The sequence below is a fragment of the Primulina eburnea genome, chromosome 9 (genome assembly GCF_022965805.1).
Source record: "Primulina eburnea isolate SZY01 chromosome 9, ASM2296580v1, whole genome shotgun sequence".
Lineage (NCBI taxonomy): Eukaryota > Viridiplantae > Streptophyta > Magnoliopsida > Lamiales > Gesneriaceae > Primulina > Primulina eburnea.
In genome coordinates, this window is record NC_133109.1 from 26,315,018 (window position 1) to 26,387,106 (window position 72,089).

Consider the following 72,089-nt stretch of genomic DNA (forward strand, 5'->3'; position numbering starts at 1 on the left):
CTGCCCCTAGGATAAACCTCTAAATCAAATATGTGCATCTCTTGCTGTAGAGGTCTCTGTGCTGACAGTGGTGCTATAACTCCTACTTTCCTACTCATGGCATCGGCGACTACATTGGCTTTTCTCGGATGATAGCTGATGTCGCAGTCATAATCTTTCACCAACTTTAGCCACCGTCTCTGTCGCATGTTCAATTCCTTCTGAGTAAAGAAATATTTTAGACTCTTGTGATCAGTAAATATTTGTCACTTCTCACCATACAAGTAGTGTCTCCATATCTTCAAGGAAAAACCCACGGCAGCTAACTCCAAATCGTGAGTCGGATAGTTCTTTTCGTGCACCTTCAATTGTCTAGAGGCATATACAATGACTCGACCATGCTGCATCATTACAGCGCCTAATCCGAGTTTAGAAGCATCAGTGTACAACACAAAGTTGCCTTGCCCTAATGGCATGGCTAAAACCGGTGTTGCTATAAGAGCTTGCTTCAAAGTGTCAAAACTTTTCTGGCAGTCAGCACTCCATACAAACTTGGCATTCTTATTTGTCAGTGAGGTGAGTGGCACTGCAATAGAAGAAAATCCCTGGATGAATTTCTATATTAACTCGCTAAGCCCAAGAACTGCGGATCTCTAATGTGTTCTTCGGATCAACCCATTATTTCACTGTTTCTACCTTGGACGGATTAACTTCAATGCCGCTACTAGAAATAACGTGTCCCAAAAATGCCACATTCTCTAACCAAACAACATATGATTCTGCAGTACATGCAATGCAGTGCGTAGATGCTATCATGCTCCTCTTGGTTCTTTGAATAAATGAGGATGTCATCTATGAATACGCTGACAAACTGATCTAAGTAAGGCCGAAATACGCGATTCATGAGATCTATGAAGATCACTGGAGCATTTTTCAATCCAAACAACATCACTAGGAACTTGTAATGCCAATAGCGAGTCTGAAGGAGTCTTGTGCACATCTGCATCTTTCACCTTTAGCTGATGGTCTCCGGAGCGAATATCTATCTTGAAAAACAAAGAATTTCCTTGCAATTGGTCGAATAAGTCCTCGATCCTAGGAAGTGGGTATTTATTCTTCACTGTAACTCTGTTCAGATCCCGGTAGTCGATGCAAAGCCTCATGCTTCCATCCTTCTTCTTCACGAAGAGTACTGGTGTGCCCCAAGGTGAGCAACTATGGCGTATGAACCCTTTGTCGAATAGCTCATTCTGCTGTTTGAACTCTTTCATCTCTGCAGGCGCTAATCGATATGGTTCCTTGGAGATTGGCACAGTGCCCAGCATATGTTCAATAAAAAAACTCCACATCGCGCTTAGGTGAGATACTCGCAATGTCGTCAAGGAATACATCGGGAAAATCTCTGACAACTAGGACATCTGCTACTATCTGACTAGTAGCGATAGGGGCTGAAATAATGCTCGCTAAGAATGCTTGGTAGTCCCTAAGCATAAGCTTCCTTGCCTGAAGATATGATATCATTCGCGGAAAGCTTCTGCGTCCACTTGACTCGAATACAAACTCATCTTCACCTAATGGTCTGACCCTCACTGAATTTTGTTGGAAGTCGATTGATACTTCATTCTTTAACAACCAATCCATTCCTATAATGATTTAAAACTCGGGCATCGACAATAATATAAGTTCATCATAGACTATGTGGCCTTGTAGCTCAAGACTCAAGTTTCTGACCACTTTAGAAGTAGACAATTTCTCTCCAGATGGAACAGTCACAGAATAACTCACGTCGAGTGTAACGTCTACTAATTTAAAATGTTGCTAATTTTTTTTAAAAGCTGACATTTTCGAAATTAATAATTTAAATATTTTTCATGCATGCAACCTAACTGAAAATATGTCATTTAAAAATAATCGTAAACAATCGATCAATGAAAATGTTGTATTATAAAATATTGCCAACCCAGCTCACAATCATGCATAAATAAAATAAAATGAGTATAATATTGAAAATCAACAGCATATCGTAAAAACGTATAAAACTGATCATGTCACTCAAGGCTCGTAAAATCGTGATGTACGGAAAAGTGTGGTCCTCGGGTCGTGTGCGCACATCCAACCCTGCCTACTCAGAGTTTGGCACCCCGGTCTCTTCATCCAAATGCTCACTTGCATCACACACGCCTAGTGAGTCTAAAGACTCAACACACTTTTACCGAATAAGAACAAATACATATACATAGCACACAACAGTGAAAAATATTGTAATCAACATACATTTCATGAACTTAAAAGCAAAAATGTAAACGTGTCGTATGAAATCATAACGTGTCAAACAACGCATATTAACATCATATACTTGTACCTTTTCAGTTAATGAATTCAGTTCATTAGTTGAGACTTTCGTATCAGCTTTATCGTTTCATCATTAATAGATTGATCCATCTACATAAATCGTGGTACCCGGCTGCTGTCGCACAACAGCGACAGTATTACCCATCCATTGTTCCTAGGCATCATTACTATCATTTACATATGCATCGTTAGTCACAACTAATTCTCATCGCTCAAAGCATCATCATTTTCATCACTTAACAAAATCATGTATATACGTAAATTTTCTTAAAATCAAGCACACAACTAAAATTTCATAATTTCATAAAAATCATAATCATGATGCATAAACATTTAAAAGCATGTTAAATTTGTGTTCAGGGCGCTGCCAGGACTAAAAACTCACTCAGGGTGCAAAATGACCGTTTTGCCCCTAGAAACCCAAAATGACTGTTTTACCCTTGGACCTCTAATTTCGATCCAAAGGTTACCAAACTCCTTAAAACATCCCAAAACATATTTATAAGCATTACTTAGACCTAAACTCGAGTTTGTTTCCAAACTTACACGATTCTTTTTAAAACTTGGACCGGAATCCTGGTTTTAACCTTAACCGACCCGAAACTTAACCGAATTTATCCCAACTTGAAATATGACTTAGACCTATGTGACCGGTCTCTAAACCACCTATTTCAGCCCCTTTATGACCCCTGAAACCAGCCCAATGGTTGCTGGAATTTTTCTGCACTCTCAATCGATAACCCTAGATGCAACAATCCTCCATTATTTCGTCCCTAACTCAAGACCGAGCGGACAAACCTCGAACCACTCACTCTTAAGCCACCCTAAGACCCTCCTGGACCTAATGAACCCACGGCCTGAGCCCCATGCAAGACGTGGAGCGCAAACACTAGCTATTTCCCTGAAACCGCATCACTCGAGCCTCCTCACCCTTCACGCGATCGGCCGGCTACTAAGTTGGTTCCAGCTGTGGTTGAGCATCCCTGAGCCACTTCTCAGACCCACCAGGGTCTGGTCCACGGCTCGCATCGCCGGCTTCCCCCTTACCTGATCCTCAAGCCAAAACGAGCCAAACCTCTCAACACAACCCCTCGGCCCTTAGCTTGCCTAGCCTACCTTTGACTCCAGCTTTGGACAGCATACCCCTCGACAATAACACGCCCTCAGCAATACAACTCAGCATCCCCCTTGCAACAAATCATAAAAACGTGAGTTACAAACATTTAAAGGTAATATCTCATGTAAAACTTGCAAGGAATGAAGCTACAAGCTAAACCAATGTTTCCTCCATGAAATAACGTATATAACAGCATATTATGGTGTGAATGAGGAGGAGAAAATGATACAAGCGTGCCTTGATGATTTAAGACCAAAAGCTTGAAGAAAAACGCATCGGGAAAGCACCGGAGGACTGGAATGATCTTTTCTTGAAAGAAGATGGAGGAGCCGAGTTTGTTTCTGCAGATTCACGAGAGGGAGGCTGCTGAATGGTTAGGGTGGGCGGCTGTTAGGTGCTAGTTAGGTTTAGGTTTGTTTTAAGTGTAGTTTAGGTTCATTAAAATGCACTAATGGGCCTAGAAAAAAATAAAAAAGTTTTGAGTCCATTAAACAATAAAACAAACCCAAAAAGCACAATACCGCCCCCGAAAAATCTAGCGTTTTACATTGATATTTAAAAAGGTAGGTAAATAGTATTGGTTACGGAGGCCGTGGTGTTGGAGAAGTGTGGGGGAAAGATGAAAAATTTCCTTATGGAAAATTTTGTTAACGGTATGTGTTTTTGATAAATTTAGGGATTAAGGAGTCGAAGAAAAATTGTTTTAAAAGCGTAAGAGTAAAAATAAATTAATTAAAAAGAGAGGATTACATTTCATATAGTGGGTCAAATGGAGATTAATTTCTTAAATCTTAATATAAAGATCCCATTCGAGCAATAGGAAAATAGTACTATCAAATGGAGATTAATTTCTTAAATCTTAATATAAAGATCCAATCAAGAAATACGAAAATAGCATCATATATTTATTTATGTATATTGGAAAATAAAAATATTTATTTTCACACAAATGAATGGAAAAGAATATTAAAAAAAAATGCATGGAAAAATAATGTCTTTGGAGTTTTTTTATAAGTTTATTGTAGTTTTAAACAATCTTTATCAAGTTACAGTAGTTTTCGAAACTTTAACAAACTAAAGTAATTTTTTTTACATACAAGAAGCATGAGTTTTGTTTTGTTGCTGCCCCGCCATGAAAATTTTATTATTTATATACACACTATATTATACGAATAAATCGATATCTAGGATTTTTTAAAATCATTTTATCGTAGTAAACAAATCTTAATTTATTTATTTTAAAATTGTTGTCTGCTTAACATGTAATGACTTAAATAAATATCACTATTTATTAGATTTAGTAATGCGACATTACTAAATAATTAATGATATTAAAATAACGAAATATGTCATATTATTGGTTATATGAAGTTGATGTAGAAAACTCAAAAATATAAATGTTTTGTATCTCAAGTTTTGGTACATTTAATCATTTGACTGGTCAAACAGATATATCGATTTTGGAAATATTAAATATGATATATTATATTATTAATAATATTTAGAAAACAGATAAATCTGAAAAGTAAGTCGGTGAATGAATTCATAAATCCATTCATCGACAGAAAGTTTGAAGCAGATTAACGAAAGAAAGAACAGTGTTTTGATTTTTTTTTTCGATCTTACGACTTATCGATTTATCCAATTGACGAACCAACTTCAGTTCTATGATCGTTGACACGAGGTCTTATATTTAAGGTATAAATTTCATATTTCTATTAGATTTGAAGTTCATCAATTTTTTGGATAAATATGAAAATTGTTAAATCATACAAAAATTGAAAATTGTTAAATAACGAATGATTTTAACGAAGAATAGAATGATATAGTTGTGTTATTTAGAATTATTTTCAATTTATTATACACATGAATTTTAATCGTTGAATTGAAATTGAGAAATTGTTTTTCAATTGTTATTAATTCTGATTATATATTCGAAATCTACGAAGTACAGGCTACGTGTTGATATTAATTTTTCTTAGTTTAGCGGGTGTTTTTATATAGCCAATTAATTGAAATTAATTTATTAGAGTGTATTTGATAATAGTATTGGTAACTAAATAAACTAGAATATTAATTGTCGAACGATGAAGATGTACAATCGAATTTTATATTTTTGTTGAATTAATATTGTTGGGCTATTTATTTTTTATATTGAGGTTTTTATGATTGTATTGATATGATGACAATGATCTAATTGTTTTTGGATTATATAGATATGTCATAAGTCTCACGATTAAAGAACTAGCCATATTTTATATATATACTCGATTATCAGATACGTGTTGACGTACGAGCATATGTTGTTATTGTTTAGTATCGATAAATATTATTATGTGGAACGATGATAAATCACTGAAAATAGGTGATTTGATATTATATTTGTTGTTGTTTATTATTGTTGATGTTGTTGACGGCCCGTGATTGGGCAGCGATTTGCTATTGTTGTCACAGTAGTACGAGAGAGATGTTTTGACGACATTATTGTCGTCGGAGTTGGGGTGCGACGTATCGTTGATGTTATTGTCGGAGTAGATGTGCGAGATATCATTGTTTTTGTTTGTTGCAGTAGAATGAGAGTGATGTTCGTTGATATTTTTGTGGGCTAATTGTCCAGAAATAGCAAATGGAGTATTCCTGTTATGATATCAGTTACATCTTATGTTTTTAATATAATTGTTATATAATACGATGATAATTGTTATGTATGTTCACCTTCGGGGATGTTTCTGTTAAACATGTTACATGACTATGCCGTGACATGATAGAGGTGAAGGGTTAGGTGTGTCTAGTCAAAGAAATCTTGTAGTGGATAATAGATAAACACAATATAGTTATTTGTCGTATTCAAGTCATGTTTGAGTAATTATTATACCGTTTCTGCTACACTGCTATAAATAATATGTTGATTGCACTATTCTGGTCGTATATACATTATATTATTACATCATTGAAAATAAAATTTTTAGGATACGAGGTCATATATCGTATAATTACATGGCGAGGTTTGGACCATCACATCACGTAAATGTTTTTATATTTAAAATTATTGCATATGCGGGACATTAAAAATTGGGGAAATTTGTAATCACTCTCCTTTTTCAAAATCAACTTTCTCTTCACTCTCCATCCATTTATTTCTTTGTTTAAACTCCTCAATTTTCTAAAAACATGCTTAAATTCTATGATTTTGGTACGTGACATTGTTATACCTATCGAGCATGTTATACAGCTAACAAGATTTTCAGCATATATACCATTCAAATGATCGATCTTTTTTTTTATTTATAAAAGGTCTATCATGCTTCCGTATAATAAATTGAACTATTTACCTCTTTGACTTGAATGTCTTCGAGTTATATCCACCGAGTTTTACAGACTGCTCCTCACAGCCTAACCATGCAGTCACAACAGATGGTTTCTCACGCAGATTCCTTTAACAGCACTTAACACAACCCTGTTTCGTTTCCTACCTCGGGGTGTATGGTAAAATAGTTCAATCTGAAACTAATACATAAGAGGGCCAAAAGCCTTGATCTTTTATTCAAACATACAGAATATTATTGCATAGTAACCTCCTGTACAAGAGGAAAAAATTATACAAAACACATAAACTAAAAAGAAAAATATTACAATTTATTTTTGAAAGAAATTGAGGAAATGTTCGATGATCTCAACTTCATTCTAATTTATAAAAGACTCACCGGATTTGAAACTCGGACTTCAACTCTTGATGAGCCTTTACAGCTTGCATATGAACCACTTTCTGCAGTGGTTGAGTTGTCTCGTTACTCCACCATTGAGGTGGTCTCTGGTTTTTTCTAGAGTATGTATCTAGACAGAACTTTTTCTTCTCGTTTTCTCTTCCGGCATATCCGGTCGATATTGATTTGAACTATGTCTGCATAAATTTCTTAGTCTTCATTTTTTAAACGTTTATGATAGGCTTGGAAAATTATCAGCTCTTTTTTTTTTCTTTTATATGTCTCTTGACTGCTTTAAGATATGCAAAGAAACATTGACATCTTTCCAGTTTCGTATATTTTCTTGTGTGTTTCTTTTACCCCGTTTTTACTTTTTTTCTATAGATTATTTTTGGGGTTAAAGTCTCGTCTGTTTATTGGATTTCTTTTATCTTTAAAGATAGGGAATCCAATGGTCTTTTGTCCTTTAGTACCGATTATTGGTGGTCTTTATATTCCACTCACATGTTGGATCAGAAACACTTTACCGATACCAGTACAAGTGAGGAAGGACCACAAACACCTTTTCCTCGGACACAGAAAGCCAAAGATTCCCCGACAAAGCTAAAGTGGACATGTGAATATGTTACTAACACCAGGAAAGACCAACATGTGAGTGGAATACAAGTACCACCAATAATCGGTGGTAAAGGACAAAAGACCATTGGATTCCCTATCTTTAAAGATAAAAGAAATCCAATAAACAGACGAGAGACTTTAACCCCAAAAATCATCTATAAAAAGAAGTAAAAACGGGGTAAAAGAAACACACAAGAAAATATACGAAACTTGAAAGACGTCAATATTCTTTGCATATCTTAAAGCAGTCAAGAGACGTATAAAAGAAAAAAGAAAAGTGCTAAGAATTTTCCAAGCCTATCATAAAAGTTTAAAAAAATGAAGGCAAAGAAATTTGTGCAGACATAGTTCAATCAATATCGACCGGATATGCAAGAAGATAAAACGAGAAGAAAAAGCTCTGTCTAGATTCATACTCTAGACAAAACCAGAGACCGCCTCAATGGTGGAGTACAGAGACCACTCAACCACTACAGAAAGTGGTCTATATGCAAGCTGTAAAGGCTTATCAAGATTTGAAGACGGAGTTTCAAATCCGGAGAGCCTTCTATAAATAAGCAAGAAGAATGAAGTTGAGATAATCGAACATTTCCTCAATTTCTTTCAAAAATAAATTGTAATATTTCTCTTTCTAGTTTATGCGTTTTGTAAGTTCAGTACTGGTTTCTCCTCCTCTACAAGAGATTACTATGTAATAATATTTTTTATGTTCGAATAAAATAACCCAGGCTTTTGCCCCTCTCGTGTATTAGTTTCAGATTGTACTATTTTACTATACACCCTAAGGTAGGAAACGGAACAAGATTGTGCTAAGTACTGTTGAAGGAATATGCGTAAAAAACCATCTGTTGCGACTGCGTGGTTAGGCTGTGAGGAACAGTCAGTAAAACTCGGTGGATATAACCTTACGGCATTCAGGTCAAAGAGGTAAATAATTCAATTTATTATACGGAATCATGTAATTAAAAAACAAGAAAAAAAAAAAGATCGATCATTTGAATGATATATATGCTGGAAACCTTATGTAGTTGTATGTCTTGAGACTATATGCCTTTAAAAACAGAATCGATAGGTATAACAATGTCACGTACCAAAATCACAGAGTTTAAGGATGTTATTGAAAATTTTAGAAAATTGAGGAGTTTAAACAAAGAAATAAGGGGATGGGAGTGAGGAGAAAGTTGAGTTTGAAAAAGTGAAGTGATTACAAATTTCTCCTCTATTATATCAGTTAATTCGGTTAATCGATTTCAAAATTTTGAAAAGCGTAACTGAACGCAATTAACCGAATTCCCGAAATAACCGAACCGAATTTCCAAATTTACTCGGTTCGGTCAGTTAATTCACTTTAATCGAAATCTTGCACACCCTTAATCCTTAATATCCTACTTTATTATGATGTCAGAGGGCACAGGGTAGTATTTGTGCTGTTCAGATTTATTTTGTGGGCTTTAGAGAAAGTCAGTTAGATAATAATTTCAAAGAACAATTTCGCAAGAAATGTATGTTGTATGTTTAATATTGTCTAATTATGTCACCAAATCATGATATAAGATATTTTAAAATTCTAAAAATCTAATACTTCCAACTAAACACATAACATAACAATAAGTCATTTACGGAAGTGACGAACGGTTGAATAAAAAGTAATGATTTACGTTCAGAAATGTGGAAAAACGTATTAATGTCGTACTTGTTGTGAAAAAGTAAAAATTTATGGTAAAAAGTAAAAATCTCAAACTCTCAAAATTTACCAAACAACACACTTTATAATATTTTTCTCTCTATTCAATTGTGAATTTCTTCACAATTGGTGAGACTATTTATAGAATTTCTTTGCAAATAATCCAAAAATAAAATACATCATTACCTACATCATCACAACCTAATTTTAAATATTTACAACTCTTATTTTCAACATTCAAATATTCAATACACATATTTTAATATTATTTTTCAAAACTCCCCCTTGTGATGATGATCATAATGATTGTATTCATTACGTGTTTTTATACTGCCTCGTTAAAAACCTTACTAGGAAAAACGCATTGAAATAAAAATCATAGTAAGGGAAAAAGAGTGCAGTCACGTAAACTCCTCCTCATGTTGACATTAACAATTCTTCACAAATTTCGTAGATTGCGCATTCCAATATTATATATGTGCTTTCTGAATATTGTCGTAGGAAGTGTCTTTGTGAAGAGATCTGAAGGGTTTTCACTTGATTGAATGTGACGGACATCAATACATTTATTCTTCTCAAGCTCCTTGGTGAATGCAAATAACTTAGGAGGAATATGTTTAGTTCTGTCGCTTTTTATGTATCCTTCTTTCATTTGAGCAACACATGCAGCATTATCTTCATATAGTATCACAGGTTTCTCGTCGAATGATAATCCGCATGAGATTTGGATATGTTGGGTCATTGATTTTAACCACACACATACACGACTTGCTTCATGTAGTGCAATAATCTCGGCATTATTTGATGAAGTTGTTACGAGCGTTTGTTTTTGTGAACGCCAAGAAATTACAGTGCCAAATACATATCCAGTTTGGTAGATCAGATAAGTATCCAGCATCGGCATAACCAATTATACTTGGATTAGCATCTTTTGAATACAAAAGTCCCAAGTCTGTCGTTCCTCGTAGATAACGGAATATATGTTTAATTCAGTTCCAGTGCCCCTTTGTTGGATATGTGCTAAATCTTGCCAACAAATTTACGGCAAAAGATATATCAGGCCTTGTAAAATTTGTAAGATACATAAGGGCACCGATAGCACTTAGATATGATACTTCTGGACCAAGAATATCTTCATCATCTTCACATGGACGGAATGAATCCTTTTCTATGTTTAATGATCTAACAACCATTGGAGTACTTAAAGGATTCGATTTATCCATACTAAAACGTTAAGGATCTTTTCTGTATAATTTGTCTGGTAAACAAACATTCTACATTCTTTTTGTTCAATTTGAAAACCCACACAATACTTGGTTTTTCCAAGATCCTTCATTTCAAATTCTTCCTTCAAATACGACACAACTTCTTGAATTTCCTTATTCGTTCCAATGATGTTTTACAGCAATAATTACGCATCCGGATGTTGTTTTCTTAATGAAAACACAAGGACATATTGAATTATTTACATATCTTTTTTTCATCAAGTGATCGCTTAGTCGACCGGATTGCTTTAACCCATATAACGATCTTTGTAATTTCACAGAATAACATTCTCTGGGTTTTGAACTTTGTGCTTCAGGCATCTTAAATCTTTCAGGGATTTTCATATATAAATTACTATCAAGTGATCCATATAAGTAAGCTGTAACAACATCCATAAGACGCATTCTAAATTTTCAGATACCGCCAAGCTAATCAAATACCGAAATGTAATTGCATCCATCACGGGAGAATACGTTTCTTCATAATCAATTCCGGGCCTTTGAGAAAAACAATCTTACTATTTCATTTTTCTCATTTTGCTTTCGAATAAAAACTCATTTTTATCCAACAGGTTTTACACCTTCAGGTGTAAGGACTATAGGTCCAAAAACATTACGTTTATTTAACGAATCCAATTCAACCTTGATGGCTTCTTTCCATTTGATTCAATCCTGCCGATTTTTACATTCACCTAAAGATTTTGGTTCATGATATTCATTATCATTTATGATATCGATTGCCACATTATAAGAGAAGATATCATCAATTTCTTCTATTCCATATTTCTCCAGTATTAATGTAATTGAGAGATATTTCACGATTCTCGTCAGTTTGTGTTTCTGACAGAACATTTTCATCATCATGTGTTTCTTCAGGAACATCATTCTCTATTTTGTGATTATCATGTGTTTCTTCAGGAACATCATTTTCTCTTTTGAATTCATCGTGTTTCTCTATGAGTTTTCTTTTTCGAGGATTTTTATCCTTGGAACCAACTGGCCTTCTACGCTTCAGGCGTTTAATGACATCATGAGTATCTTCAATTTGTTTTTTTCGGAATTTCAATTCGAGTAGGGCCATTTGCAGCATGTATATGTGATTTAGTTATCCTTTTTGTGTCTGCAAATGCATCTGGTATCTGATTTGCTATTTTTTGCAAGTGCACAATTTGTTGTACATCTTTTTCACATCGTTTTGTTCTTGGATCCAGATGTAACAATGATGATATATACCATGTAATTTCTTTTCCGGTTTGTTTCTGTTTTCCCCCTAACATTGGGAAGATTTCCTCATTAAAATGACAATTAGCAAAACGTGCTGTGAACACGTCGCCTGTCTGAGCTTCAAGATATCGAATGATTGATGGACTATCATAACCGATATAAATTCCAACCTTTCTTTGAGGTCCCATTTTCTTTCGTCGCGGTGGTGCAATAGGCACAGACACCATACATCCAAAAATTATCCGATGAGAAATGTCTGGTTCTTTACCAAATGCAAGCTGCAATGGAGAGTATTTATGATATGCAATTGGTCTGATACGAATTAATGCAGCAGCATGTAAAATTGCATGTCCCCATATAGAAATAGGGAGGTTTGTTTTCATAATCATTGGTCTAGCAATCATTTGCAGTCGTTTAATCAATGATTCAGCCAATCCATTCTATGTATGTAAATGAGCAACATGATGCTCAACAATGACTCCCATAGACATACAATAATCATTGAAAGTTTGGGAAGTAAATTCACCAGCATTATCAAGTCTAATTTTCCTGATTGTATAATCGGAAAATTGATTCCTCGATTTTATTATTTGAGCAAATAATCTTGCAAATGCAACATTTCGAGTTGACAATAAACATACATATGACCATCTGCTGGATGCATCAATCAATACCATAAAGTATCTTAATGGTCCACATGCCCTGAATACGTTCAAGAAACATTGATGATTCAGTTTGGATTTTGGCTGGTGATGGTCTTATAATAAGTTTTCCAAGAGAACATGTTTTACATTGAAACTTATTATTCTGAAAGATCTTCTGGTCTTTCAACGGATAACCATGTGTATTTTCTATAATTCTTCGCATCATTGTTGAACCAGGATGTCCTAATCGATCATGTCAATTGATCAATATTGAAGAATTATCAACTACCATGTTTGATTCAATTGCACTTATATATGTATAATGCAATCCAGTAGGTAGCATTGGTAGTTTTTCAACTACATATTTCTTTCCTGATTTATATGTGGTAAGACATATATTTCTCATTCCCTTCATTCATTGTTTGAGTATCATACCCATAGGAATATATATAATTAAAACTCAACAGATTTCTTTTCGATTGTGGTGAATATAAAGCATCATTGGTCAAAAAATTTGTACCATTAGGTAACAAAAATTGTCCTTTAATCAAGTCTACATGACCTGATATTGTATTCACCGTTGTTTTTGTTGGTTTTAGTTCCAAAAATATCTTTTATCTCGAAGGATAGTGTGCGTTGTACCACTATCGGGTATGCAAACTTCAGCTTTGCTCAGAGCATTTTTCATATTTGAACTTCAAAAAAAATATGCAATGAAATAAAATTACTGGCAATACATATTTAAATATAACACATATCATAATTATACAATAAGACATTATTATATGAATACATGAAATAAATTATTGTACATTTATATTCTACCACTATATTGTTCATTTTCAGAGAAATCATTGAGAAAATCTGCACCATCAATATTTTTCATTTCTATCCCACCAACATATTGATCATTTCTAGAAAAATCATTCAGAAGATCAACAGAATCAAAATGAGTTGAATCACTCAAACGGTCACTGCGTTCAGTGAAGTTGGTCTCTTTTTCTTTCCCCTTTATAGATTCTTTATAGAGCTTGCAAAGGTGCTCGGGGGCTCGACAAATACGAGACCAATGTCCTGGAGTGCCGCATCTGAAACAAGAACTTTCAAATCTTTTCGAGTGATTTTCATGTTCTCAGAACGCCCTTTTTAGATGAGTTATAAAAATAATTATCTCTATTGTTTTCAAAACCACGGCCTCGACCACGACCACGACCAATTTCACGTCCACGACCTCGACCTCGACCAAAACATTGTCTTTGAATTTGATTCCCAAGTTTAAATTCATTTTTACTTACAGCATTTACTTCTGGAAATGATGTTGATCCAGTTGGTCAGGACTGAAGATTCTCATTAGCAGCTCGTTGTTTTTTTCCGCCACAAGAAGACAGGCGATGAGTTCAGAATATCTCGCAAATCCACACACTCCATATTGTTGCTGTAAAGTTATATTTGATGCGTGAAATGTGGAAAATGTTTTTTCAAGCATTTCCGATTCCGTAACCTCATGTCCACAAAATTTTATCTGCGAGATTATTCGATACATCGTTGAATTATAATCACTGACTTTCTTAAAATCTTGGAATCTTAACATATTCCATTCATCACGGGCGGTCGGAAGTATAACTTCCCTTATATGTTCAAATCTTTCTTTTAATCCTTTCCACAGAGCCAATGGAACTTTTTCGATGAGATATTCACATTTTAAACCTTAATCGAGATGTCGACGCAAAAATATTATAGCTTTTGCTTTTTCTTGTGACGAAGAGATAGCATTTTCTTTAATGGTTTTGTTTAGACCCAATGACTCAAGATGCATTTCTACATCGAGAGTCTATGGCATATAATTTTTTCCCGTGATGTTGAGCGCAACAAATTCGATCTTTGTCAAATTTGACATGGTGGTATTAAAAAAAATTACGATTCATTTTTTTAGTTAATGAATATTGCAATACAAAGTAATGGATAAACAACAAATGCAAGCATTCATAAAAATAAAGAAAACACACACAGAAGAAAAAGGTAACAAAAGTAATAATATTTATTTTACTATTATTTATTTATTGTGTATATATTTAATATATAATATAATGTTATTATTAGAAATAATAAATTTTTTCAAAAACTTGTTATAAATCCTGGGAGGATGTTAAGACGACATCCCACACTCCCGGTAAGGGATACGACAAGTATAAAAGCATATAAGGTTTTGAAACAAAATAACTTATGACACCCCATTATAATAATATGATATGATATACATAATTATTTAAACATGACTAATATTATATACACCATATTATTACCATAAAATTTTACAAATACATACCTTTATTTTTTTGTACACCAACGGTCATAAACGATAACAAAACGGCTAGTTTTTGCCCTATAAATATGATCTCACAAAAACATTCAATCACTCCAACTCTCTTCTTCTCTAAAAATTATTCATTATCAAATTTTTGAAAAAAAAAGAAGATTGCTTTCTCAAGGTTATTTTTAATTATTTTGGTTATCATACTCACGTGTCTTGTATTTATTGAAGAATATCATCCTTGTGTGTTTTCTTTATTTTTACGGATGCTTGTATTTGTTGTTTATCCATTACTTTGTATTGCAATATTCATTAACTAATAAAATGTATCGTAATTTTTTTTAGTACCACAATGTCAAATTTGACAAAGCTCGAATTTGTTGCGCTCGACATCACGGGAAATAATTATATACCATGGACTCTCGATGTAGAAATACATCTTGAGTCATTGGGTCTAAGCGAGACCATTAAAGAAAATGGTATATCTTCATCACAAGAAAAAGCAAAAGCCATAATATTTTTGCGTCGACATCTCGATGAAGGTTTAAAATGTGAATATCTCATCGAAAAAGATCTCTTGGCTCTATGGAAAGGATTAAAAGAAAGATTTGAACATATAAGAGAAGTTATACTTCCGACCGCTCGTGAAGAATGGAATATGTTAATATTCCAAGATTTTAAGAAAGTCAGTGATCATAATTCAGCGATGAATCGAATAATCTCGCAACTAAAATTTTGTGGACATGAGGTTACGGAATCGGAAATGCTTGAAAAAACATTTTTCACATTTCACGCATCAAATATAACTTTACAACAACAATATAGAGTGCGTGGATTTGCGAGATATTCTGAACTCATCGCTTGTCTTCTTCTGACAGAAAAAACGACGAGCTGCTAATGAGAAATCATCAGTCCCGACCAACTGGATCAACAGCATTTCCAGAAGTAAATGCTGTAAGTAAAAATGAATTTAAACCTGGAAACCAAAATCAAATTCAAAGACAAGGTTTTGGTCGAGGTCGTGGTCGAGGACGTGGACGTGGAATTGATCGTGGTCGAAGCCGTGATTTTGAAAACAATAGAGATAGTTATTTTTATAACTCATCTCAAAAGGACGTCACGAACCACCCACAGAAAAGGCATCATGAGAACATGAGTGTTAATGAAAATCACTCGAAAAGATTTGAAAGTTCTTGTTTCAGATGCGGCACTCCAGGACATTGGTCTCGTATTTGTCGAGCCCCCGAGCACCTTTGCAAGCTCTATAAAGAATCTATAAAGGGGAAAGAAAAAGAGACCAACTTCACTGAACGCAGTGACCGTTTGAGTGATTCAACTCATTTTGATTCTGTTGATTTTCTGAATGATTTTTCTAGAAATGATCAATATGTTGGTGGGATAGAAATGAAAAATATTGATGGTGCAGATTTTCTCAATGATTTCTCTGAAAATGAACAATATAGTGGTAGAATATAAATGTACAATAATTTATTTCATGTATTCATATAATAATGTCTTATTGTATAATTATGATATGTGTTATATTTAAATATGTATTGCCAGTAATTTTATTTCATTGCATATTTTTTTTGAAGTTCAAATATGAAAAATGCTCTGAGCAAAGCTGAAGTTTGCATACCCGATAGTGGTACAACGCACACTATCCTTCGAGATAAAAGATATTTTTGGAACTAAAACCAACAAAAACAACGGTGAATACAATATCAGGTCATGTAGACTTGATTAAAGGACAATTTTTGTTACCTAATGGTACAAATTTTTTGACCAATGATGCTTTATATTCACTACAATCGAAAAGAAATCTGTTGAGTTTTAATTATATATATTCCTATGGGTATGATACTCAAACAATGAATGAAGGGAATGAGAAATATATGTCTTACCACATATAAATCAGGAAAGAAATATGTAGTTGAAAAACTATCAATGCTACCTACTGGATTGCATTATACATATATAAGTGCAATTGAATCAAACATGGTAGTTGATAATTCTTCAATACTGATCAATTGACATGATCGATTAGGACATCCTGGTTCAACAATGATGCGAAGAATTATAGAAAATACACATGGTTATCCGTTGAAAGACCAGAAGATCTTTCAGAATAATAAGTTTCAATGTAAAACATGTTCTCTTGGAAAACTTATTATAAGACCATCACCAGCCAAAATTCAAACTGAATCATCAATGTTTCTTGAACGTATTCAGGGCATGTGGACCATTAAGATACTTTATGGTATTGATTGATGCATCCAGCAGATGGTCACATGTATGTTTATTGTCAACTCGAAATGTTGCATTTGCAAGATTATTTGCTCAAATAATAAAATCGAGGAATCAATTTTCCGATTATACAATCAGGAAAATTAGACTTGATAATGCTGGTGAATTTACTTCCCAAACTTTCAATGATTATTGTATGTCTATGGGAGTCATTGTTGAGCATCATGTTGCTCATTTACATACATAGAATGGATTGGCTGAATCATTGATTAAACGACTGCAAATGATTGCTAGACCAATGATTATGAAAACAAACCTCCCTATTTCTATATGGGGACATGCAATTTTACATGCTGCTGCATTAATTCGTATCAGACCAATTGCATATCATAAATACTCTCCATTGCAGCTTGCATTTGGTAAAGAACCATACATTTCTCATCGGATAATTTTTGGATGTATGGTGTATGTGCCTATTGCACCACCGCGACGAAAGAAAATGGGACCTCAAAGAAAGGTTGGAATTTATATCGGTTATGATAGTCCATCAATCATTCGATATCTTGAAGCTCAGACAGGCGACGTGTTCACAGCACGTTTTGCTGATTGTCATTTTAATGAGGAAATCTTCCCAATGTTAGGGGGAAAACAGAAACAAACCGGAAAAGAAATTACATGGTATATATCATCATTGTTACATCTGGATCCAAGAACAAAACGATGTGAAAAAGATGTACAACAAATTGTGCACTTGCAAAAAATAGCAAATCAGTTACCAGATGCATTTGCAGACACAAAAAGGATAACTAAATCACATATACATGCTGCAAATGGCCCTGCTCGAATTGAAATTCCGAAAAAACAAATTGAAGATACTCATGATGTCATTAAACGCCTGAAGCGTAGAAGGCCAGTTGGTTCCAAGGATAAAAATCCTCGAAAAAGAAAACTCATAGAGAAACACGATGAATTCAAAAGAGAAAATGATGTTCCTGAAGAAACACATGATAATCACAAAATAGAGAATGATGTTCCTGAAGAAACACATGATGATGAAAATGTTCTGTCAGAAACACAAACTGACAAGAATCGTGAAATATCTATCAATTACATTAATACTGGAAAAATATGGAATCGAAAAAATATAGAAGAAATTGATGATATCTTTTCTTATAATGTGACAATCGATATCATAAATGATAATGAAGATCATGAACCAAAATCTTTTGGTGAATGTAAAAATCGGCAGGATTGGATCAAATGGAAAGAAGCCATCCAGGTTGAATTGGATTCGTTAAATAAACGTAATGTTTTTGGACCTATAGTCCTTACACCTGAAGGTGTAAAACATGTTGGATACAAATGGGTTTTTATTCGAAAGCGAAATGAGAAAAATGAAATAGTAAGATATAAAGCTCGACTTGTTGCACAAGGTTTTTCTCAAAGGCCCGAAATTGATTATGAAGAAACGTATTCTCCCGTGATGGATGCAATTACGTTTCGGTATTTGATTAGCTTGCCGGTATCTGAAAATTTAGAAATGCGTCGTATGGATGTTGTTACAGCTTATTTATATGGATCACTTGATAGTAATATATATATATATGAAAATCTCTGAAGGATTTAAGATGCCTGAAGCACAAAGTTCAAAACCCAAAGAATATTATTCTGTGAAATTACAATGATCATTATATGGGTTAAAAGCAATCCAGTCGAATGTGGTACAATCGACTAAGTGATCACTTGATGAAAAAGGGATATGTAAATAACTCAATATGTCCTTGTGTTTTCATTAAGAAAACAACATCTGGATGCGTAATTATGTTGTATATGTTGATGATTTAAACATCATTGGAACGAATAAGGAAATTCAAGAAGTTGTGTCATACTTGAAGGAAGAATTTGAAATGAAGGATCTTGGAAAAACCAAGTATTGTGTGGGTTTACAAATTGAACAAAAAGAATGTGGAATGTTTGTTCACCAGACAAATTATACAGAAAAGATCCTTAAACGTTTTACTATGGATAAAGCAAATCCTTTAAGTACTCCAATGGTTGTTAGATCATTAAACATAGAAAATGATCAATTCCGTCCATGTGAAGATGATGAAGATATTCTTGGTACAGAAGTATCATATCTAAGTGTTGTTAGTGCCCTTATGTATCTTAAAAATTGTACAAGGACTAATATATCTTTTGCTGTAAATTTGTTGGCTAGATTTAGCACATATACAACAAAGAGACACTGGAACGAAATTAAACATATATTTTGTTATCTACGAGGAACGACAGACTTGAGACTTTTGTATTCAAAAGATGCTAATCCAAGTATAATTGGTTATGCCGATGGTGGATACTTATCTGATCCACACAAGGCACATTCCCAAACTGGATATGTATTTACTCGTGGAGGCACTGCAATTTCTTGGCGTTTACAGAAACAAACGCTCATAACAACTTCATCAAATCATGCCGAGATTATTGCACTACATGAAGCAAATCGTGAATGTGTGGTTAAAATCAATGACCCAACATATCTAAATCTCATGCGGATTATCATTCGACGAGAACCCTGTGATATTATGTGAAGATAATGATGCATGTGTTGCTCAAATGAAAGAAGGATACATAAAAGCGACATAACTAAACATATTCCTCCTAAGTTATTTGCATTCACCAAAGAGTTTGAGAAGAATAAATGTATTGATGTCTGTCACATTCAATCAAATGAAAACCCATCAGATCTCTTCACAAAGACACTTCCTACGACAATATTCAGAAAGCACATATAATATTGAGGTGCGCAATCTACGAAATTTGTGAAGAATTGTTCATGTCAACATGAGGAGGGGTTTACGTGACTGCACTTTTTACCTTTACTATGGTTTTTATCCCAATGAGTTTTTCCTAGTAAGGTTTTTAACGAGCCAGTATAAAAACACGTAATAAATACAATCATTATGATCATCATCACAATGGGGAGTGTTGAAAAATAATATTTAAAATGTGTGTATTGAATATTTGAATGTTGAATATTTGAATATTGAAAATAAGAGTTGTAAATATTGAAAATTAGTGTGTGATGATGTAGGTAATGATGTATTTTATTTTTAAGAAATTCTATAAATAACCTCACCATTTAAGAAGAAATTCACAATTGAGTAGAGAGAAAAATATTATAAAGTTTGTTGTTTGATAAATTTTGAGAGTTTGAGATTTTTACTTTTTACAATAAATTTTTACTTTTCACAACAATTATATTATAAATTAAATATATACACAATAAATACATAATAGTAAAATAAATATTATTACTTTTGTTACCTTTTTCTTCTGTTTGGAGCTTGGAAAAATATGGAAGACTTTTAGAGCTTTGTGCTCATAACGTGTTGTGAAAAAATAAAAATTTATGGTAAAAATTAAAAATCGCAAACTCTCAAAATTTACCGAACAACACACTTTATAATACTTTTCTCTCTACTCAATTGTGAATTTCTTCACAAATTGTGAGACTATTTATAGAATTTCTTTACAAATAATCCAAAAATAAAATACATCATTACCCAAATCATCACACAATAATTTTCATATTTACAACTCTTATTTTCAACATTCAAATATTAAATACACATTTTAATATTATTTTTCAACAATAGCCTACTTATGTTTAAATTTATTTGTGGGGATGGAAAATATCATGGGGAGATGATCAAAACAAGGGGAATACAACTATCAAGTCTGACATAAAAATAATCAAGCACAAAAAATAGAACAATTTCAAAATATAAACTAAAACAATCCTAGAAGCAGCGTTTGTAAAAAAAGCCAATTAGTCCAAAAATGCAAAAACTGTACCAAAATACGTGTCACAAAAAGAATTACCAAATCCAAGGTATCCGGCAAGATCATCAAAGTTAACTAACTGTAATATAAAATCTAATGGCATACCCAACTAGTGAGCTCCTTAACAAAAAGCTTGCTAACATCACGAATGGCAGCCAAGATTGCTAGGTAAGTATCGACATGAGCTCGGTTTGCTGCCTTTTCATACAAGCCCTTGAAAGCCTACACAATATTAGGAACTAACATATCAATATTTTCTATTTTCAGGTATCGATCAAATAAGACTCCAGAGAGTTGCAAATTTAGAGCAACTGCCAGAGCAGCAGCGTCTCGGCTTAGACACCTGAGGATGACAGCAAGAACCTCAGCTGTAACTCTCTCCAAACAAAAATAGGTACACTCTGGTAAAGAATCTGAATCATAAATACAAAAACTGCTTTGACTGGAACAAATTTATAAACAATACGTGGGAAGAAATGAGAGAATTAACCCTTTTTGGAGGTAGCTAGTTACCTGGATTTCTGCTTCCTTGAAGTATCTAATCACTAGATTTTCAAGCTGAAAAAGGACCAGTGAAGAGAGCATTATTGATTAATCAAAGCAAACATATAAATTCCTTTGCCACTACTTGGACACTTTCTATTCTAACATTAAAATAGTCATCAAATTGATATCAAATACATATATACAAGAAGACAAATTAGGATACCAAATTTACCTTCTCTGAAATAGTCTGGTACTTATCCAGTGCATCACCTGTGGTCAACAAAGGCTCCAAATCATTGCTTCCAAGACGATCCGATGCCAAGGCTTAACAGACTGCACCAAAGCCACAGATTCCTTCAGCTGTAGAATACCACATAAGGTGATAATTTCACAACAATAGCAGCAACACTTTCACAAAAATATCACTCACTTTTAAATAATTAGAAGGTCCTGTCAAATGCAATTCAGGTGTAGAAGTGAGGTGGAGCGTAGAAACATCATTTTCAGACTTTGCAGAGTAGGGGCATCAACAGTTGCAATATGAGTGGAAGAAACACTGAAATCCCCATAAAAGGGGAAATAAATTAGTTCTTTAATTGAAAGATCATGAAAAAAATTAAAAGGAATAATAAATCAACGAAACCTAGGGAGATGGGATGCATTGGCATCTAACTCCTCACAACCAATTTTAAGATTCTGGGGAATGACACTAGTTCCTGCATTTGCAATGCCAAATGTGTAAATGCCAGCAGTTATGTGGTCAGATGCGGATGCAAATTGCCGAGAGAGTCCCCCACTGCCAGATGAAGTAATGGGAACAGCAGGTACAACATTTGAACATCGACTGGACCAATTCTGCCACGGTAACCAAGCAAAATCCTATTTAAAAATAACACAATATAATCCAATTCCCATGTGAATTGTGAACTGAATACTGATTTGATTGATTTTCTGAGACATCCGCCAAAGCAATACACCTTCATGAACACGCTGCTGCGAGTGTGACAGGCGTCCAGGTTTAGGGTGAAGGGCATACAGCAAAACACCCATTTGACCTTGGGCATACAGGCTAGCGTCAAAATATGTGAGACCATCACCCTCTCTATGTTTCCTCCTGATAGTAAGTTGCTGGCCAATTTCCCCATCAATACTTTGAATTGCCTGCCAATGGAATTATGATGCAACAAGGAAACAACAGCAAACCAACGAAGTCAACTCCAATCCAATAATTACTATTGTTGCAAGAAGTCATTGAAGTTATGATACTAATTCATACTATTATTATTTGCCAAAAATGAATAATAAGTAGCTCCTGTATATTAGTGAGAGAACCAACCCATGACACCTAGCTTCGGCATATAATATTGCAAACCACATCACAAGAAAACAAAGTCCTAGAATTAGTAACTTTTAAGCATCTAGTTTTTTGCTATATTAAAAAATCCTCTCCATTTTCTCTGACCATAACTTCCCACCTATTCACCCCCATGTTTCCCTCTTTGTTAAGGTTGAACAACGTTCTTGCATGAAAGCTTCTAGTCCATGATTTCAATCAGAAAAATGAAACAACAATATAGCATTCTAACACAACATTTATCAGTAGACACAAAAACATGCCAATAAACATTAGATTTCATCAGCTCAGGTATTAAAAATGAAGACAAGTTCTATCTCAAAGAAAAAAATTGACTAAGAAAAAACAAGTAGGCAGAGTAAAGATGTCAAACTTGGAATATTCAGAAACTTTTGTGGTTACAAGGATCATCAATTCATCTAACCTTTTCTGTGGCAGCTTGTTCAATCACTGCACAGCCGAGGTCTAGATTGTCATTGGTCACAAGTTGAATTGCTTGCTCTAAAAGTTCGCTTGATATGCTCAAGCCCTGAAGAAACCCGTAAGCTGGCTAGATATTGAACCACACAAAGGGTCAATATGATTCCAATAACATTTAAAGGAAGACATGTCTATCCTTACCTCACATGTGCTAGACTCCCAGCCAACCTTGCAACCATCAAATGTGCTGCGTTACGTATGAGGGTTTCATCAGGCTCCAAAGCATAGTACTCTCATCTGAAAGAATGAATCTTTTGTTTAGAACCTTTGGAATGCACACTGATACATAGATTGTTCAAATGTGTAAAGGAAATAATTTATAAAAGCAAACCTTCAAAACAAGTTCCTTTGTTGTCTGAGTTGCAATAGAAACACTTCACTGCACAATGCTGGACACTATCTCTGTTATAGCTCTATCCATGGCAATTGGAAGTACACTAAACCAAACAAAAGTTCAAGCATTTAACATGAAATACTGATTTTTTATGAAGTAGAATTGAACAATGAGTAAATTCTCCTACCTCTGGAAATTCGAGTACAGGCCCAATGCATGGAGCTTTTTATTGATAATGACTTGTTCCATATTAGAGACTGGCACAGGAATCTGAGAAAACCAATATAGCATATATCCGGTCAATAAATATATACCCACAACAGCTATCCAGCTATGGAAGAAGAAAATAAAAATTAAGCAGACCTGGTTAATGGGAAAACTGGGACTGTCCTTGAGGAAGACCTTGAGCAGAAGAAAGCTGATCTGTTACTCCCGGACTTGTCAACTTCTCATCGTCAGCCAGTGTGCCAGATGTGGTATGAAGAAGAGCCGCATACTTATAATACACAATATAAAAGAACCTTAAAAATCCAAAAAGAATGTGTCCACATTTCAGGAATTTAAGTAACAATCTACAAAAACTCACCTGAGATGTGATATGCGAATGAGCACCCGGATGAGGTGGAGCAACATCAAGTAGTTGCTCAAGTTGGTATAGTGTAGGTATTATTCCAGACTTCACCTCATTTACCATCTGATTACATGTTTCATGGAATTTAAGTAACAACTTCTCGTTACCTCAGATAGCCCAACAACGGACAACTCATTAACCCAATGATTACATTGTTATTTCAGTTCTTTGAGTCTGGAAATATAATCCTGATATGGCTTAAACTTTTTTTGAAAGTTTAAGTCCCACTTCTTCAAATTTTGGTACAGCTCCAGCTCCTTCTGCCCGAAGTTCATTGCACGGTCTTCAAACTTCAGTGCCACTGGGCACCCAACATCAAACAGCTCTTGTCCTATTGTCACCACACTAATATCATATAGCTCTTGGTTTCTCCTGATAACATGGTTTGTAAATATACTATTCACCAAGCCAGGTTTTTCATCAACTCCAATGAAAGGACGTTCTGAGAATGCTAGTGGTTTGTGGTAAGAGAACTTTGAATTTGTAGCCATGTAGCTTATCTCATCTTTATCATCGGCAAGAGAAACAAAATCATCACCAAGAGTTTTAGTATCAGAATCTCTAATATGATCTTGGACAGCTTCCATAATTTTATCACACTCAAGTTTGAAGAGAGAATTAGCTGAGAACTCTTCTGTTTCTTCCAGTTGGAGCTCTCCTTCCATCTTTCGTTCATCGGTGCAAAGTTTATGAAAGATGGTCAAAAATTGAGGAGGGAGAAGTGGGCCTACTGTTGCATCAGACGGCTTCACTTTGCGAGACCATTTGTTGCTGCGGCTCGATGGTCTTCTACGAAGAAATGGAAGAGCTTGAAGTTGATCGGGTATGCCCAGGAACTCCAAGGGTTCCTGATGTTTCTCGAGATTCTTGAGAAAATGCATGTAAGGGGAGAAAGCCAATCGCAACAAATTTGTTGACAAAGTTTCCCAAATCTTTCTTAAAGCAATATCATGTATGCTTGTCGGAAAATTAATATCTTTCAATATATCAGAAACTGCCATAGAAGATCTCACATTTGGAAGCCCAAAATCTTTCAATGTAGCACATATTTCATGACCCAAATTAAAGTTCGATTCAACCTTAAACTTGTCTTGGTCAGTTTCACTCATCTCTTCCCTTTTTTCTCTTCTTTTAACTATGTATTGGGCTAGATTATCTTTCAAGTAGGCGTTTAGAAATTCAAATTTCAGGTGGTGAAATTTCTTTTTCCCACCATATTCCGAACCGTCCATCAGATACAAAAGATTTTCCTCCAAATCTATATTTATCCTCCTGTAAGCCATATCCGAACATCTGTGAGATTCCCATGAAACATGGAATTGTTGTGCTTCTAACTTCCCTGATGACATTAGCCTGATTAGTATAAATCCACCAAGATTATAAGGTGTGGACAACTTTGCAAAAAGATTTGCATCAAGAATGCCAAACCCCAAAACTGACTGTTTTTTCTGCCTCCAATCAGTCCAAATGGGGAGAGAGGATTTGGAGAGTTCCTCTCTCACAAGGAAACTACCACAATCACAATCACGGCCTGACAATGAAAGCTTGGAAGGGAGTCCCCACGAATTATACAAGTCACAAACTTTTGTAACTTCAGAATAAACAGAATTCTTTCCGTTGTTTATATGAGGACCGTAACAAAAGGTATCAAACTCATTGTCCCAAAATGATCCGAGAAAAATGCAACGACCTGATTCTGATGCCAACTTGTGCTTATCATTTTCTGCATTAGCCCTCAACTCTGATAATCTAATGACAGTCATATATCGTGGATTCTGAAGACCATGAGCCCACCGTAAGACCGGAACCAGTGGTTTCCGTACATCACAAAGAAGTAGGAGGCATCTTGTAGCTACACTAAAGAAAAATCCATCAGAACTTGCCCTTGAAAGTGCTACAAATTCATCATTCTTCACCACCGCTAACGTCTCAAGCTTTAGTAGACAACAGACATTGCACTCCCCAGCAGACCTCAAATCAACCAAGAACACCCCTTTGTGATGAGAAACAATAAATACCTTAGGATGCCAACAAAACTCACAAGCAAACCATCGCCCTTCGTTGCGATCTTCTGCCTTCTCCAGCTTGAGCTTGTTATTCAAGGAGACATGCATCTTTTTACAAATGATCCTTTTCTTTGCACTAACCAAATGCATTAATTTAGACCTTTTGCCACACAAATAATTAACATCAAACAACAATAAATCTCCATTCTCCAACAACACTAAACACTCTTCCCTCAAATATGGACTCCAAGAGACACTCACAACTGCATTACCCTTAAACATCTTCGCATTTCCATAGCCCAGATAATCCAAGCAAACAGAAAACTCACTACATTTACCAACAGTACTAATTCCAATTTTATACCAATAAACAGAAAAATTAGTACCAACCATTAAAAACCCAACTACATTATTACGCCTAATAGCATTATTTACATCGCCATCATCATCACCATCATCAACTGGGTTAACCATCAATCGTGTAATTCGCATATGATTCTCGCAACCCTCTCTCGCTAACTGGAAAAAATCCTTCATCTTGGAATCAGGACTTAGAATCCCATCTTTAACATGAAATAAGGTAAAGCCAACTCGGTCAAAATTCTCTCCCGTCGGGAAAAATGCAATCAGCGCATTCTTAGAAGGAATTTGGAGTAATTGTAAGGAATTGAAGCCGTGGAAGAGGGAATAGTGGTCTGGAAGCAGAGGACCAATAACAGAGGAAATAGAGGCGGCGGTGGATGGAACAGAATCACAATTTTGGAGGACTCTGCCGAGTGAGAGGTCAGGGTAACGTGGTGGAAGGCGAGGTGCGAGCGATGGAGAGTGAAGGAGTTGAGAGGTGGGGGAATTAGGCTTTGGGGTGAAGATTAGGGGACCGATGGGAGAATTGGGATTCTTTTCTGAAAGAAACGAAGGAGGTGAGAAGGTGGAAGATACTGTCCACCGGGACTTCCACTCTGTCGTGAAGTCCATAGTTCCGGTGGTTAAGGGCAGCGAACAAGGCGGCGTCGAAGATGTAGTAGGTCTCAGTGCCAAGTATAACGAGATGAAAATTTAGATGGATTGGGTATTTTTAAACTCGTTATCCGGTCCATACCCGTCCGAATACAAAATTTGAACACATTTACCCAAATGGCCAAATACGATCCAAACTCGTTGGATTCGGGGGCGGATACTCCCGCACATACTTTAAAGAGATTTTGATTTTTTTAAATCTAAAAAAAAGAGCTAAATCTTGTTAGTTAGATGAGATTATTAATTAGCTCATTGATTAGTTAGTTAGATTTCAGTTTTTACAAAAATATTTTTTAATTGATCTCGTCTCGAATTTCATTTTAGTTATTTTTATGTTCTTCATAGCAAAATAATCAAAAAACAACTGAAAATTTGAAGATTTGTAAGATAAATAAGTACTTGTAATGTTATGTTGTAGTAATTATATTTGTTTCAGTTTAGTTTTGGTTTTTTTTTAGAATTTTTGTGGGTGGAGTTAGTGTGAATATTTACAGTCGAGCAAGGTAGTGTGGGTTGAGTGTGCTAAGTGTGTGGGTCGAGGAGATGGATGGAGTGTGCTGGTGCAGGGTCGAGTGTGAAAATTTGTGTGGGTCGAGCATGGTCGTGTGTGCTGATTTGTGGGTCATATGTTGGTCGAGCACGTGTGGATCAAGTGTGTGGGTCGAGCATGTGTGTTGACTCGACCCAAATGTGAGGCAAATTTCGTCCACTTGTGAGTCGAGCTCTTCACACATGGGTCGAGGGGATTGTGTAACGTACCGTACTTTAAAGCTACGTAAAATTTGAAAAATAAAAAATTTTCTTAAATAAGTAATAATGTTTCAAAATGCAATATAAATAAAATGATTGACTAAATATTTTAAATATAAACGAGTACAAACTATTTTCGTGTCATCAACGTCACAATTAAAACGAGCTTGCAAAAAGTACTTGTTTAAACAACGTGAAGTAATTTCATTAAAATAAGAGTAAATGAATTTAATATGCATAAAATTCTTCAAAACTTAAGCGGTTCTCGGGTTAGGCCCCCGCACAGTACGAGCCAACTCATCGGTTCCCACCTCTCGCATCCCCGTACTCGTCCTCACCTGCATCGATCAAGTTTAGTGAGTCTAAAGACTCAACATGTATAAACTGAGAATAGCAAGTAATGTATAATAAAATCACATGCATTTTAAAGTAGCACATACATACTTAAACTTTGAACAAACTTACATAAACATAGACGTGACATCATTTCATAAACGTGCTTACATCATATATACTTAAACATGCATAATCATCATTATTTTGCACAGAGATATGTTTCAAAGCAAGTGACCCATAACATATGAGTTTGATCAAACTAAACCACAGTACTGGACTGGCAGGGATCATCACAGCCTGTCGACCGAACGTCCACTCCCACATACATAAGATCCCCAGTCATACTTTATCAGGTGGATTGGTCCCTGGTCATGCTTTACTACTTATCAATCCTAATCAAGACCTGGTCATACTTTACCAGGGTGGAGAGGTCCCCGAACACGTTCTCCGGCTTCCAAACCCGTAACATAATTGGTCACAAGACAATTCTTGTACCTCAGAAACATAAAACATTTTTTTTACACGTCGAACATACTTACATAGTGTTGAGGACTTCGTTGGATCTCGTTTGGGTTATTGTTGCACATACTTACACATTATTCATGCAACTTAAATTCCATAACTTAACTGTACCAATCGTACTCACTACCAAAGTAATTAAATAACTTATGAATTTCTAAACCACTCGGAATTGACCATGTTTAATCATCATATTAAACCATGATATCGACCCTGAAACAATCCTAATATGGAGTATGAACATTTTCCAAGCAATGGAAGACACGGACCCCGTGTACACAACCGGTTCTGGGTCCATGTAGACTCTATAATTTCACACTTCTAGAGAAACAGGGGCACGGATCCCGTGTCAGGGTCCAGGCTCTGGGTCCGTGTACCTACGAAAATGGTAAACCAGCGGAAATCACTACACTGTGGCTTGATCCTCCTAACTCGATCTTACGGACCGTGAACCAACACATCGAGACCCATCCTACGACGCTATGTCATTGACTCAAATCCCATACGAACGCCCCAAATGTCCCCAAGCAATGACACGCAACCACAACGCGTCAAAATCCCATAAACCCGAAATTCGACATAATTCGCTTCCCTACGACTTCTATTGTAACCAAACCCTTTCCGACCCAAACGAACACCAAATAGCATCTGATCACAACACATGACATACTTAAACGCAGCAGTGATCACCCGGCGGTTCCAACGAAGTATGCAACCAATAAACCTCAAGAAAACATGAACACATTTTGATAGCATCACAGTTTGAGCAGTCACATGAGAATGATCATAACTCACTTGTTTCTTGTCTGAAAAATTACGAATTTACTGTCAAATCGAAGATATTAAAAAGTACTATGCTTTATATGTTGAAAGTTTTCCAAAAAACCGATCTAAAATTCGCATGATTCGAAATGACAGTAGATTCGGATTTTTTTAAAAAAAAAATATAAAAGTTGTTCCAAAATTGTTCCAAACATCATCGCTCAAACTTTGCATAACATTTACGGATTTTTACACACAATATACATCAAAATATTTACTATGACAAGATCGATGCGGAAAAATGAAAGATTATAATAGGGATGTAAACAATCCAAACCAAACCAAACAGTATCAGGCTTGAGCCTGGCTCGTTTAAGATTGTTTGAGGCTCGAGCTCGATTCGAGCTTCTATTATCAGGCTCGAGCTCGGATTGTATTGAAATTACTAAGCTCGAAAAAAGCTTGAGCTCGGGTCGTTAAAAGCTCGTTTATCATGTTAATCAAGCCGAGCTCGAGCTTGATTCATTAATTGCTTGTTTATCATGTTTAACAAGTCTGGCTGGAGCTCGGCTCGTTTTCGAGCTCGTAAACCATAGAATTGAGCTCGAGTTTGAGCTTGATTTGAGCTTGTTAAAAATTAAATCTATCTTTGAACTGATTTTAAATCAGACATAAAGATATAAATACATTCATAAATAACCAAAATGACAAAGATAACAACTAAAAAAACATAAACTCATTATATTATTGAACATCTCAAAATAATACATCTAGCATCAGATAATAAATATTCGTTATACACTGATATCACCATATAAATAACATTGCAATAATTTCACTCCTTTAATACTCCATTCGCGGTGTTCCGAATAAATTTTATTTTTTTAATCAATATAAATTCATTATATTCAATTTAAGATAATAATTTGTAGAGTTACTCAATATGTATATGACTTGGTTATGTAAATTTTTTGGGGAAAAAAGAATAAGTTTATATATTTTTGTTAATATGTATTTTTTAAAGAATATTTTAGTATAATGATGTGCAAGTAAGATAAAAAAAATGTAATTGTGACTATGTGGCATAAATTCATCTTTTTATTTTTTCAACTATGTTTTGTATTCAATTACTTCCATTGACATTAGTATTAATATTTTTCTATTTGTCAACTCAATGAGCCAATTTCGAGCTTACAAGCCACCTAAACGAGTCGAGCTCGAGCTGACGAGCCACCTAAACAAGCCGAGCTCGACCTCGCGAGCCTATTATCGAACATGTTTGTGAGCCTATTATCAAACATGCTTGCGAGCTCACGAGCCGAATATCCTTAGGCTTGAGCTTGGTTTGATTAAATTTTCGAGCTCAAAATCGAGCTTGAGTTTGGTTTGATATGATGAACAAACGAACTCAAACAAGCTTTTTATCGAACCGGGCTTCGAATAGCTCTCAAACGATTTAGTTCATTATACATGACTTGATGATTTATACTCACGATACGACGAATATCGAAGCAAGGAGATGCGAGAACCAATCTGGGACGACTTGTGGCACGTCTCTTGCTACTAATCAAACGTGAGTCTACCGAAAATTGTAGGGGAAAGAGGTTGGCTGCTGGAGGAACTTAAGAACCCTAGTTTTCCTTTCAAAAAGAAATCACAAAGAATGTGTGTGTGTGTGTGTGTGCAAGCCGATGAGAGAGAGAGAGAGAGAGAGTGTGTGTGTGTGTGTGTGTGTGTGTTGTAACGTGTGAGTGACTATATGATGTGATTAGAGGATTAATTAGGGGCTTAATTAGACTAATAAAAATATCTAATAACCAATTAACATGTTAATTAAAACACTAATCCAATACTATTAATCCAACACTAACTTTACTAGAACCCCTAATTTTAATAAAATACACATGTGTCAAATTTTCAAAATTTAAAATCTCCAAATTCAAATTAGTATTTTTGAAAAGTTTAAAATCTTAAAATCACCTAATAAATCAAATTAGACTTTAAAATGCTTAAAATTTCATAAATCATTTAAAATACCAATTTTCTTGACTTGAAATAAAATACCACATTATTCATAAATCGCCTAAATCATCACCTGTCTTTTTTCTCGATCATGCATCGAATATTTTCCTAAAAACTCAAGAAAATGTTTTAACGCGCATCAAATAAACATGTAATAATTTAAAATAATACAAATCATAAATCATGTATTGTTAAAATCATTTTAAAATTAAATAAATAATTTAACAATTTAATAAATGCATGAGTTTACGTGTACTGATTCTAGGCTCTACAATTCCTCATTCACTTAAATAAATTTCGTCCTCGAAATTAAATCTTACCAAACAACTCCGGGTAGCGACTTCTCATATCTGCTTCGGCCTCCCAAGTGGCCTCCTCCACTGATTGATTCACCCACCGGACTTTGACCAACTTGATCACTTTTTTCGAAGTCTTCGCTCTTGTCTGTCTAGAACTCGGACAGGTCTTTCTTCATATGAAAAATCTGGAGCAAGCTGCAATGGCTCATAACTCAACACATGCAAAGGATTTGTCCATATACTTCCTCAACATCGAAACATGGAACACATTGTGTACTCCGGCCAGATTCGGCGGTAGAGCTACACGATAAAGCAAGTGTCTCAACTTTGTCAAGAATTTCGAATGGCCCAATGAATCTCAGACTTAGCTTGCCTCTCTTATCAAACCTCATAAAACCCTTCATAGGTGCTATCTCACGAATACGTAATCTCCTACGGAAAATTCAAGATCTATTTTTCTCTTGTCAGCATAACTCTTTTGGCGACTCTGGGCGGTCTTCATCCTGTCTCGGATCTTGACCGCTACGTCTGCAGTCTGCTGAACAATCTCTGGGCTAAGTTCTGATCTCTCATCGAATTCATGTCAATGAATCGGCGATCTGTACTTCCTTCCATATAGTGCTTCGTAGGGAGCCATATCTATAGATGATTGTAAACTGTTGTTGTAGGTAAACTCTACTAGGGATAGTTTCGATTCCCAATTCCATAGAAATCGATCACACATGCTCGCAACAAATATTCCAATATCTGAATCACTCGCTCAGACTGACCATCTTTCTGATGGTGGAATGCCATACTAAATAGCAACTTCGTCCCATAGTTACATGTAAACTCTTCTAAAAGGACGATGTGAATCTCGGGTCCCTGTCAGACATAATAGAAACTGAGATCACGTGCAATCGGACTATCTAGCGGATATAGAGCTCTGCATACTGAGTCATGGAAAAATTCGTCTTCACCATTAAGAAGTGTGCTGATTTAGTAAGTCGATCTACTATAACACAAATGACATTAGATCCTCTGACTGACCTCGGCAATCCAACAATGAAATCCATGGTGATATTCTTCCATTTTCACTCGAGAATAGGGAACGGCTTGAGCATCCATGCTGGTCTCTGATGCTCTGTTTTCACTTGCTGACAAGTGAGACATTCAGATACAAATAGGCGAACGTCTTGCTTCATCCCTGACCACCAATACATCATTTCTAAGTCCTTGTACGTCTTGGTACTACTTGGATGGATGGAATACGGAGATGTATGTGCCTTTGTCAAAATATCCCCTTTGATCGAAACAACACTAAGCACTCAAATCCTTCTTCTGTACCTCACAATACCATGGGACACTGCGTAGAGTACACTTGCCCTTGGCTTCATCCTTCAGTCTCCATTTCAGTAACTTCTCATCTGAAATCTGACCTCTACGGATTCGGTCTAGCAAATAAGACTGACCTGTCAGATTAGATAACTTGGGAGCTCTGCCCTTAGGATAAACTTCTAGGTCAAACCTCTGAATCTCTGACTGAAGAGATCTCTGCACTGACAGCTGTGCTCAACTGCTACTTTCCTACTCAATGTATCTGCCATAACATTAGCTTTCCCTGGGTGGTAGCCAATTTCACAATTGTAGTCTTTTACTAACTCCAACTACTGTCTTTGTCTCATGTTCAGCTCTTTCTTCATGAAGAAGTACTTGAGACTCTTGTGATTAGTGAATATCTGGAATTTCTCGCTGTACAAATAATGTCTCCATATTTTCAATTCAAAGACAACGACAGCTAACTTGAGATAATGAGTCGGATAGTTCTTCTCATTCACTTTCAAATGTCTGGAGGCATATGCTAAACCCAACCATATTGCATCAATATTGCGCCTAAAGCAAGCTTTGAAGCATCGGTGTATAACACAAAATTGCTTTGCCCTAATGGCATAGCTAAAACCGGCATTGTGATAAGAGCTGGATTCAAAGTATCGAAACTCTTCTGACATTCTTCACTGCCCTTAATTAACAAGAAATGCAGTACACAATATCACATACGCTAGTCTCGAGCTCAAGCGACCTTTATCCATGTTTTAGGCAGGTGAATCGACTAGGAACGAATTTAGAATATGCAGTGTTTACGAATGAGTTTCAACATAGAATTACGATTCATTTGTATTAAAGCATAATACAAGACTTTATCTATGCTGATCGCATGGGTATACCGATAAAGTGAAACGAAACCACTAAAAGTTAAATTATATTAAAATAAAGATGGTTTATTACAACTTGAGTCAATAAATTCCCCAGCCAACAGTTGGCTTACAGGGCATCTACTCTAACAGAAGAAATGTTCAAGCAATATATGTGAGAATTCAAAGTTCTAGCCCCTTGAAATGAGAAGTATATCTACTATTTATAGTAGTAAATCTCATCATTACCTTGTTTCTAGTCCCACTTGCTAAGTATGGTATGGCGGTTGCCCATACTTTGTGATGACTTCTCTAACACGCCAAGCCCACTGTCGTTCTGATAGATAAGATGGTCCATACCGATACACTTGAGCTGTGGTGCACTTCTCGAGGTAGCCCTGGGTAGAAAGTTCCCGGGAACTTGCATGAGAGTCCGGGCTCTTGAATGCCCGGGAAGAGAATGTCCCGGGTATCTCCATGCCCGGCTGCTGAGGACAGTATCTGTCATATTAACTCTAATTTTTGGCTATCTATATAATATCTCGGATCATCCATGACCCGAACTCTTACGGAGGTATCACCAAATCTATTGTTGCTACACTATATATCCCAAGATCACCGATATTAACGCACTTGTTGAGGCCTAAATACTTCAAATTTCGACAAACCTCAGCAAGAGCAGTGAGACCAGAGTCAGTTAAGTTAGTACAACCTTGCAGATCCAAATCTTCAAGTTTATTTCAGTTCATTGAAAGATGAGTTAACAAAGAATCAGAGATGAGTGTGCAACCTGCAAGATATAATTCTTTGAGATCCTGGCAACCTTTGACAACAGTCGACAATCCTTTCTCTGTTAGCTTTCGGCAATAAGACACATCTAACGATTCCAAAGAAAGAAGAACCGACCCAATTACGGACATTTCATTATCAGTTATACCTATTAAAACCATGAATAAAATATTATGAGATCTTTCAAAACAAGTCCGCTTTGAAGTCTTATTCTGAAGAACTGCTAGCACCAAACTAAAATTTAACATGCAATCCAGAACATTCAATTTTCCTACAGAATGTAAAGCACCACATGCAGCGCAGCAACAATTAAAAATAATTATTAGTGCCATAAAAAAATACATCATGAATTTAACATTAATTTTCCCAATGGTATAAAATATTAAAATTCGGGATCAGTCACTGTGAGGAAATCATTCTCAAGGAACAGGATTTAAGAGGATTAAACACTGCATATTTTCATAATTTGAGCACCAGTAGGTCCTGAAAAGATATATCATTCGACCCATTTGTTTTTCAAACTTCCATTGGAAAAGAAAGTAATATCCTGTTAAGGTCTTTTCATGTAATAAAACTTTTGAGTCATTCATTCAAATAGAAAAAGTATGAGAGTGGATCCATCAAATTAAATCAACCATTTCAAATTCATATAAACTTTTCTAGAAAAATCAATTCAATCTATTATAATATTTAGTTCCCGACCAGTAATTTCATTGGGTGACTACAAAAACCATATACAAAAAAGAAACAATATAATTTTCCAACTAGTTCTTACACAATATAATGCAACTCAGGGGAAAAAATCACAATTGGTGGAAGAAATTAGCATTCAAATCAAAATCGTATCTTGGTAACAATTTTTCAACCAAAAACGACACAAAGTAAAAGCAATTACCAGAAAGATCTCCGTATCAACCAGTTATCACACGAATATTGTACATTTGCAGAAAATTTTGAAAAATAGACCTCCTCACAATCCCATTTAAGAAATGCAAAAACTTGTGTTAGACGGTCTCACGAGTTATATTTTGTGAGACGGAGTCATCCATGAAAAAATATTATTTTTTATGCTAAGAGTATTATTTTTTATTGTGAATATCTGTAGGATTGACCGTCTTACAAATAAAGATCCGTGAGACCGTCTTGTGACCTACTCTGTTAAGAAAATATCGCTTGTTTGTCAAATTCCCATTTACACTTTTCTTAACTAATTTAAAACCATTATTTAAGTAATAGAAAATACTTAAACGCTTAAGCAGAAGATTTATCTCCCCTTCCTTCAACAGGCCACTTTCCCTCCAACAGACGTTCCAGTTTTCTCAATTTTTTTCTTAGACTCTCCTTCCTTCTCAAAAGCGCAAAATCCGATGGATTAGGCAAATTGATTTCTCGATTGCGTGCGAATTTTTCAGTCATAAACCATATATTTGAATGATAAACCCTAGGTCAAACTTTCATTTTTGTTGCATGGTTGTGATCTTTTTGTGTTAGAAATCTGTTTAAAATTATTATTCTAATATCTTCCTCATTTATCCTAAAAAAATATCATCACTTGAAAAAGAAGAAAAATAGTTGAGCTACTGCTTGTCGTTTTTGCAATGAATGTTTGCGTAAAATAATTTTAAAACATCTATTGGGCTAGTGAGTTAAAGTTGGAATTGTTTGAGAATTGAAAACTCTAGTTTTATGGATTTGCTTTCCTACTTTTTTAAATAGTTGAGAATTTAAAATACTAAATTTACGGATTTTTTTCCTACCTCACCATCATAATTCTTCACAAAATGTTTGGAGTTAAATGCATTCATTAGTGGTGATAGATAGAAGCTTCTACTTTGAAACACTTGATAGGTAATAGATGGTTATTCGGTTTTTTCATTCTACTTGTTTATGGATGAAATGGAATCTCGCAGGAGATGAATTTCCTAACCCTTCAACTTAATGGAATTTCGCAGGAGATGAATTTCCTAACCCATCAACTTGATCTTTTATATCAAATATTTCATTTCCTCCACCAATTTTGAAGTTGATTTTTTTTTTCAAGATCTCTTCTTTTTGAAACTTGTTGATAGAGGAAAGAATATCAGATATGGTTACACAAAATATTTGGTTATGTTCATTTATTTTATAAAAACTATTTATTTTTCATTTTGCTCTATAAATTTCCAGAATTTCAACATAGTTGAGTATTTAATTAATTGATATTACTAGTTGACTTGATTTTTTTTTCGAGTTAATCTTCAATGAAAGGAATTTTATTCCTTGACATATTTCATTTTTAATAATTTCTTTTTTAAAAGATTTTTTTTTTGTTTTGCCTTCCTAGACATATTATATGATCTCGTATAAGATTTGATATAGTCACCGATAATATCTAAAAGATAGGTTATGATCTTTAAGATATGTATCCTTGATTCAAAAGTTTTAGTTTCCTTATAAAATTGTTTTTCCATATTTTATAGGACGGTGAAGACAAGTAACGTAGGGAGAGACTAAATAAAAAAAAAAGAGGCAGAGAGAGACAAAGTTATACGCAGGGACGTTTACCGAAGCATAGCAATCTCGTATCATTGATAACTTGTTGCTGTGAAGTGCTGATAACATCTGAAGACAACACCTAATCACGGTTTGATTAGTGTGTTGAGTTTCGAAGATTTTTCACTTCTCAGTTGATGCATCCTATGTATTTTGGCTATACGGTTTGTTAGAGGTTTAGGATGCAGTTTGTTACTCGTCTTTATAAGGAGTTGTTTGATTCTTTCACTAGTATTGGTTTTTGTAAACTTACAAGTTTTTCTAGTGAATTATTTTGCCCTGAGGCACCGCACAAGTATTTGATACTTGTGCATAATTTACATCTCGTCTCATCGTGTTAGTATAATTCAAGTTGTGTGTTAATTTGTTAAACTGTAACTTCCGCTGCATGTTGTCGTGGGTGTTACAACACCTACGTACAACACCTACTTTCTGATACACACAACAATCACCCTCATTACACTCACACTGTGGGAACAGAACAGTTAATCTTCAATCTCACATATCAGAGGAGAAATATTTTAGTTGCAAGTTTAGTCTACATTCCAAATATCAGAAAATAAGTGAAATTATATTAGATTGCTTGAATGAGCAAGACATGGAATTCAGGGTTGAAAAAACACAATTTGGCAATCTGATTAAGTATGCTACAGATTATAATTTATATAGTCAAATTTTATGGTTTATGGTGAAGAGATAAGTGTATGTAACGGATGATGATGAAATGTGGTTTGTTGTGAATGATAGACCAATTAGGTTTTCTAGACTGAAGTGTACATTGATAACATGGTTGGATTGTTCTGATATTTTTCATAAAGAAGAACCAGAAGTTTCAGATTTTTTTGGTAGACATTTTCAAGGCAGTAATAAAGTATCTGTGAACGAAGTTGAAATGAAAGTTGAAGGATTTGAAAAGTGTGGATGAGTTGTTGAGTATAGAGAGAGTGAAGATGGCTTGTTTGTATATCGTCTGTGGTGTACTGTGGCCTATAACGCTAATGAAGAATCCTCAAGTTGATAAAAATGTTCTTAACTTGATTGATAATTTTGATGTTTTTAATGAACCAGAAATTGCAAAGAAAAAAAGCGAACTAAAACCGAAAATTGCCAAGAAAAATTATTGGCTGCAAAGAAAAACTAAAACCGAAAATTGCAAAGAAAAATTACTTGGTTCTACGCAAATACAATTGATTGATACAACTCAAATCCAACTTCTCCATTATTGGCTGCCTACTTGGTTCTACGCAAATATAAAGTAAATAGTCTTTTTTTAATTGTACTATACTCTTTTAAATATAAAATTTTGTGATTTTTATACATCTTAAATCATTTGTCTTCATAATTTCTCATTTGTTTCTCATCATTGATCACGATTTGAATATATCTATACTTAAACGCTTAAGCAGAAGATTTATCTCCCCTTCCTTCAACAGGCCACTCTCCCTCCAACAGACGTTCCAGTTTTCTCAATTTTTTCTTAGACTCTCCTTCCTTCTCAAAAGCGCAAAAGCCGATGGATTGGGCAGATTGATTTCTCGATTGCGTGCGAATTTTTCAGTCATAAACCATATATTTGAATCATAAACCCTAGGTCACACTTTCATTTTTGTTGTATAGTTGTGATCTTTTTGTGTTAGAAATCTGTTTAAAATTATTATTCTAATATCTTCCTCATTTATCCTAAAAAAATATCATCACTTGAAAAAGAAGAAAAATAGTTGAGCTACTGTTTGTCGTTTTGGCTATGAATGTTTGCGTAAAATAATTTTAAAACATCTATTGGGCTAGTGAGTTAAAGTTGGAATTGTTTGAGAATTGAAAACTCTAGTTTTATGGATTTGCTTTCCTACTTTTTTAAATAGTTGAGAATTTAAAATAGCTAAATTTACGGATTTTTTTCCCTACCTCACCATCATAATGCTTCACAAAATGTTTGGAGTTAAATGCATTAATTAGTGGTGATAGATAGAAGCTTCTACTTTGAAACACTTGATAGGTAATAGATGGTTATTCGGTTTTTTCATTCTACTTGTTTATGGATGAAATGGAATCTCGCAGGAGATGAATTTCCTATCCCTTCAACTTAATGGAATTTCGCAGGAGATGAATTTCCTAACCCTTCAACTTGATCTTTTATATCAAATATTTCATTTCCTCCACCAATTTTGAAGTTGATTTTTTTTCTTCAAGATCTCTTCTTTTTGAAACTTGTTGATAGAGGAAAGAATATCAGATATGGTTACACAAAATATTTGGTTATGTTCATTTATTTTATAAAAAATATTTATTTTTCATTTTGCTCTATAAATTTCAAGAATTTCAACATAGTTGAGTATTTAATTAATTGATATTACTAGTTGACTTGATTTTTTTTTCGAGTTAATCTTCAATCTCACATATCAGAGGAAAAATATTTTAGTTGCCAGTTTAGTGTACATTCCAAATATCAGAAAATAAGTGAAATTATATTAGATTGCTTGAATGAGCAAGACATGGACTTTAGGGTTGAAAAAACACAATTTGGCAATCTGATTAAGTATGCTACAGATTACAATTTATCTAGTCAAATTTTATGGTTTATGGTGAAGAGATAAGTGTATGTAACGGATGATGATGAAATGTGGTTTGTTGTGAATGATAGACCAATTAGGTTTTCTAGACTGAAGTATACATTGATAACATGGTTGGATTGTTCTGATATTTTTCATGAAGAAGAACCAGAAGTTTCAGATTTTTTTGGTAGACATTTTCAAGGCAGTAATAAAGTATCTGTGAACGAAGTTAAAATGAAGTTGAAGGATTTGAAAAGTATGGATGAGTTGTTGAGTATAAAGAGAGTGAAGATGGCTTGTTTGTATATCGCCTGTGGTCTACTGTGGCCTATAACGCTAATGAAGAATCCTCAAGTTGATACAAATGTTCTTAACTTGATTGATAATTTTGATGTTTTTAATGAACCAGAAATTGCAAAGAAAAAAAGCGAACTAAAACCGAAAATTGCAAAGAAAAATTATTGGCTGCAAAGAAAAACTAAAACCGAAAATTGCAAAGAAAAATTACTTGGTTCTACGCAAATATAATTGATTGATACAACTCAAATCCAACTTCTCCATTATTGGCTGCCTACTTGGTTCTACGCAAATATAAAGGAAATAGTCTTTTTTAATTGTATTATACTCTTTTAAGTATTAAATTTTGTGATTTTTATACATCTTAAATCATTTGTCTTCATAATTTCTCATTTGTTTCTCATCATTGATCACGATTTGAATATATCTCTTTAATATGTGACAAAGTTTAAAAGAAAATTCATGGTTCACAAAATAATTAAAATATCGATAATATATATCAATCTCATATCAGATGTCATACAATCTTTTGTCGAACTTTAATTGTTTCTGATTTCCTTATATTAATTATCCATTATGCTAATATAAGTCTTAAGTAATGTAAAACATATGAATTCATTAACGACATTTATTAATTAGCGGAGTTGTCTATGGAGCAATATGTTATATATTTGTCCTTTTCATTGTTTGTATGAAACATTAAATAAAAATTGTAATTTTAGACATGTAAGTTATTATTTTTGAGTTTTAGTCTTGTAACTTGTCAAAATTTGGTTTTCATCCAGTAACTTGATCTTTTTTTTTTGCCTGAAATCAGTAAATTCATCGAATACCATTTATTCGACGCTGATACTCTCCTACGTCGTTCATGTGACGAAAATAAAACTTAGATTATACACAGTTAAATATATCTACACAAAACTAAAAGAGAGCGACAACATTTTTCTTCTTGTTTTGAAACTTTTTATGTATTTTTTCTTTATTTTTTTATCGGATGAATTTTAAAATAAATAATACTAAAGAAAAATTCTAGAATTTTTTAACTAAAATCTATGTAATTCAAATTTATTTATTCAAGCTTTGATTTGACGAACAAAGTGTATAATTAATTACCGAAAGTATAAAATAGAAAAGAACAAGAAATCCTCAAGTTCCCACAACATTGAGCCAACTGAAACATTTGATTTCACTTACTGAACCGAATGAAATATTATACATTTGTAAAATACCAAAATTTATAAAATTAAAAAATAATCATATATTCATGATAATCGTATATCATTATCATCGATAGGGCATAATAAGTTAATCATATATCTATAGTTGCTAAATTTCATATTATTATATATTTTTAATATTTTTACAATTAAGCGACTGAAATATATTCATTAACCGACTGATATTATATTTAACTGACCGATATATTTCCATTAACTGGCTGATTAAACATAATGAACTGACAAAAATATAAGCATTTACGGACTGATTTAAAACATTGAATCAACCGATATATTGCATTAACCGACTGATTAAACACATTTAACAAATTGAATATATATGCAGTAAACTACTGAATGTCAAACCAAATTCTACCTGCATACACAACATGTTCATACAACAAACTTGAAAAACTAATAACGTGCAAATACAACATCAAACAAGAAACTATAAAACATGTTTACACTTCAGTCTATCTCTTAGGGAATTTTTTCGTGCAATGGCCAGATTCATGACACACCACATTTTTTATTTCGCTTCCGGCCAAACTCTCCAATAGATGGAATTCTTTCCTTTTGTGCTCTGCCACATTTCCTCTTGACATCAGGGGGAAGTACATCGTGTTTAAAATTAGCTGGAATGTTCCATTAATTTGCAATGGGCACCGGATATATGGTACTAGCATAAGCGAGGGCCCACATTTCAGATGAGTAGTAGGGCGAACAGAATTCATACAAATCTAATTTTGCCCCATAAATTGCTGCAATTGCATGCGCACATGGAATTTTATCAAGTTGAAATATTCGACAACTACATGATTTATCAGATAAATTAACAACTTCATATTCCCATCACCATATACTTGATACTCAAATGCATTAAGTTGAGATGCTTTTAACCATTGTGCCAATGTAAAATTAGCTCTCAAGATAGCCTCTATCGATAGAATAAGTGTCGTCGTAGCTGAATCTACAACGCTTCGAAAAAGCCACTTTGATGTTAATTTATGAAATGCATCCAACAATGCTACAATTGGCACCTCTCTTTCAGTCTAAGTATTGCATTGATTGAATCTCCCCATTTGTCGTCATTATATTGTATATATCACTGGGGGAATAAGCTCTGGACCATTTTCCAGGAGATGAATGCATTTCAAGATACGATGCAATTTTAGGACACATTTCTTTCAAACATCAGTACAACTCATCAAATCCAAACACTTTGTATGCATACGTTGTTTTCATAAACAAATCAATCCCACCTTTTCCGCCAGACACTCTTTTAAGGTTTTGTGAAAGATGCCACGAGCAATGTACATGTGATGCATGCTTATATACAGTACGACCAATATTAATAATAGGATATACAGATATATATATATATATATATATATATATATATATATATATATATATATATATATATAATATACTAGTTACTCTGCACACGCGTTGCGTGTGTACAATCTTTTTTATCATTATCGATAGACTAAAGTGAAAATTGACAAATTATGGAGGGAGCTAAATTGATATTCGAATGATTGAAATAAAAATAAAAGTGTGTGTTGAAATAAAAAACAAAAAAACAAAAGTGTAATATTACTATAACTTTAAGGGTAAAACTGGAAAAAAAAGATGGTGTCCTCCTTGGCAGTTTTTATAAGGTGCTCAGCCTTAATACATAGTATAGATATATATGCCAGAAATGATTATGATGCAAACGTGGTTGATCAAGCACCAAAGAAAGCATGAGAGTCGTTGGAGTTGCCCGAAGGACTATAACGATGGGACGTAGCAAGAAGTTTAAAGAAGCACTTCAAGGACTCATGATGAACTACCAAGGAGGATCTACAAATTGGGTGACTAAATTAGAGGAGGTTGGGAATCATGGGAATAATATTGGAGGTCTTTGGAATGTTATTCAAGTACAATTGCCGAAGGTCCAGCGCACCCGCGCTAAAACAGGGACCGCACCCGCGGTCAATGATAATCGAATTTAAGAAAATTTCCCGAAGCTGCACCGCACTCGCGGTAGGATCATCAGCGCACCTGCGGTCTTTTGCCGAAGCTGCACCGCACCCGCGGTAGAATTATCCGCGCACCCGCGGTCTTTTGGTCACTTCCGTGTCAAATTTTCTAGTTATCTTAATTAAGCCTTTTTACACTACGTTTTCATGCTTTATTGATTATATATGCAATGTATCAGACCATAAACGAGATAATTTAGACTTTAAACATATTATTGGAGATTTCTCTCAATATTCAAGGCATTTTGCTTTGATCTTCAATACAAATCAAACTTATCAAAGATTGCATCTTTGTGACGTTTGTCGATTGTTTTTCGCTCGGATTGTCAAAACAAGATCTTTGAAGGTTCGTTTGAAATTCAATTGTTTTATCGTTGATATTTGTTGCTAAGTTTTAATCGCGTAGAGGTGAATATCACAAATCGTTATTTGTTTCAAAAGATCGGGACAACATAATCGATCCTGGTTTGTTATTGAGTTGAGGGTGTGATTTCGATAATCGTATTTGCTTCTCATTCGTACGAGGTTTCGTATCATTTGGTATCAGAGCTTCTGGTTCTGTTTGATTCAAGCATGTTATCGTTGCTATTTTCAGATCTGTTTAAAAATTCGTCAGATCTGTGTTATACTTTTGTTTCTATTGTCATATCTATCAAAAACAAAAAAATAAAAATTCGTTTTGTTTCAGTTTTGTGTTATCCTTTGTTCTATCTTAAGATCTGTGTTATGAGTGCGAGTGTTATTTCTTTGGGTTGATCGTGAGAATTTGGGTGAGGAAAATCTTTTATTTCTACTAAAATTTTATTGCAGGTACAAAAGCTGAAATTAAAATGGAGAGGGAAATAGGAGAGAGTTCGAATCAGGGGTTGTCTAAAGTTCAAATGGAGGCGTTATTTGGGCATTTTAGTAGAATGATGAGGGCCGAGTTGGATCCTTTATATGAGAGGTTGGATAGGCTTGAAGTTAGCACTAGTGAAAATAAATTTAAGTCTAAAGGTTTGGGCACAGTCGAAGAAGAAGAGGATGATTATGAATTGGGAGTAGAAGAGGAGAGTCAAAACGAGAACTGGGGTAGGAGCGGAAGAGGTAGAGGATTTGGTAGGGGAAGAAGAGAAGCCTTACGGGGTAGGTACGATGATGGGAATAAGGAAGATAGTAACATAGGTAGCATTAAGATGAAAATTCCATCGTTCCATGGTAAGTCAGACCCAGAGGCTTATTTAGAATGGGAAAAGCGAGTTGAATTTGTGTTTGATTGTCACCATTATTCCGACAAAAGAAGGTTAGGTTGGCCGTGGTTAAATTTGTTGATTATGCACTTATTTGGTGGGATCAATTAGTGACACTAAGAGAAGATGCAATGAGAGGCCTATAGAAACTTGGGCAGAGATGAAGAGCGTAATGAGGAAGAGGTTTGTACCAAATCACTACTATAGAGAAATGTTTAAGAAGTTACAAACTTTGAGACAGGGTGTGAAGAGTGTTGAGGACTACTATAAAGAGTTGGAAGTAGTCATGATTAGAGCAAACATAGATGAGGATAGTGAGGCTACTATGGCTCGTTTTCTGTGTGGTTTGAACAGGGAAATTCAAGATCAAGTGGAGCTTAGACATTACTTGGATCTAGATGAAATGGTGCAGATGGCGATAAAAGTGAAGCAACAACTCAAGAGGAGAGGAGTTGGTCGTACCACTCAACCTGGGAATACATCAACACCTTGGCGTTCCAACGTTGTTAAACGTGAAGAAAGCAAGGTAGTGGTCAAGCCCAAAGTTGACATTAAACAGGAGGTGCCTAAGCAGGGAATGCAAGGTAAACCTGAAACTCCTATTAATCGTTCTAGAGATATTAAATGTTTTAGGTGTCAAGGAGTTGGACATATTGCTAGCCAATATCCCAATAAAAGGGTGATGGTATTGAATAATTATGGGGAGTATGAATCTCATAGTGAGGGAGATGATGGAAGGGATGAAGATTAGATGCCTGCATTAGAGGATCCTGATGAGGGATATGAGACAGTTGTGGGTGAAGCGTTAGTGACTAGGCGTATAATGAGTACCCAAATCAAGGAAGAAGAAACTAACCAAAGGGAAACTTATTCCATACTAGGTGTTTTGTCAATGCCAAGGTTTGCAATCTTATTATAGATGGAGGAAGTTGTACCAATGTTGCTAGTATTGAGATGGTTGAAAAATTGAGCTTGCCTACTTTAAAACATCCTCAACCATATAGACTACAGTGGTTGAATGATTGTGCTGAAGTGAAAGTGAACAAACAAGTCTTGGTTGCGTTTTTGATTGGGAAGTATATTGATGAAGTGTTATGTAATGTGGTGCCAATGTATGCTTGTCATATTTTGTTAGGGAGACCATGGCAATATGATAGGCAAGTGAAACATGATGGGTTTAGAAATAGATATTCTTTTGTACTCAAGAAAGAACCCATTGTTTTACTTCCTTTGTCTCCAAAACAAATAATGGAGGACCAACGAGAAAAGAAAAAAAGAGATGAGATCGAAAGAAAGAGTGAAAAGAAAAGTGAGGTGGCCTTAAACAAACAAGAAAAAGATATGGTCTAAAAAATAAGCGATAAAAAAATGATGAAAAGACCATAGAGATAAAAAAAAAAAGAAAAAGAAAATGAAAGGAAATAGGCCAAGAAAAAAATGTATATGGCCCAAAAGAGTGAATTGAAGCAATTAATGTACACACATGAACCACTTGTGTTGATTCTTTACAAGGAGATTCTCCTTCACACAAGTGATATATCCGGAACCCTTCCGAGCACTGTTGTTTCCCTTTTGCAGGAGTTTGATGATATATTTCCGGAGGATCTACCTCAAGGAATACCACCATTGAGGGGGATTGAACACCAAATTGATTTTGTACCCGAAAGTGCATTTCCAAACCGTCCAGCTTATAGAAGCAATCCGGAGGAGACTAAGGAGCTTCAGCGGCAGGTAAGTGAGTTGTTAGAAAGGGGTTTTGTGCGTGAGTCCATGTCTCCTTGTGATGTACCTGTTTTATTAGTTCCTAAGAAGGATAGATCATGGCGAATGTGTGTAGATTGTAGGCAATCAATAATATAACCATCAAGTATAGGCATCCTATACCTAGACTAGATGAGTTGCATGGTGCATGCATTTTTAGTAAGATTGCTTTGAAAAGTGGTTATCACCAAATTAGAATGAGGGAAGGTGATGAGTGGAAAACGACATTTAAAACCAAGAATGGGTTATATGAGTGAATGGTCATGCCTTTTGGCTTAACTAATGCTCCTAGTACCTTTATGAGGTTGATGAATCATGTCTTGCGTGCTTACATAGGGAAATTTGTTGTGGTTTATTTTGATGATATTCTTGTGTATAGCAAAGACTTAGAAGAGCATGTTGAGCATTTAAGACTTGTACTGATAACACTTAGGGATGAACATTTATATGCTAATCTTAAGAAATGTAATTTTTGTACAAGCAAGCTTGTCTTTCTAGGTTTTATGGTAAGTTCACAGGGGATACAAGTGGATGAGGACAAGGTAAGTGTTATTCGAGATTGGCCAATGCCTGCTAATGTTAGTCAAGTTCGAAGCTTTCATGGTCTTGCAAGCTTCTATAGGAGGTTTGTAAAAGATTTTAGCACACTGGCGGCACCGATGACGGCGGTGATTAAGAAGAACGTTCCATTCCATTGGGGCGAGGAGAAAGAGAAGTCTTTTAATATTGTTAAACAAAAATTAATTAATGTGCCTTTACTTGTTTTGCCTGATTTTTCTAATACTTTTGAAATTGAATATGATGCTTCAGGTGTAGGTATTGGAGGTGTTTTGATGCAAGGAGGACGACCAGTAGCGTACTTTAGTGAGAAACTCAATGGAGCAGCACTGAACTATCCAACGTATGACAAGGAGTTGTACGCGCTTGTGAGGACTTTGGAGATGTGGCAACACTAATTGAGGCCTAAGGAGTTTGTGATCCATACCGATCATGAGTCTATAAAGTACCTTAGGGGACAACAGAAACTGAACAAGCGGCATGCCAAATGGGTGGCATTCATAGGAACATTTCCCTAAATAATCAAATACAAACAAGGTAAGGATAATGTAGTGGCCGACGCACTATCACGGAGGTACGTACTAATTTCTACCTTGGATTCAAAAATCTTGGGATTTGAATATGTGAAAGAATTGTATGCGATGGATGAGGATTTTAAGGAAGTATTTGAAACACGTATGCATGGTCCACATGATAAATTTTATTTGCATAATGGGTTTTTATTTAGAAAAGATAGATTGTGCATTCCTAAGTCATCAATTCGTGAATTACTTGTGAGGGAGGCACATGGTGGTGGTTTGATGGGACACTTTGGTGTGGCTAAAACTTTGAGTTATTTGCATGAGCATTTTTATTGGCCACATATGAAACATGATGTTGAGCATGTTTGTGAAAAGTGCATTACTTGTAGACAAGCTAAGTCTAGAACACAACCACATAGATGTATACACCACTTCCTGTTCCTAGTAAACCTTGGATTGATATTTCTATGGATTTTATTTTAGGTTTGCCAAGGAATAAGAAGGGGAGGGATACAATATTTGTTGTTGTTGATAGATTCTCTAAAATGGCACATTTTATTGCTTGTCATAAAATCGATGATGCATCCAACATTGCAGATTTGTTTTTTAAGGAAGTCGTTACGTTGCATGGTATGCCTAGAACTATTGTATCTGACTGTGATGTTAAATTTTTGAGTTACTTTTGGAAAACTTTGTGGGCTAAGCTTGGCACTAAACTGTTGTTTTCTAATACATGTCATCCTCAAACGGATGGACAAACTGAAGTTGTTAATAGAACTCTAGGAACACTTTTGCATGCTATACTCAAAAGAACTTGAAAAATTGGGAAGAATGTTTGTCATTTGTTGAGTTTGCTTATAACCGTAGCGTGCATTCTACTACGAATTATTCACCATTTGAGATTGTTTATGGTTTTAATCCTTTAACTCCTTTGGATTTGATGTCTTTGCCTGTGAGTGAAAGGTTGAACATGTATGGCAAGAAGAAAGCTGAATTCATTAGAAGTTTGCATGAGAAGGTCAAGAATAACATCGAGAAGAAGAATTTACAATATACGAAGCAAGCCAACAAGGGGAGGAAAAAGATGGTTTTTGAAAAGGGAGATTGGGTATGGTTGCACTTAAGGAAGGAAAGATTTCCAGAAAAACGATATTCGAAGCTCTTACCTAGGGGTGATGGACCATTTCAAGTGCTTGAAAAGATCAACGACAATGCCTACAAATTAGACCTACCAGGTGAGTACAATGTTAGTTCTACTTCTAATGTTAGTGATCTTTCGTTGTTTGATGTAGGAGATGATCAAGATTTGAGGAAAAATCCTTTTCAAGAAGGGGAGAATGATGCAAACGTGGTTGATCAAGCACCAAAGAAAGCATGTGAGTCGTTGGAGTTGCCCGAAGGACCTATATCGAGGGGACGTAGCAAGAAGTTTAAAGAAGCACTTCAAGGACTCATGATGAACTACCAAGGAGGATCTACAAATTGGGTGACTAAATTAGAGGAGGTTGGGAATCATGTGAATAATATTGGAGGTCTTTGGAATGTTATTCAAGTGTAATTGCCGAAGGTCCAGCACAACCGCGCTAAAACAGGGACCGCACCCGGGGTCAATGATAATAGAATTTAAGAAAATTTCCCGAAGCTGCACTGCACCCGCGGTAGGATCATCAGCGCACCCACGGTCTTTTGCCGAAGCTGCACCGCACCCACAGTAGAATTATCCGCGCACCCGCGGTCTTTTGGTCACTTTCGTGTCAAATTTGCTAGTTATCTTAATTAAGCCTTTTTACACTACTTTTTCATGCTTTATTGATTATATATACAATGTATCAGACCATAAACGAGATAATTCAGACTTTAAACATATTATTGGAGATTTCTCTCAATATTCAAGGCATTTTGCTTTGATCTTCAACACAAATCAAACTTATCAAGGATTGCATCTTTGTGGCGTTTGTCGATTTTTTTTCGCTCGGATTGTCAAAACAAGATCTTTGAAGGTTTGTTTGAAATTCAATTTTTTTATCGTTGATATTTGTTGCTAAGTTTTAATCGCTTAGAGGTGAATATCACAAATCGTTACTTGTTTCAAAAGATCGGGACAACATAATCGATCCTTGTTTGTTATTGAGTTGAGGGTGCGATTTCGATAATCGTGTTTGTTTCTCATTCGTACGAGGTTTCGTATCAGATTACCAAGTTAGGATCATCATGAATAAACTCCTTCAACTTCTGCAAAAACCATGCCCATGAATCATCATTATTAGAATCAACAATGGCTCATGCTATAGGATATTGATGAAAGTCGTCATCTTGGGCCATAGAAACAACTAAACAACCTCTATATTTACATTTTAAAAATGTTCCATCAACATATATAACTTTTCTCATTCTATGAAATCTATCAATGCATGCCCCATATGCAAGAAACATATATTTAAATCTACCTGTTGAATTTGTAACCAAATCAGTTTTCAAGCCTTTATTCACCTGTTTAATCATGTGCAAATATGAAGGCATAATTCTATAACCCTCTTCGGGACTTCCAAGTAATTTATCCAAAGCAACTTTTCTTCCCCTCCATGCTTTGAAGTAACTAATTTCAACACCTTTATTTTGCATCATTGTAATTATGGTTTTTGGTTCAGGCAAGCTAAGTTGTCCTTTAAAATTTTCAACCAAAATCTTTGCTACAAAGTCTGAAGTTTTTTGTCGATGCATTTTCCTCCAATATGAAAGGTCACAAGTATGTGTGTTATGATAAAAACGTATAGAAAATTGTGATGAATTCTTTATTTGTGATGCACGTATTTTCCAGCTGCAACTCGGTGTCACACATCTAACATCATAAATTTTTTGTTGGATTTCCAAATATCTATTTCAAAGGAAGCATTTAAACAACTCTGTTTGAAATTCATCCTTGCTCCCAAACTCTTGAACGACAAAAAGTTAGACAAAACATTAAAAAAAATATGTCACATTCCCTTCAACATCTTCTACCGCAGCTAATAATATAGAATCTTGTACATCTTGTACAGGATAAGAAAATTCAACTTGTGTATTCTGTGTTGTACACAATGTAAGCTCATCAACATGATTCTCTTCATTCACAACAAATTCATCATCAACTATTTCAGTTACCACATTATTAATCTTTGCTATTTCATCCACCACATCTTCATGCTCATTCATTTTATCGTGTAAGTTATTCGCAAAAAATACCCCATCAAAATATTTATCATATGTTCTCTCATTACCACCATATATTTCAGTTTCACAGTTGTCAAATTTTTCATCATTTAGATCTATGCAAATTTCAACATCTCTAGCATTGTCATTTTTTTGATAACTTGTTCTGAAGCCACTTGTTTTGATAATTTCAACATGAAGCAAAGGTCTAACATTTGAAACGCCAAAAGACAGATATGTTGTCAATGCTCGTGAGCTTTTTAATAACATATCATTCTTATAAACAAATCTTAAACAACTCTGTTAGAAATTCATCCTCGCTTCCAAACTCTTGAACGACAAAAAAGTTAGACAAATCATTAAAAGAATATGTCACATTCCCTTCAACATCTTCTACCGCAGCTAATAATATAGAATCTTGTACATCTTGTTCAGGATAAGAAATTCAACTTGTGTATGCTGTGTTGTACACAATGTAAGCTCATCAACATGATTCTCTTCATTCACAACAAATTCATCATCAACTATTTCAGTTACCACATTATCAATCTTTGATATTTCATTCACCACATCTTCATGCTCATTCAGTTTATCGTGTAAGTTATTCTCAAAAAATACCCCATCAAAATATTCATCATATGTTCTCTCATTACCACCATATATTTTAATTTCACAGTTGTCAACCTTTTCATCATTTAGATCTATGCAAATTTCAACATCTCTAGCATTGTCATTTTTTTGATAACTGGTTCTGAAGCCACTTGTTTTGATACTTTCAACATGAAGCAAAGGTCTAACATTTGAAACGCCAAAAGACAGATATGTTGTCAATGCTCGTGAGCTTTTTAAAAACATATCATGCCTATAAACACGTATAGAAAATTGTGATGAATTCTTTATTTGTGATGCACGTATTTTCCAGCTGCAACTCGGTGTCACACATCTAACATCATAAATTTTTTGTTGGATTTCCGAACATCTATTTCAAAGGAAGCATTTAAAAAAATCTTAAACAAATCTGTTTGAAATTCATCCTTGCTCCCAAACTCTTGAACGAAAAAAAAGTTAGACAAATCATGAAAAGAATATGTCACATTCCCTTCAACATCTTCTACCGCAACTAATAATATAGAATCTTGTACATCTTGTTCAGGATAAGAAAATTCAACTTGTGTATTCTGTGTTGTACATAATGTAAGCTCATCAACATGATTCTCTTCATTCACAACAAATGCATCATCAACTATTTCAGTTACCACATTATCAATCTTTGCAATTTCATCCACCACATTTCCATGCTCATTCAGTTTATCGTCTAAGTTATTCTAAAAAAATACCCCATCAAAATATTCATCATATGTTCTCTCATTACCACCATATATTTCAGTTTCACAGTTGTCAACCTTTTCATCATTTAGATCTATGCAAATTTCAACATCTCTAGCATTGTCATTTTTTTGATAACTGGTTCTGAAGCCATTTGTTTTGATAATTTCAACATGAAGCAAAGGTCTAACATTTGAAACGCCAAAAGACATATATGTTGTCAATGATCGTGAGCTTTTTAATAACATATCATGCCTATAAACACGTATAGAAAATTGTGATGAATTCTTTATTTGTGATGCACGTATTTTCCAGCTGCAACTCGGTGTCACACATCTAACATCATAATTTTTTTGTTGGATTTCCGAACATCTATTTCAAAGGAAGCATTTAAAAAAATCTTAAACAAATCTGTTTGAAATTCATCCTTGCTCCCAAACTCTTGAACGACAAAAAAGTTATACAAATCATGAAAAGAATATGTCACATTCCTTTCAACATCTTCTACCGCAGCTAATAATATAGAATCTTGTACATCTTGTTCAAGATAAGAATATTCAACTTGTGTATTCTGTGTTGTACATAATGTAAGCTCATCAACATGATTCTCTTCATTCACAACAAATTCATCATCAACTATTTCAGTTACCACATTATCAATCTTTGCAATTTCATCCACCACATCTTCATGCTTATTCAGTTTATCGTCTAAGTTATTCTAAAAAAATACCCCATCAAAATATTCATCATATGTTCTCTCATTACCACCATATATTTCAGTTTCACAGTTGTCAACCTTTTCATCATTTAGATCTATGCAAATTTCAACATATCTAGCATTGTCATTTTTTTGATAACTGGTTCTGAAGCCACTTGTTTTGATAATTTCAACATGAAGCAAAGGTCTAACATTTGAAACGCCAAAAGACAGATATGTTGTCAATGCTCGTGAGCTTTTTAATAACATATCATGCCTATAAAAAAATCTTAAACAACTCTGTTTGAAATTCATCCTTGCTCCCAAACTCTTGAACGACAAAAAAGTTAGACAAATCATGAAAAGAATATGTCACATTCCCTTCAACATCTTCTACCGCAGCTAATAATATAGAATCTTGTACATCTTGTTCAAGATAAGAAAATTCAACTTGTGTATTCTGTGTTGTACATAATGTAAGCTCATCAACATAATTCTCTTCATTTACAACAAATTCATCATCAACTATTTCAGTTACCACATTATCAATCTTTGCAATTTCATCCACCATATCTTCATGCTCATTCAGTTTATCATCTAAGTTATTCTCAAAAAATACCCCATCAAAATATTCATCATATGTTCTCTCATTACCACCATATATTTCAGTTTCACAGTTGTCAACCTTTTCATCATTTAGATCTATGCAAATTTCAACATCTCTAGCATTGTCATTTTTTTGATAACTGGTTCTGAAGCCACTTGTTTTGATAATTTCAACATAAAGCAAAGGTCCAACATTTGGAACGCCAAAAGACAGATATGTTGTCAATGCTCGTGAGCTTTATATATATATTAATCTTGGATTACATACATCAAATTTTGGCAAGTAACTTAGCTTTAATAACATATCATGCCTATGCAAATGAAGTGTCTCAAATATTGCATCTTCAACATATTCAATACTTACATCACTCTCATCAATAGATATAGCATGCCAACCCGAATTACTTCCATCACACCATGAATATTTATGTTCACCGTTAGTCTTCCATTCACCATCAAAATTAATTAAGATTTGAATCATAACTCTGTCCACACCTTCTGTAAAAAAATATGTATAAATAATGGATGTAAGGGTGTTGGAAATACACAAATTGTCATATTTAAATTCATGTATTAAATTATGGAAATACATGTAATATGTGACCAAAAATAATTTACTTTTATGACATGGACAACCCACTAAAAGAAACAAAATACCGATCTCTAATCTTTCCATAAATCTTCCCTGAAAATACATGTGAAGAATAACTGACTGCAATATATTATTTAACCTACAGAAAATTAACTGGCTGGTCGAATGCTATTAGAGTACTTCAATATATGTTTTAACCTACTAAAACTTAACCGACTGAAATATATAGCTTATCCGACTCAAATAAATGTTTTAACAAACAGAATGACAAATGAAATTACTTGAGTAGAGGATAATCCACACACATGAAAATATAAATGACCAAATAAAATACCTTATATTGATCTTCCAATTATCATGTGAAAAACATATTATATGAGAATGAAAATGTCATTAAGCTTTGATTCTAATTTCTATTTTCTAGGAGAAAAGAAAAAAAATAGATTGAGATGAAATGAAGATTGAGAATGAGAAAAATGGGAATAAATGGGCAATGCATTGATGCAAAAGAAGAAGAGATCAAAGTTGTGAGCGTGAAAGAAAGAGGAGGAGAAGTTGGGTTTTCTCAATTATCTCTAAACTATATTACTTAATATTTAGATTAAATATTAATTATAATAAGGTCTATTGACCAAAAAAAAATATTCTAAAGCATTTGACCTTAATATTTTTTTGTCTGGAGCTCAAATTTTCAAATGACCTGTAGGTTTGCTAAACCTTTGCAATTATGTAGGTTTAGAACGCTCAATACGGAAACGGCAGTGGAGATGACGGAGATATCTGAGTCGATGACACCTGGAGATAAGGAGCGTGAGAAAGACTCAGAGATCTAGCTCACGGAGGCACATGAATCAGACGACGATCCAGTTGAGTATGTGGGGGCCGGTACGAGCACATAGTTTCCTCCTCTCTGTGTTCTGTAGGTGGAGCCACCTCTTACAGGCGAGGCCGAAGATATCTTTGTACTTGTCCAGTAGAAGCTTGGACAGCACCGCCCGTAGTTCATCGTCACCCATGCGGTCGTTTATGCAAGCCATGGCCGATAACCAATCGACTTGTGACTTTCTTAAATTAAGACGATTTTACTTTTGGGATGTGTTTGGTAAAACTGTCGGAATAAATAAATGATTGATTATGTTATAGATAATAAGGTCCATATATTATTAATCAAACGTTATGTAATATTATAAAGATTGTTTGGTTCAATATTTTGAATATATGATTAACTTCAAAATATTATTGAATTTATTATTATACTCTTGCTAAGTTTACTTATTAATTAAATAAGATATTATAACTAATTTTTAATATTACACACATGTATGTGTTTGTATGTGTTCGAAATTTTTAATATTTAATATTAATATAAATGTATTCCAAATTTTAAAAATTATTTTGACAATATTTTGTCATATATTCATGAAAAAAGTTGGACATATTCAGAAAAAAAATATAACAAAAAATACTTGCAACATAAAATATCTAAAATAGAAACATATTGTAATCCAACCAAATGTGTCATCAAAATAAAATATTAAGAACAATATCATACCTCATCATGCAAGCTAAAGAAAAGTTTAATGGTTTCTTCAAAATCTCAAAGAAAATGAAATTGAAAACCTGAAATATGCGACAATAGTTTTTTTCAAAATATGAAATCAATCCAATAGTTTCTTCAAAAGTACATAGCGTTCCTCATCATAAAAGCTAAAGAAAAACTCCAATTCATGTGTATTTTTCACCAATATCTTTGTTTTATCAACTCTTTCCTCCAAAGGAAATCCTGGAATGTTCTCCAAAGCTTCAAAAATCATTTTTCTTGCATTTGTCGCATCATGTGCATAACCAGTCTTTTGTGCAATATGCTCCAATCTAGCATCAGTCTTAACTGTAAACTTATTCATCATCTCGGTAATAATCTCAAGATCGATATCAAAATATTTACGCTTTTTAGAACCTTTCTTTTTCTCATTCTCATTACGACCCACGCTATTTCTAGACATCGATGTTGTTTCATCATACGAATCATGTCATAATTTGTCGATACCAATATCAACATCATTTTCATTTTTCTTTTCCTTATCATTTAAATCCTCCACAGTGTTAGAAAATCCTCGTGCATGCTCACCAATAGCTCTATCATTTCCAAAAATTTAATACCAATCCTGATAAAATGCCCAAGACTTGTGTCTCATCAGCTTGCATTTCGATCAGCCTATAAAACCGAAAACAAAAAATAAAAGAAGAGATATGTACACTTATAACATTTAAAGAAGTTAAAATAACACAAAAATAATATATACAATATAAAAATTTACTTTCACGTATTCATTCCAATCAACATATTTTACATCAATCATTTTGTCGGTATCATTTTACCCTATTCCACTTCGAGTAAGCATAGTAACCAATGATCCATAGTTTTTTTTCCATACATGGACTTTTGAGTTGATATTAAGAATTCCACGTATATATGTTTCTGGAAATGATTTCTGCATTTCGTTTTCAAGAATAGTTAAATAACCACTACGAAACCCGTTTTCTTATTTCCATCAAGTTCTAACAACTTTCAATGCGTCGATCAATGCTTCTTCTTCTTCTTCTTCTTTAATCGACAATATTTGTTATGTCTTGTCTGTTTTGTTACTTTTCACACTGTCACATATGATGCTTGTCGGTTTCATAATTGTTCATCACATTAGTAATAATCAAAGAGAAATATCACATTTAACTCTCGGGAAGAAATGTAAATATCAAAACTTAACACTACAAGTTACAAAGTATATATGCATGTCTCTAGGATGTGTTTCGTTCAGTTTTAAAAAATATCAAATGACATGTGCAAATGAATTAAATACTATGGCACAAATGCACTGCAAATATATGGACACTCTGGCAAATTTCAGCAACAAGAGATTCACAACGTCTATATGATCAAATTTTCTTGACATCATACATTCACGACACTTGAATTTACCAACATATAAATAAAATAAAGACAAATTTTCTATTAAAGACGAATCACCATCACTCAAAGTTAGGGACACAATAATGTACTTAATTGATCAATTTGGATGTTCAATTTCTACGAAGTAAGAAGTAAGAAGCAAGAAGAAATGACACACCGGTTGTAATCCCAGGTCTTAACAAAACTAGCTATGGCATGATAAATGATGATTAATCCAGTTCCAAATCTGGTTCAGCCATGGCAATCACACAACTGTGACCTCTTTTTTACTTCTCTTTTGAGTTTGGTCATCTCTTCTTTTCAAAGAAAACTTTGGTAAAATATATACAAGAATATAATCATCCAGCAAGTATCAAAGATTAAAATTTGATAACATAACTATAAGATAAGCATAACAATTACGGTGACAAACTATCCAACAAGTATAAAGATACAATTTCAAGTTATAAACTAGAGAAGCACAAATAAACTAGTAACTTATAAACGTCTTAAACATGGAATTGTCTTTATCTACTCTTTATATAAAACATGTACTCATCACTCGTTCATCCATAATATATGAAGTAGTGATCATGATTAATGCTAGTATTTATATGGATAACATGTACAAAGCGGTCAACAGCCCAGCTGCTCTTTGGTGCACAGAAATCAAGGTCTGCAAAACAAATCCACATACACGTGGGCTGTTGTCACAGGGGTTATTCACGCAGCAACTTTTTTCGAGTTTCTAACCCTTGTGCGGCTTGAATCATGCACTGATTCAATCAGCCAACCTTTCAACACTCGTGTTTGATTATTTAGTGGAATATCCAACGCACAGAGCCAAGCAAACCAAGTCAAAACATGCAGAATGTAAAGCACACAACAAATTACGGGCAATGCCCAATCTTTGCATTCATCCTCATTCAGAATTACAAAAGGAAGCCTAGGTTTGCACACATTGAAGGCTTACACTCGTGAATGCCTTGTGCAACTCAAGGCCAAAGCATATAAACACAATACAATGCAGAAAACCGAAATAAACTGTCTAGGACACCTGTCAAATCTGCATGGAGCCAAGTGTAACTGCCATGCACAACTGCCCTGTCTGCATGCCACTTGTTTCTGAATGTTTCCAAGTGTCTCTAATTCCCAACAACTGCTTCAAACCATCAGAAATGACTTCCATGTGTCCCCAAATCAGCCAACTCGAAATGGCAACTAAGCTCAATATTGCCAACACATTTTTCTGCACCAAACACATCCCCACAATGTGCCAACTTGTTCATACACTTAGCCAACTCAATATGCCTAAGTTATGTAGACAATAACTAAGTGTTAGGCATCAACACTTTGCTTCATGGCACTCCGCATTCATGCCATGAAATTGAGCCAACTTTAAGGGTCTAACAGCTGTCCACTCAGGGCCCAATCTTTTTTTAACGGATGCAGTTTAGTTTCCATTCATCCGTGAACACCACAAAATCTCTGATTTTTTGAGTATGGATTCAATAGCAAGTTTAATTTTTTTATTGGAAAATAACCTACAATTTCTGTAATACTAATATTATAAACATTAGTTTATGATTAAAAAAAAATTATGAATAGAAAAATAATTCAAATAACATAAAGATAATAAAATAAATATAATTAAAGCTTAATCACTTTATCTAACACAACACAACACGTCGAAGTTAATAGACAACTCATCATATTCAAATATTATGAAAGCAAGAAAATTCAAGGAAATTCTAATGATTGGTTGTACAATGTCATTGCTAAATCTTCCCTTCCAAATATCGTAATATGTAGAAGTTTCCACATTATCAATCGTTTCCTCAAGTCCTGTTTCATCATTTTTCATTGTTTCTTCAAATTCATCCTCTAGTGGATCCATGGTTATCTCACCACGTATAAAGTTGTGAAGTAAAATTCATGCCATTATCATTCGATTATGAGTCTTGATGCCATAAAATGAAGGATTTCTAAGGACTGTCTATATATGACCCAAGCCCAATCTTTGGCTTCACTCAATTGTACTATATATGACCCAAGCCCAATCTTTTTAATGGGCTCGGGTCTAAATGTGGTTCGGGTCAAACCTTATCAAGTTATCTATCGTCGTGAGTTTGACTCTTCGTATCGAATTCAAGGTACATTTTTTGATAACATCAATAATAATAAATATACTCAACCCACAGCTACTATCATGCTTATAATTAAAAAAAAACAATAAAGAATACCAACAATATTTGTAAAATTAATTGGATTATCGTTCAAAATCTTGCAACTGTAATTTATTAATCACGTCCACGTTAAGGGTAAATGAATTCGGCCAGCTATAGTAAAATATTAGCCCGACTGAAATGAATTGCACCTGACCCGATTTCAAAACAATTGTTTTTTCAAAAAAAAAAAAATATAAGGTTGTGTTTGCGTCAGAGAATTGAATTTGTGAGAATATTAAATACATAAATATAGCTGAAATCTTTTATTTATTTAAATCCTTTAATTTATTTAAATATCTTGTGCACCTAATACAACTTATAATATATTAATCTTACAAATTATTTAAGTTAAGTTTAGATTGTTTCGTCCAACACCACAAAATAAACTTAGCAGAACTCTTAGTTTTTATGAAAGATCTCACAATCCTTTTTAAAACATCGTCATATATTTTTAATATAAAATAAAATGACAGCCTACTCCAAGTTTATAAGACTAAGGAGTAAGTATTTTGTGAGACGGTCTCACGAATCTTTATCTGTGAGATGAGTCAACCATACCGATATTTACAATAAAAAGTAATACTCTTAGGCATAGTTTGGTACATGGGATAAGGGAGGGATTGATAAATAATCCTCCTTATCCTATGTGTTATGCCTAAAAAATAGTTAGGAAGCCCAACAGAAGAAGCCCAACAGATGAAGCCCAATATAGTTGCAGTTGGCCCAGCGGAAGAATATTGCTGCCACCTACGGCCAGTACCCAATGTGGAAGAACGTGGAAGAACGTGTAGTGATGGGGAAAGGGAAAACTGATGTGCGGAATGTGACAAAAGGGAGGGAAGGGAATCAGAGAAAAGCTCTCAACAACTACACACAAAAAAAGCTACAGCAATCTCTCTGCAGAAAATTCCTCACATTTCCTTTGTCGCTATTTTTATTTCCAGTAATCAATTTCCATAGATTTCAGCATGTTCATTCAAGTTTATTGTAAAAACTTCGTTCGAATTTATAAAAACATAACTAATGTTGATGTTGCTTATGAATTACTCCTTTAATTCATTATATTCTTAATTTCACGTTCTTATTTTTTTGGAGCCATTTCGAGGGAATTATAACAAACGATCGAATCGAGATTCGCAACGTTTGATTAGAAGTCAGATTATTTCACAAATTTGGCACGAACACGTGCCTGGCACGCCCGCAAATTTTCGTAACAAACAAGTTGGCACGCCCAGTGGGACTCAAATGCCTCCAAAGCGTACTGAGAAGAATGAAGGAATTCCTCCATCACAGGGGAAAGATCATCGTTCACAGGAGGAAGAGAACGATGTTGATGGAAGAACTGTTGAAAGACTTGTTCACCAGTTCGAAGAGGAGACTATGAAGGAAGGAGTTGTCGTTTCTGGTGGTGATGGACCTTCAACAAACTTCATGGTGACTATGGAAAAGAATATACCCAGTGATCTCAGAGAAATGACCCAATCTTTCGCTACTGTTATGATGGAATTTGTGGCAGAGATGAAAGAATGGAGGAAGTCTGCAAAAGGAGAGGTTGTTACATCAGAAAATGATAAACTTCAAGAAGTATACACTAAACTATTTAAAGATCAAGGCCAAGGATCGGGAATTCCTCAAGCAGGTGAAAATCGCCGCTTGGGAGAAGCACTGATTCCTGAATCTGCCAGGGAAGGAAGGTACACTCCTCCGCACAAAAAGGATGAGGAATTGGGGTTAAAATTCCAAAATTGCAGTAAAAGTAAACAAATGGATGGTAATATGTTCTCTGTGACGGCTCCTAACTTACATCCAGAAATGTATGGTGATGAGGGAATGCGTGGATATTCAGTGCCAGGTTCGGGGAATAACACTCGGGGGGGAAATTATTCCCCGCACCCATTGCGAAAAACTCCAGTGTTGGACTCCGAGACTGTACATGATGTTATTCAAGAATTGTATGGCCCGGGAGCGAGGCCATTCAACCGACCAGATTTTCATAAGCCATACCCCGATGTTGTTGATGGTGAAAATCCTTACCCACGAGGATATCACATTTCAGACTTTACTTTATACTCGGGGGAAGACCGTCAATCTAACGTGGAACATGTGGAGAGGTTTACAATACAGTGTGGGGAACTAGCAAATTTGGATAATTTTTCCAACTACAAGTTACGTTTGTTTCCCAATTCATTGACTAGTACTACTTTTATTTGGTATGCCACACTGCCTCGGAAAATGATGTTTGAGGTAAAGGAGAACAAGACAGAAACTTTTCATGGAAAAGGCCGCTGTCACAGTGGAGATGATATGTATTATAGTGTGAGGAATATGAGGTACAGTAGGGGATCCATGGCCAAAAGGCCGGAGAACCAGCACCTCGGAAAGGTTTCGTTTCATGGGTCAATGAATGGCGAGGGAAGAAGTGACCGACAGTCATTCCAGAAGCTAATACAGAGGCCACCACCTCTAGACACCGATAATATATATGAAAAAATCTCTTTTTGTTATAACTCCCAGAGCAATCCCCAATGGTGTATGGTAACGGATGGAGCATCCAAAGTTCCCAAAGCCTATTTCCAGGACCCAAAAACGACGTTTATTGAGAGAAAAGGCTGCTGAGCGCAGGTATAGAATGGAGGAGTCATTCAAAGAAAAGAAAATATTTGAGGATGAATATGGAGGTAGCAAGGAAGAAGAGTTACAAATGGAGGATTTAATCTCAGCTCCGGCTCAGATTAAATATCGACAGCCAGAGACGGATATTTTATAAAGATGAAATAGATGAGAAGTGTTGTACAAAGTAGGCTGGATAGCCACTTTGGCTAATTTTTAGATATTGACTCGTAGGAAGTTTCTGTAATATGCGAGGAATAGGCTTTTAAGCCATTCTCCGCTGAATTTGTTTGCAAATAGTGATGAAACATCTGTGAATAAATAAAATCATTGCTCATGGAATCCTTTGCAGCTGATGTGATTTTTGAGAGGAATTATGTGTTGTCTTGATAGTCGAATTGATGACGTGTAGAGCACGTTTATTACGTATTCCGATACTTTGATGTTGTTTGGAAAGTATGGGTGATAGTGAGCAATGGTGATCGCATATTATGATAATATTGAAGAAAACAAGCTATTTAGCCGTTGTTCTTAATTTATTTTACAGAAATCCGGGCAGAGTTTCCCCTGTAAACGTGACATCCCAGAAATACAAATACATGAAAACAAATCCCAAGCAGCATGTATAAGGTAAACAACATGTTGCCAACAACAAAGTTTGGCTTTCAAGCCATTTTCTCAACTCTACATATCACAAAAGACACTTGCCAAACAATGGCAAACAAGTGCAAAAAGTACACCTACTGTCCCTAGCCTACATTTTTTTTCCTTTCAATATGTTTGACACTCTATACATATATGTTCAACCACTGACAGAGATATTCATCAAAGCTTGGCAATTTTCTTTTGGATTGGCCAGCGGCATTACCATGAGTATTTTTCATCTCCATTGATCTTTAAGGTACTTCCTTGCTCAAATATTCGATTCCTCCAACCATGTTTCCTGAAGAATAAATGAGAACCACATGAGATATAATGGAGTGTTGATCAACAAAACTATGCTTTGTGTGCACTATATGTTGTCATTGATGTGGCACTTGTCATTTCTTTGTGAGATTGAATGAATCTTGCCATTTTTGAGTTTATGGCTTGCCAAAAATCCAAAAAAATGGGATCTCATCCTCTGTGAATTTGGTGGAACATCACAATTCCTTGTGTCGGTGCATTTCTTGTAAGTACATGGAAGATTATATAAGTTGCACAAGCTATAGACCAAGCTCTGAATATGCACAACAAGGAAGTTGCTCTGTTGAGGTGCAAGCAGTGAGCTCGAGTGAAATAATTAATGATGGTCCGGAGAAATTGTTGGAAGCTTCTGAAATAGTGGAAAAGTCCCAAGAGGAAGAATGTGCAAATTACGAAATGCCGATTTCAAGAAACATGTTGGAAAATATTGAAGACATTGATGGTGATGCTCTCTGAGATATTTTTAGAAGGCAAGATGTCTCAAAATTGAAGGAATTTGTGAGGAAGCACTACAAGGAGTTCTGACACATCTATGGGAATCCCTTGCCACAAGTGTTGCAAGGTGTTGCTCATCAAAAAACTCATTCAAACATAGACACAAACACCTTGAGTGCAGTATGAAATGTGGCAAATTCTACAATGTTTTTGTGATGGGGGATTGGAAAAATGGTGAAACATACCTACCTTGAGAAGGTGTGGCTCGATGTAAGGGGGATTGATGATGGCAATTTTCAGAAACTTGGATGGCATCACAAAGTCGATGTAATTGGCGGTTTTCATGGGAAGATCGGTGGGCTCCGATGGAGATTTGGGGGAAGAAAATGAGGAAAAAAGAGATTAGGATAAGGTTCAGGGAATGCACACTTTATTGGAGAAAGAACATGCGTTTCATCTCTCAATTCTTCTTCAAGTCTATAGAATATGAGTCTACGTTGAGATTTGAATAGGTAGGATAAAGAATAAAACAAATAAATAGTCAACTTAGCCCGTTGGACCGAATTGATAAAATTAGTCAAATAGCCAAAATGGGCCAAATTGACCATTGGCCCAAATTGGCTAGGGGGGCAATTGTTATGCCTGAAAAATAGTTAGGAAGCCCAACAGAAGAAGCCCAACAGATGAAGCCCAATATAGTTGCAGTTGGCCCAGCGGAAGAATATTGCTGCCACCTACGGCCAGTACCCAATGTGGAAGAACGTGGAAGAACGTGGAGTGATGGGGAAAGGGAAAACTGATGTGCGAAATGTGACAAAAGGGAGGGAAGGGAATCAGAGAAAAGCTCTCAACAACTACACACAAAAAAGCTACAGCAATCTCTCTGCAGAAAATTCCTCACATTTCCTTTGTCGCTATTTTTATTTCCAGTAATCAATTTCCATATATTTCAGCATGTTCATTCAAGTTTATTGTAAAAACTTCTTTCGAATTTATAAAAACATAACTAATGTTGATGTTGCTTATGAATTCCTCCTTTAATTCATTATATTCTTAATTTCACGTTCTTATTTTTTTGGAGCCATTTCGAGAGAATTATAACAAACGATCGAATCAAGATTTGCAACGTTTGATTAGAAGTCAGATTATTTCACAAATTTGGCACGAACACGTGCCTGGCACGCCCGCAAATTTTCGTGACAAACACTATGTTTGGTACATTTTTAAAAAACTCATGATAATATCATGGGCCCTTGATAAATAATTTTTTTGAATGATAAAATATCCCTTCTATTTGGTGTGATAGTTTTAATTTAAGGATAAAATATACTACATGACTTAATTACCCTCAATATATAAATGATTTTTATAAATCTATGCTAGTAGGTAGAAATTAAAATCAAATAAATATTTTTATTTATTTTTATATATTATATAAAATGATAATTATATAAATAGTTATTATAAATCTCAATAAAATTATTAATATCACCCGATTAACCTTAAAAATTGATATTTGACTTGACTTACAAAATCAAAGGCTCAATTATCATATTGTATAATATATAAAATTAGGTAAAAATAAATAAATCAAACAAGCACTATCGACGCATGAACAAATAAAAAATATGAAGTTAAGCAACAACTTTGAAATTATAAAATTTATTATGATAAGGTTAGTTTTGTCATTACAATATAATATATAAATTTAATCACTCTTATTAAAATCATACCAAACAATAAATATGATATCTTACATATTATTTATCCTTAACTTATCCTTATATTATATATCATATGTTTATCCTATCATGTGTACTAAACTATGCTTTAGCATAAAAAATAATATTTTTTCATGGATGACCCAACTCTTACTCAATAAATTGAGATATGAGTTGCTTTCCCAACTCTTACTCAATAAATTGAGATATGAGTTTACTTTTTTATGCTAGTGGTCCCCCTCGGAATATGTGCTCAAATTCTCAATTTATGTATCTAATAGAGTACGAAATATACTAAAATTGTTGTGTTTGTGTGATGAAATTAACCTATTTTGTGCTAGGTATTATTATGATATCAACTTTTGTTAGGTATATTAAAATCATGGTAAGTAGTTGGTTTCCTAACTCTTACTCAATAAATTGATATATGAGTTTGAATTTTTATGCTAGTAGTTCTTCTTGGAATATATGCTCAAATTCCCAATTTATGTGCTCAATAGTGTATGAAATATACTGAAATTATTGTGATTGTATGCTTGAATTAACCTATTTTGTGCTGGAAATTATTATGCTACTGACTTGTGTTAGGTGGATTAAAACCATGGTAAAGAGTTGATTTCCCAACTATTACCTCATTAAATCGAGACATGATTTTGCATTTTTTTGTTAGTAGTTCATCTAAGAATATATGCTCAAATTCTCAATTTATGTACACAATAGAGTACGGAATATACTTAAATTGTAGTGGTTGTATACTGAAATTGTTGTGTTAGGTGGACTTTTATCATGGTAAAAAGTTGATTTCTCAACTCTTACCCATTAAAATTGAGGCATGAATTTGCATTTTTATGCTAGTGGTTTCTCTAAAAATATATGTTTAAATTCTCAATTCATGTACCCAATATAATACATAAAAAAATATTGAAATTGTTGTGGTTGTATGGTGGAATTATCCTATTTTGTGCTAAATATTATTATGATATTGACTTTTGTTCGGTAGATTAAAATCATGGTAATGAGTTGGCTTCCCAAATCTTAATCAATAGACCGAGACACGAGTTTGCTTTTTTATGATACTGGTTCTTGTAATATATGCTCAAATTTTCAATTTATATACCCAATAGAGTACGAAATATACTGAAATTGTTGTGGTTGTATACTTAAATAAACTTATTTTGTTCTGAATATTATTATGATATTTACTTTTGTTAAATAGCTTAAAATCATGGTAATGAGTTGTTTCTCAACTCTTACTCATTAAATTGAGACACGAGTTTGCGTTTTTATGTTAGTGGTTTCCCTCGAAATTTATGCTCAAATTCTCAATTTGTGTACCTAATATAATATGAAATATACTGAAATTGTTTTGGTTGTATGGTGAAATTATCCTATTTTGTGCTGAATATTATTATGATATTGACTTTTGTTATATAGATTAAAATCATGGTAAGGAGTTGCTTTCCCAACTCTTACTCAATAAATTGATATATGAGTTTACTTTTTTATGCTAGTGGTCCCAATCGGAATATGTGCTCAAATTCTCAATTTATGTATCTAATAGAGTACGAAATATACTAAAATTGTTGTGTTTGTGTGATGAAATTAACCTATTTTGTGCTGAGTATTATTATGATATCAACTTTTGTTAGGTATATTAAAATCAAGGTAAGTAGTTGATTTCCTAACTCTTACTCAATAAATTGATATATGAGTTTGAATTTTTATGCTAGTAGTTCTTCTTGGAATATATGCTCAAATTCTCAATTTATGTGCTCAATAGTGTATGAAATATACTGAAATTATTGTGATTGTATGCTTGAATTAACCTATTTTGTGCTGGAAATTATTATGCTACTGACTTGTGTTAGGTGGATTAAAATCATGGTAAAGAGTTGATTTCCCAACTATTACCTCATTAAATCGAGACATGATTTTGCATTTTTTTGTTAGTAGTTCATCTAAGAATATATGCTCAAATTCTCAATTTATGTACACAATAGAGTACGGAATATACTTAAATTGTAGTGGTTGTATACTGAAATTGTTGTGTTAGGTGAATTTTTATCATGGTAAAAAGTTGATTTCTCAACTCTTACCCATTAAAATTGAGGCATGAATTTGCATTTTTATGCTAGTGGTTTCTCTAAAAATATATGTTTAAATTCTCAATTCATGTACCCAATATAATACATAAAAAAATATTGAAATTGTTGTGGTTGTATGGTGGAATTATCCTATTTTGTGCTAAATATTATTATGATATTGACTTTTGTTCGGTAGATTAAAATCATGGTAATGAGTTGGCTTCCCAAATCTTAATCAATAGACCGAGACACGAGTTTGCTTTTTTATGATACTGGTTCTCCTTGTAATATATGCTCAAATTTTCAATTTATATACCCAATAGAGTACGAAATATACTGAAATTGTTGTGGTTGTATACTTAAATAAACTTATTTTGTTCAGAATATTATTATGATATTTACTTTTGTTAAATAGCTTAAAATCATGGTAATGAGTTGTTTCTCAACTCTTACTCATTAAATTGAGACACGAGTTTGCGTTTTTATGTTAGTGGTTTCCCTCGAAATTTATGCTCAAATTCTCAATTTGTGTACCTAATATAATATGAAATATACTGAAATTGTTTTGGTTGTATGGTGAAATTATCCTATTTTGTGCTGAATATTATTATGATATTGACTTTTGTTATATAGATTAAAATCATGGTAAGGAGTTGCTTTCCCAACTCTTACTCAATAAATTGATATATGAGTTTACTTTTTTATGCTAGTGGTTCCAATCGGAATATGTGCTCAAATTCTCAATTTATGTATCTAATAGAGTACAAAATATACTAAAATTGTTGTGTTTGTGTGATTAAATTAACCTATTTTGTGCTGAGTATTATTATGATATCAACTTTTGTTAAGTATATTAAAATCAAGGTAAGTAGTTGATTTCCTAACTCTTACTCAATAAATTGAGATATGAGTTTGAATTTTTATGCTAGTAGTTCTTCTTGGAATATATGCTCAAATTCCCAATTTATGTGCTCAATATTGTATGAAATATACTGAAATTATTGTGATAGTATGCTTCAATTAACCTATTTTGTGCTGGAAATTATTATGCTATTGACTTGTGTTAGGTGGATTAAAATCATGGTAAAGAGTTGATTTCCCAACTCTTACTTCATTAAATCGAGACATTATTTTGCATTTTTTTGTCAGTAGTTCCTCTCAGAATATATGCTCAAATTTTCAATTTTTTTGTTAGTAGTTCCTCTCAGAATATATGTACCCAAGTGTAAGAGAAAAATTTTAAAAAATGGATACATTTGCGACGGTTTTTGATTAAACCGTCGCTATTAGTGACGGAAAGCAAAAACCGTCGCATTTTAAACTTAGCGAAGGGTTTACTTTTCTGTTGCTATATTTAGCGACGGTTTAACCGTCACTTTAAATAGCGACGGTGTTTCTTAAACCGTCGCTAAATACTATTTTTTTTTACGATCAGCGAATGCAAAATAAATTTTTCTATGTGTCAGGGAGTGCAGCTAAAATATTTCTGAGCTAGGGACTGAACTCAAGTTCCACTTTCTGAATAGGAATTTTTCCCCAATTCTCCCATATAATTAACCGGGATCGAGTTAACAAAAAATTCTAGATTGATTTTATACGTATTCGATCCACTTCAATATTATGTATGAATGCATGCACATATCGTAATTAATGTTAGGTTTACGTAGCATAATAAATATGAGATGTGCTTGCTAAACCAACTTGAACCGGTTCCTTGATCCTTGCCATTGCTAAACCAACTTGAACCGGTTCCTTAGTCGTTGCCATGCACCATCTTATCCTGAAACAAATGAACTGTACACTCGTACACAGCAAATAGAGTTCGAATTACGTATAACAATATGCATCAATTCCGAAGTGCTGACTCTTCAAGAATATTTTTCGTTCATAGAATTGGGCCATCCGGGGCGGGCGTCTATCCATGTGGCTCAGCCACTGTTGATAAGCATATTAATCCTAGTGTTTTAAAAAGATCGTTTAAGCTTGAAGCTCGACAAAAACGCTCCGTTTCGGAGAAAAGAGGAAAGAAACGGTTAAACTGTAATTTGACCGAATTAAGTGTAATTAAAGCATTTAATTAAATGTGCTTAAGCACAATTAATCGTATCTATTTATTTTTAAAATTTTTTATTTTGAAGGTATGTCTTTTTATTTTATAACAATAAATTATGTTTATAATTTAGATATTTATTTTTAAATTTTAATTATGATTAAGCATATATTATAATGATTTAACAAATATTTAGCATTTTTTAATGTGGTTTAGTTGCAAGAACAAATAAAGATTGTAATTTTGAGATTTTTATGCTTTTATAAATATGAGAATTAATGCATCAGACTTAAATTTATCATATTTATGTATTATTTTATCTATTTATTGATTTGAGATAATTACAATTACACTAAAGTTAAAAAACGCTTTTCCACGCTTAAGTCAGTGCTAATCTGGCTTAAGCTTGAAAAGCTTGGAGCTCGATATACGTGCTTCGGGGCGCTTCACGCTTTTTAGAACCTTGATTAATTCTCAATTCCCATTTTAGGCTAAAATCAGCATATTTTGGAACATCTCATCCCGTCATTATTATTCATGCAATATTTTACTAAGGATGCCGATTTTCATAAAAGTACCGAAGGCTATGCTTGTCAAAAAGCATTCGGAAATTCCGATTCTATCGCTCGATCATCTTATCAGCGGCAAAAACTTGTATGAGACGGTCTAACGGGTCATATTTGTGAGACGAATCTCTTATTTGGGTCATCCATGAAAAATTATTATTTTTTATGCTAAGATTATTACTTCTTATTGTGAATATGAGTAGAGTTGACCATCTCACAGATTAAGATCCGTGAAACGGTCTCACATGAGACTCACTCCTTATCAGCTGCCCAAAGTTTTATTTGAATCGGACATAAAGCTATTAATGGCCGTGGCCATATCATCTTTAGGAAATTCATGGGTTTTATCTTTTATTTAAGTATAGACACACCAAAATGGGATAGGTTGAGAGTTTCAATTTGGGGTTTTTTCAAAATTTAATTTAAAAATAATCAATTTCAAAAATAAAGTACATAATGGGGTTTTGCAAAATTAAGGCAAAATGCTCCATCAATGGTAGAATAGCAGTGGACGCTGCCAAAAAAAAAAAAAAAAAAAAGTTGCAGTTTTTTTAATTTTTAAATTTTTTCATCATCATTATTATTATTATTATTATTATTATTATTATTATTATTAATCGAATTATTATTATTATTATTATTATTATTAATCGAATTTAAACATATATCTTATTAATAAATAGAAAGACTATATGAAAAAAATGAGTAGATGAGATCCTACCTATGCGGTCACTACCTTCACTTCATTTCAACGGGTAAGATCTTGTCACACATACAATTTCAAAAAAAAAGTGGGTCCTATATATGCATGGGCAAATCTTGACCATCCATCTTATCATGAGGGTAATGCCAACATAGGTAGGATGAAATAAACCAAAAAAATGAGAGTTGAAACTCAACTTCAATAACTTCAAAAATAAATCACTATAAATGGTAAGGCAACAATTTTTTTTTAAAAAAATTCTTTATTTTTAAAATATTAATTAACTTATCTTTTAAAAATTGAAGTTTTATGTTTTTAAAAAATATTTATTTATTTAAGATATGTTGGTTTAATTTTCGAAAAAATATATATATGCATATTCATTCACTTGTTTTTTATTTTATTATTACTAGTAATATGATTAAATAATATTAATAATAATAGTTGGAATACTAAAATTCGTGAATTTTTGTACACAAATTTTGTTTCATTTGTGCTCTTTTTATTTTTCTTAAACAAAATTTATTTTAATATATGTTGATTTAGTTTTAAAATAAAAGAAGTTGTGTATATTTGCCGATCTACTTATCTTTATTTTTTTAAAATCAATGAATTTGAGCCGATCAACGATCTAGAAAAATATTTATTTTAAAAATATTAAGAAATTTAATTTTCGAAAATTTTACACAGATTCAAAAATTTTCCTGTGAAAAAAAAATTAAAAAGTGACTTATCTTTCAAATTAGTTCACATATAAAATAGAAATTGAAACTCAAATTCATTAATTTTAAAAATAAAAATTAAATGAATCGACATACATACACAACTTTTTTTAAAAAAAAACTAAATCAATGTATATTTAAATAAATAAAAGATTTTGTACAAAAAAAGTAAAAATTCAATAGTTTTGCGTACGGAAATTCAAGAATATTTATATTCCAACTATTATTATTATTTTTTATTAATCATATGTGTAGAGCCCAATTTCGTACACGTAAAACCCATGCATTTATTTAAATTAGTAAAGCATTTAATTTATTTTAAAGGAGTTTAGTCATGCATAATTCATTTAAATGCATTATTTTAAAGTATCTACGTTTATGTGATGCACGTTAAAATGTCTTTCGAGTTTCATGTTTCAGGCGATCATTCGAGGCGGGATTGAGGAAAAGACCCGGGGACGATTTTTGGCAATTTAAAGATGGTATCTTATTTTAGTTGAGTTTGAGGGCATTTTCAATTAATTTATTGAATTTTAGCATTTCAAGTCTAAATCATGTATTTATCAATTTTAAGAGTTTAAAACCTTTAAAATCTAGCATGGTGTGTGTTATATTTTAATTAAAGAATTTTATTTAAAAGTTAATCGTGAGTTAGTGTTTTAATTAGTAGACAATTATTTTAGTAAACTAAAATTCAGTCTCCTAATTACACTAAAACACACGTCTCACACACACATTACACGCTTTTACACACACCTGTAACGCCTAAACACACACACACTCTATCATTCAGTTTTTATTATTTTGAGAGAAGAAAACCTAGGGATTCTCCTTCCATACAGCAGCCGCCCCATCCCCTTCACGATCCCAGCAAGTTTCGTGAGTTTTTATCGCAAGTTTTAGCGCCACGATCGTCCCGGATCAACCTCGCTTTCATCCCCGCTTCGATATCGCCGGTTCGGTAACGTTTAATATCAAAAAGGCACGTATATTCTGTTCTTGCTGTGTC

The 72,089-nt window shown here is 34.0% G+C and overlaps 1 protein-coding gene and 1 pseudogene across 5 annotated transcripts; both read right to left on the reverse strand.

The window, feature by feature from the left end:
- Positions 1–21,962: 21,962 nt before the first annotated feature.
- Positions 21,963–27,338, reverse strand: LOC140841397 (uncharacterized). Of its 5 annotated transcripts, none has more exons than XM_073208777.1 (7): positions 24,229–27,338; positions 24,006–24,138; positions 23,830–23,912; positions 23,640–23,745; positions 23,450–23,545; positions 23,253–23,378; positions 21,963–22,635 (listed from the first exon to the last, which is right to left on the reverse strand). In XM_073208777.1, the coding sequence occupies exon 1, from the start codon at positions 27,252–27,254 to the stop codon at positions 24,429–24,431; it is 2,826 nt and encodes a 941-aa protein (XP_073064878.1). In that variant the 5' UTR covers positions 27,255–27,338; the 3' UTR covers positions 21,963–22,635; positions 23,253–23,378; positions 23,450–23,545; positions 23,640–23,745; positions 23,830–23,912; positions 24,006–24,138; positions 24,229–24,428. The 5 variants fall into 5 exon arrangements, with proteins under 5 accessions (XP_073064878.1, XP_073064882.1, XP_073064881.1 ...); XM_073208781.1 differs by having other exon boundaries at positions 21,963–22,030; positions 22,158–22,635; positions 23,253–23,545; XM_073208780.1 differs by having other exon boundaries at positions 21,963–22,030; positions 22,118–22,635; positions 23,253–23,545.
- A 7,383-nt stretch (positions 27,339–34,721) lies between these two features.
- Positions 34,722–56,051, reverse strand: LOC140840835 (uncharacterized; annotated as a pseudogene).
- Positions 56,052–72,089: the final 16,038 nt, after the last annotated feature.

What these genes read in the sequence shown, in the direction of transcription:
- LOC140841397 (XM_073208779.1), bottom strand. Translation starts at nt 27,254, where the DNA reads ATGGACTTCACGACAGAGTGGAAGTCCCGGTGGACAGTATCTTCCACC.